The sequence below is a fragment of the Patiria miniata genome, unplaced genomic scaffold (assembly GCF_015706575.1).
Source record: "Patiria miniata isolate m_02_andy unplaced genomic scaffold, ASM1570657v1 HiC_scaffold_13, whole genome shotgun sequence".
NCBI lineage: Eukaryota > Metazoa > Echinodermata > Asteroidea > Valvatida > Asterinidae > Patiria > Patiria miniata.
Genome location: NW_024037051.1, coordinates 16870350 through 16924873, shown reverse-complemented (window position 1 = coordinate 16924873; position 54524 = coordinate 16870350). Strand labels below are relative to the sequence as shown.

Sequence of the window (54524 nt, the reverse complement as noted above, 5' to 3'; positions counted from 1 at the left end):
AAAGCTGGAATATTAGAAATTATCAGTAAAGTGTCGAAATAGGTATTGTCTTTTTTATTGTTTCAGGTAAATTGACGGGATAAATAAACATTTTTCTCACTCCTTTTTTATCACATGTCTCAGAAAAAAACGAACCTATTTTTTTATACAAGTAGTTATTGATGGCGCTATTCTAGCAGGCTTTTATACTATGCTAAAAATCTAAAATGTCTTAGACTTAACACGTTTAAAAGTGTTTAAACCCTAAGCACTATTTAAATAGTGTAACTTTGAGATTAGAGGATGTGGTCATAAGCTTAGGTTGTTTTTTTTTAAAAGTAAAAGAAAAGCCTTTTTTCGACCTAGTGATAAAGTTTGAAATGTCATAGGAGTTGCAGTTGTGCGTGGAACTTCAGGCTTATCACTTTTAAGGGGCCGTCCATAAAGTACGTACGCAGAGCGATAATTTATAACACTGTACCCTCTTCTTCCCAGCGTCACCAGTACTCCGCCAGCCAACGCCTTTAGAGGTCATCAGACTTCAGATACCGCGACATGATAGCGATTGTTGTAATACGGCCCCTCGTCAGTTTTGGTCAAGTAGGGCCTATTTGACAATTTTTGTTTCAATTGGACATTATTTTTCGGTTGAAAATGCGATGTTTTTTACGCATTTTACAGTTCATCCGTCCCGGTGATCGCCATTTTTTGTGTTGCATTTTGCCGTCTTTATCATCGTTTTACTCCAAGAATTTCCACACAAAAAAGCTTACCCTTCGTTAAACGATGTTTTTGTAAAATAACTACACAATCGCCGCTTGCCATTAGCCGGCAAGCTTTGCACATTCGTAATGCTTCTGTATAGCCTAATGTACACATGTGTGTGTATACACCGGAACGCTTATACCATGTGAACAGGGGGAGGGGGGGGGGGTCTAAAAGTCGGCGTTTCGTGCGTACGTACTTTATGGACGGCCCCATGACTCGTAATGCAGAGAATGCAGCTGCAAGCGTGGGAAAACTGATCTTGAATATTTTTTTGGCTCTGAAGGCTACTGGCTTTAGATACATTTCACAGCTGTACCACGTTTTGCCAAAAAAGAACGTTTCTAGCATTTTATACATGTTAATATTTGACGACATACCTGTGCTGAAGGCAAAATCGGACCCATTTAATTAAGCCCCTCAAACGATTTCGAATTATTTTACCTCCCACTCGGAAAAAAAATAAGTCCTTCCCATAGAGGGGCAAATATCATTGCAACAAAAGGTTTCTCATTTTGTTTTACTCTTCAATGCAGAGATGTGAACATTGTTTAAACTTAACAGCTCAAATATACCACCTCTTGCAAGTACGGGGCACGCCCACAAAATGGAAAACAAAACATAGGGCCTTTGTAAACTCTAGAAATATTGTTCTGGTGTGAGTTTCGCTCTTGTGCACCCCTTAATCAAGAATTTAGCTGCGCCCTAAAATAGGCACGACCAAAGGTTGGTCCAACTTTACAAGAACCAGCTATATTTACCTATTCTGGCATAAAAAGGCATTTCTGTTGGGCAGTCGGGTCGGGCAGTACATCAGTAACGTAAGTAATTAAATTCATAAACAGGTTCATGAAAACAATGAGCCACCACTGGACTTTAGGTTTTGATAACATTTCTGTCAAGGTGGTTCAGTACGGGATAGTTTATTTTGATCTCACCTGGTCAACTTCTGGCAAGCCACAAAACGTCCTGTCAAGAAAAATACACGTCTGTGCTGTCAGGAAGTGCTGTAAACATGATCATAGAGAAAGAAACGATAAGCCGATTATACGATTTTGGCATTACATGTACTCCTTTTACAGTACGTGAAGTCTTTCATACATAATGTTAATTTTTATGTTGGAAGATGTTGGAAAAACCAAGAAAACCATTCATGTTCTTGTAGTCTGGTTCCCAGACCCCACTTAAGATGAAACGGAGAATTTATAGACGTTGGGGAATGGTAAGATCAGAGAGTCAGTCTGGTAGGCTTGTACCTCTTCACAGTTGTGTAATCAATTGCAAAGAAAACGCGGAATAACTAATTTTGAAAAATTAGGAGCAGTTTTGAAAAAAAAAAAGTTTTCTCCAACGCTGGTCGGCCGACCAGCGTTGTAAAAATACCATTTTTCTTGAAAATGTCAGCACACCAGGAGCCACGAATTACAGGATGCTTTAGACTGTCATTTCCTAACAATCCAGCAAGGTTTTAAGTGATAATTTGATAAGTGATAAACGTTTTGGAATCAGTTGACCATTCCGAATTCCCAATAGTGTACTATTTAAATCCAGTCCTATAAGATTTGGCGATATGGCCGTGGAAACAAATACACACATACCTTTCGATTGTTCTGCTCGTTTGCTCGAGAAACTCCCAATCAGGCTGTCTGCAACACAAGATGTGCTCTTGCGTACAACTTGACCTCCAGTCAATTTACAGCGAGAACGTATACGTACGTATAGTCCATTGGGATTGTGCAGGATGAGCATTCTTTTCAAATCCCTGTTTTGTGATTTAAAATATTACCTTTTGGGTAAAGTCCCATGTATTGTAGTATTCAGATAAAGCGTGAAGTCACGTTATGTGTGGATTTTTATGACTTATTTTTACCTCGGAACAATTGCGAAATCAAGGACAAACAAATTCAGGTCAGTCCTCTCTTTTGTAGTATTAGGGCCGGCAGCATTGGGTCAGGCCTGTTGTTGAATTTGTTCTATTTGTATCGGTTGGCATTCCTCAAAAAGTAATCATAGATTTAGTCTTAAATTTGTATAGCACTGTAGTACAGTCTTGCCTACAACTGCTCCAATTCCTATGAAAGTCTGTGGATAAAATCCAGATGATTAGTAATTTACCCCATACAAATTGTATTCACACAGTAGAGGGATTTGTGTTGCAGTAATTACTGGTGTCTGATCGTTTCTAGTTAAGAAAGATCCAGGACTTGTTTGCCCTACTTCAATAAGGTTACATGAGTGTTATTATTGTGCTTTAACTGAACATAGTTATTGTGTTTTAACAGAACTTTATCTTAATGTTCTTATCAAAGAACGTGTCTTAGCAACGTTTGTAATGTTGGAATCTGGCTTATATTAGATAAAATAGCCATATCTGATAGACATTCAGAATGTGGAGCGTGAGGTGCCGTGTCGTACATATTTAACATTTTCATGGGCTTTGTGCTATTACTTCAGTTGTTAATCAATTGGAATGAAGCCAAATCAGATAGGCCTCCATTATGTCCAATTAGCATCAACGGATTTTCATGAGAGTTTCACCAGTTGTAAATAAAACTGTGCGCTTTACAATTTTTAAGTAACTAAAATCCACGATTCTATATTGTTGAGATATGTATAGCCATATTTTAATGCACATGTTTACCGGGACACGGTGTTAAGTCAATCCCCAGACAAACCCTATAACGAGGCTGCTCAGCTCACCTGGGATTTTTTACTTTTCTCTTTTGTTGTATTTCTTTTCTTCCAAACTTGGCAGAGGTCCCAAACTATATGCTGCTGAGTCACCTGACAGGACAATAACGTTGGTTATAGTGGGGAAAAAACAGCGCACCACCAAATAAAGAGATACAAAAAAACACATTGTGACCTTGGTTCTGACCCGATCTCAGCTGAAATGTGCACAGTGCATTCAGCTCAGTGGCAAGTATTATTTGATCTGAAAAGAACAAATAAAAGCGAACAAAAAGTTGTCAGAACCCCAGACGTCAATGCATGAGGATCAGACGTTTACGTATGCAGGGCCACACTATACGAACGTCTGATATATCCGTGCATGTAAAATGTATGCAACCCTGCCTCCTTTCGAAGTCGTGACGTCACGTCACGTAGTGCAGAAACTCGGCCAAAGCTGTTGATGATTGGTCAACAGCTGCCATGTTTTTGTCATACAGCATCGGGTTACCTAAGACAGAATAGAAGGTGCTCGCTGACTGGTCAGATTCTGGAGGCCAAGACGTAGTGAGTGGCGCACTTAAACAGACGGGAAATCCAAAATCCGCAGCAAAAGTTAGTTTTAGAAAGTATGGTATCGACCTAAAAAGTTTGTTACGGAAAATCGGTTTGGAGAAATTGATTATTACATAACTACAGACTACTTACGCACTGTGGGGTTTTGAAGGGGGAAAGGCGTTGAGGGTGAATGACAGATTGTTTTCATGATCCTCCTACAGCGTTCATGTGTGTTGGAACTCGGGGGCAGTAATCCGCTTTAAACAGGCCTCGGGTGATTACTATATATGGTATGTCTCCAAAAAAGTGTCAGTCTAAATATTGTTGTTATAACAACAAAATCACCAAGTGAATTTTGAAAATGTATTATTGTGAAGGTACTCCTAATCCATGGCCTAAACCCCAATGATTCGAATGGGCATGGACGCAAAGCGTCGGAGCCATTTTAATCAAAGAATATCCACCTTTTGAATGTTGAATATCCAATTATGAATTACAATCAATTATTGTTCCAACCGCTTGAACATGCGGCTTGTATAATCCGTGTTGAATGTCACGGGATACTTTTTAATACACGTTTATGTTAACACTGCAAGGATAAGCTCCCAGGTATGGTAGGGAATAGGCCGTGTGGCACATCACACCGCTATATTGTTACGTGTAACAAATTAGCTAAACCTACATCCAAATTTGGCATGAAAAAACGCCTCCTCTTTCTCAACCGAACCAGTTGCAATGCATTACAAAGGAAGGATTGTTGGGGAGGAGAAGGGCAATTATTTTTATTTAAACTTGCATGTTTGTCTTTGAAGCTGCGACATAAAACACACACACAGCGATTAATACGTATTCCTGCCTACGGATTGGTCAATAGCGCCCTCATGTGTAAATTGAGTTCCAGCTCTTCCCAACCCTCATTTTTGTAAGTCTTTAGGGTGCAGTATAAAAATTACCATATACAAAAGTAATAAATCCCCATAATTCAAAATTCTTTTAAAAATAGTTAAAATATTCAAAACTCAAAACTCTCACATGTGTTCAGGCTGCACAGAAAAATGATGATCAACATTGTCATCTTTCATTTTTGTCTTTTCAATTTTTGGTGGGTTGACCATTGATATTTCGATATTGTTAAATTTGGCAGATCGTTTTCCTGGAAATTTGTGAAATATAGGTCTACGTATGATATATGACTTGTTATCTTTCGATTTTTCTCCTCGGTTCCTAAAGCGCATCTGGCCTGTTTACCTAGGAATCTATCTCGTAAGACCTGTCACTACCCCCTCAATAGCTACAGTTCTGCTATAGTGTCTAATATCATATGGCAATCCTTCCTGGCTACAGGTACAGTTTTTCATACGGTACGGTTTCACAGATCCAAGCTTTTGATCTGCTGATTAGGCCCAGGCCTATACCTTACCTGTGGGAGATTGTTACATTTGGCCGATCTTTTTCCTGATAGTCCCGTATATGGTAAGGTCTGTTTTAATTGGGGAGGGATCGGGGGGGGGAGCTCAGTGCTAGATGACACTGTTTATATTCCAAGTTTAATGTTAAACTAAGACCTTGAAGAGATTAAAGGGATGGCAGCACTTTTAAGGGGAAGTCCCCTGTGTTTGAATAATCAGGTTGACCAATGATGGTGACGCAAGTCGTTGAAATTTTATGAAGTCGTTGAAATTTCATTATCAATTGGATTGCTTACTTCGTAGAATCAACAAGCTGCACCTTTGTCACGCGTTAAGAAAACCAATCTGGATTAGGAAATCTTTGTTACCTGAATCTGTTGCACAACGTGGCTGTCACTGGAGTTTTGAAAATCAAAGAGGTGGATCCTTGATTGTTCAAAGAGGGTGGCTAGGATGGGAGGGGGGTAGATGAGGCTTTGAAGTTAACAAATACAATTAAACATGTAGTTGGCTGTTTTCAATGGCCCTTCGAATTGAATTTATTTTGTTGACAAGTCACAAACACTCCACTCGTGATAATAAACACTCGATTGATAGATGTTACCCTGACATTCGAAATAAATTCTGCATGCATGACATTTTTATAGCAAACCTTTGCAATCCCCGTTTCAAATCTGAGTACAATCGAAGTTAAATCAGCGTAATATACATCTTGCTGTTAAAATATTTTTACGATGATATGATATTCAAAACAACATTCGGTCTATCCACTTCGCTGTAATAGTTCTAAGCGGAAAATATATGTTATAGCTAATGCAATATTTTTGCATATTTTAATAAAAACCTTTAGGCAAATACACTTTGCATATTAAATTGATATTTACTGATACATCTCACACACTTAACTATATGCTTTAATCTATACTTCGCTGTAAAACTTAAAAGCGAGAATACTTTGTAATAAAGGCAATATTTTTGCAAGTTTTAATTAAAACCTGTTCAAGCAATCTGATCACAATTCAACGGCAAATTAAACCAATTTGAAGTACACCCATGCCAATAACAATAATCTTAATATTAAATAAGTATGATAATCTATTCACTCCATAATACTTAAAAAGTATTTAAATTTACTAGGCTGTAACTCGTTTAGACAGAAATAAGTAGTAATTTCAATATTTTCGTTAATTCCATAATAGTCACACGTTGCGTTATCGTTGGCCTGTTCTACTCTAAGCTGAGAGGTCATTCCGTGTCAAATCGACACGATTTTTCACCCGACCCTCACAGATTTAAACGATATTTGGTGTGATGATTGGCCTTTATGAAAAAAAACCCAGAAGTGGTTTTTTTTTGTGGTAATTTGGCTCGTTAGTTTTGGGGATACGGGTCAACCAACATTTGACTAATTAGCATGACCTCCGAACTTTAAATACTGGTATCTTCAAAACTATAGCATCCAGAACGCCAACTTGTACATCATAATAAAGCTCTTTGAATGGCCTCCTTTTCTTGAAATATAAAACCAAAATCGTAGCTTGAAGCGCAGAGAAAATGCGTAACGAAATAACTTTTAACCTAAAATTACGAAAATAAAAATGTTTCAAATTTCGTTATTTTTTTCAGATGTTGGTGTATGATGTAAACAACAATCTTGAACATTTTTGTGATGCGCTCTTAAAGTTTTCAAGTTATGATTTTCTTTTCAGAGAAAGCATGTCCATGGATCATTTAAAATGTTTAAAAAGTACACCTTTCTAAATTAATTAACAAAAAAGGGATGTCAAAGAGTTTTCATGCATATAACAGGAATAGAAAGTTTCACAAAATATGTTGCCAAGTAAAATTCATGTCATGGTCCCAACTAGCTGACAGTCTTCGTTCTGTATTGACAACCCTTTATCGGTTAAACCATCTACATTCGTTACAAACTAAGAATTAATAACTACAATGTTTGATTTACAACGTACGTTTAAAATCAAAACATCTGATACATATATAACCGCAAACGTTACTTTTAAAATTTGTGTAATATTAAATGGAAAAAAGGAATTAAAAGGTTATTTTGTTATTAAATCCTGAAATCAATTAAACCCTTTTACCTTTGAAACGTAAACATTCTTAAAATAAACCGACTCTGTACAAAAGTCTAAGCAAACGGCTATTTGGAAAGTTTTCATAAAGCAAAGTTTAAAACATCATTCAACCATTAACATTATAAAACCTATAAACCATATTAATTACATTCCGTTTTTTGTAATGACGTTATACAAGAGCAATCACTTTTACATAAAAAGTTTAGTATACATAACATATTCATGTTTGAATACATGCATCATTATATAACTGTCGTTTTCAAAATTCAATTTCATTTTCACGAAATACCATAAAATCATACAATCATACAATTGGCAGGTACTTGGTTTTGTAACAAATTCTGCTTATTGTTACGAATATGCATCCGATTCAGACTCATATCCTGGTTAGGTACGCAGGTGATTGTGTAATTCAATTCATATTTTTTCTTGGTAATCTAAGCGAAATTATATGTAATAAGCTGGCTAAAAGGTCTACATATTAAGCGCGGCGATATCAATTGTACTAATTAATGATTTGGCTATAATGATCATGATCAAAAACAAACAATTTGCAACTGCTGTCGCGATACCGCTGCAGTGAAATTAAGCTTCTGACCTCGAAAAGGCCTGAATGCAACAAGAACCGACTAGAAAATTAATTAGAGTCAATGATTTCGTCAATCGTCACTGCATGGCTGTGTCTTACAAAAATAAACATTTCGCGTATGGACCACCTTGTACTTGTTTCTCTTCATGTTTCTCTTCCTGAAAAAGTAAATCAGACCACAGATTGCAAGCACAGCAATCACGGCACCAACAACAATACCAGCTATGATGCCAGGTGCTAGCCCTCCCTCCTCTCCATTTTCCATGCCAGCACAAACAGGGAGATCAGACGACCACAGACCATCTTCAAGACAGGTCAATCTGGAAGACCCTTTCAAGGTGAAGCCATCATCACAAGCCACATCCACAGTGGCATTCACGAGATACACAGACCCTGACAGCAATCCGTTCTCCATATCCCCCGGGAAGCCACAGTTGACGTCATCACAAACAGGGAGATCAGACGACCACTGACCATCCTCAAGACAGGTCAATCTGGAAGACCCTTTCAAGGTGAAGCCATCATCACAAGCCACATCTACAGTGGCATTCACGAGATACACAGACCCTGACAGCGACCCGTTCTCCACATCACCCGGGTAGCCACAACTGACAATCTTGACCAATCCTTTCTTGACTTCAGTTATTGTGACTGTTACCACAAGAGTCTCTTTAGCAAAAGACAGGCTGCCGGTGATTACCGCATCGAAGACACACTCAGTGGAATCGCCACACAGGTCCTTGATTTCCTGACTCACTTCGTTCAGATCAGGAATCTCGAAGGTCGGGGAAAACTCAGGAAAGTGGTATGTGCTGTAGTCAAATGGGGAAATGTACGTGAATATGGACTCCTCTGGAGCCACCAACCACTCCAAACCAAAATCGTGAAGTTCTTTTAGCGAAGAGCCAGGCTCCAGAATGGTTCCATTTGGAAACTGAAGGTCGTCATCTGGGTTTCCGTTTAGGTTACCAAGAAGTCCTTGAACTTGACCCTGGAACTTGGTGTCCAGTTGAGCGATGAACGACATCACCGCGGTGTCGATGTACACGGTGACAGCGATGCCAGCACTAACTGCTATGTTGATTTTGGTCATATCAGAGTTGAAGCGGATTCGAACACCTCTGAGGTGATGAACTTTGACTGGGAGGGAGTCAAGACGCAACGGCTCACCGTCTACAAGAATCAATGTCTCGTTCATGTTAGACATCTGTACCTGGACTTTGGAGGAATCGTTGGTTTGAAGAACAAATGCCGTGTACACAGATGCGTTGGTGTTGCGGTACCTCTCCATACGGGCTTGAAAGGTCAAGTTATGTACTGCAGAAGACGCCATCAGAAATTCTCCAGCTCCGTTGAAGGTGAACTTGTAGCCATCCAGACTTGTAAGATGGGGATCCCCAGTACCCCCAGCCGGTCGAGGTGGGTCGTAGTCCGAACAATCATCCGATGGCCTGTACATGTAATATTCTTCACAGTTGCTTGACAGTTTGCATAAGCAAAGCCAAGGAAGAACATCGAACCATTGATGTTTCCAGAAGTTATCTCCTGGACTGTACCTGTCGGCTGTTCCTCCCCCAGGGGAACCTACCAGGATATTACCGTCTGTTCCGTAACAACTCTGTTGACCTGCTCCAGTTGGTAATGAATTAACAGACCGATAACATTTCTCGGCACCCGGATGGAAGAAGGAATTCGCAAAATTCGCCTCCTGGAAGTTCTGGTCTCGGTCAGCTTGCCCTGTGTTGCAAGGAGATGCAGGAAGTCCAGTGGGAACAGTGGTTTTGAAGTGATATTTGGGAATATTGCAGATTTTTTTCACTATTTTCAAAACTTTATAGATTCTAATGGCCCATACAATCACTAATGGCAAAGCTCGTTTGCACACAGCCGATGGTGTGAGATATGTTGCTTGAAGAGACAAACCATCACCAATGAGGGAGTCAAGCTCGCTTGGATATATCATCAGACTACCGTTGTTCAAGACATTGCTCCTCACTGCAACACCTTCCATCAAGACTGGATTCCCATCGTTGTCGTAATCTGTATTTTGCATCATAACAGTCACATGTGAAACTTCTTCACCAAGACTTCTAGGATCCCAGGAGAACATGATCGGATTATCGAAGGTTAGGTTAATGATGCCATCTCCATACGCAGAATTTACCTGTTGAATTTGTACTAGTGGCGGCAGATCGTCTTCAGATGCAACGTAGACAATGCCGGAGTATGGAAATGATTCACCGTCGTCAAGTGAAATATAGACAGATGTAAGTCCGTTCTTGTAAAAGGTGGGAGTGATGCAGACAACAGTGTAAGAGTCGGTGCGTTCACCAGAAACAATTACGTCTCCAAAGCCAGTAGAAAATTTGCACTTTGCGGCAATTTGAAAGGAAATAGCATTTGTTTTCAAACAGGGAACAGTCATCGTGAAAAGCTCGCCACCAAGTTCTCGCAAATAGTACGGTGTCAACCTCAGCACTTTTTTATTGCTGGAAAGAGACAGACCAGCGGCGTAGCCATAGGATTCGGCCCTTTCATACCCATAGACGATGACGGAGAGGGGTGATGAATAAGGGTCAATCTGTTCGACGTAGTAGACACCTTCACCCTTCGGAAGTTGAACAGTAAGGGATATGTAACTAGTGTGAGGAACATCGCTTACAAGCGCATTTGTGCCGTTGATTGGAAAATGATTAAGATACACAGTTTGTCGAGATTCACGTTTCACAATGATATTGATGAAATTGAAGTAACCACTGGAATCTTCTCCTGAGTGAGGAGGTGTCGTAAATCCAAACACAAACCCAAAGTGTTCTTCGGCAGGAACCTGAATGATGGAGGGGTCGACTGTGATACCATCGATGGACGCCAAATGCTGCATCATCAGAGCGGGTTTGCTTGACGTAACGAGGCCGGAACCCGAAAGGCGCCCTTCCCAAAATTCACCCGGTTCCAACGACTGGTGTTCAAGGCCAGGGATGGTAAGATTGGTTTTGCCGAAATAAGCAACAATGCGGTAGATGTTGTCATCGTCACTGCGGGCTGCGGTGTAGATGTGTTTCTGTCCCCAGCTCTTAACGGGTACCAATTGCTCAGTCACCGTGTCACAATATGAACCAGCGTGGTTTGTGCATTCATTGCCACTGAACACAGCAACTGGTTTGTCACTCTGAATGATACTTCCTGTTAAATCTACCAAAATCCGACCTTGGATTTGAACTGCCTCTAGTTCATTGACAGTGAATCTCAACACATCACCTGGACTATAGCTCTGCCCTTCGAATGTAACAGCTCCTCGTAATATAACCTGGACCAAAGTGGAATCCTCTGTCCCAATGACAGCAAACTGCGAATTGTCGTCATCTATTGGTCTTGACGTCGTCACCACATATTGCATGCCAAGATTATTGGTGGGTATACTGAGAAAACCGTCAGTGGTGTGATCTTGATACATCAGACCGTAAACAGAAACATCAGAGCTTGCTGAAATGTCCAGCACCTTGTGGCCTCTCTCAGTGTTTTCCATCACAAGTTCAACCGGTACGTTGGTCCTTATAAATCCACCTGCATCGATCACAAAGGTCTCCTGGAATGGTTCCCCTGCTATTTCGTGCTTGCTGCTGATGGTGACTGTGGTTTGCTGATTACTGAACGCCACCACCAAAATAAACAGCTCCCTGGATTCGGGGCGGCCGCCATCGCTATTATCAATAAATCCAAGAACAAAATGTTTACCTCTTGAGATTCCAAAGCACCGAGGCTGATTGTTACTAGGTAACTGCAGATCCATAGCCGATATCGAATTTTCTGGTAAAACAAAGGCCAAAAAAATGACCAGCCAGAAAAGAGGTCTCTTCATTACAGGCTTCATTCTGCCAACAAAAAAAACGGAGAATTTTTAAAAGACTATAACTACTGAGTAGGCATACTTGGTCAAAATAAGAGAGTGGAGTTGCAACAAAATGTGGGTTGTTTACAGGCGTTCCCCAAACAACTTGTTGCCGACAAGACTTATTCAAGCTCCGCCCCCAAATCGGCAGGTCTCAAGGTGGGTCCACTTCTTAAAATGATTCTCAGACCGTCTTGGATCTGCACGCCGTATTTCATGCTCTTAAATTTGGGCACGGTTGGGGCAAAAATAATGTGCCTAATGAACCCTACTATTGACCAGGACATATACGTGTACATTTGTATATATAGAAACATATATAAATACAATCTTTAACTCATTCTTAAGTAATTTTATCAGACTTTTTTCCATTCTAAAGTATTGGTATCAGGGGGTCAATCTGAAGACTTAAGTCCCAAAATGGCGCTTGTGCGCGACATGTTAATTAAACTCGAAATTTAGGACTCTTGACCTTGGTCCCCTGACCCCCATCCGACCTAGGGCAACTTAAGAATGGCCATTTCGGAACTACCCCCCGACGGGCAATCGATAGGTACCATCAAACCTTTTGTTCTCAAATTGTTAATTAAACTCAACCAAGCTCCCGGTCTAAAATGAATGCCCGATCAACCCCTTGCTACTGATTCAGACGAAATTGAATGATCAACGCGCTACTTTTAATTTGAATGCATCTTTTACAGGGACGAGTGAAGCTAAAATACGATAGATTGCTCAGATGGTGAAATTGAACAATTTTTTTAATTGTTAAATGACGATCTGCGTGCTCTTTGAATTTCAATCTAAATGAAATGAGCCAGGTGTTAAATTGAATGAAAACTTGGTGAAGTTGGCCGGGAAAACCTATATTTAAGTTTAGTTTTAAGATTTGGCGACATGACTCATGGAAACAAATAAAAAGTTACCTTTCAATTTTCTGTGCAATCGCTCGAGAATTCCCAGTCAGTCTGTCCGCAGTACTAAAAGTGCAACTGTGTAGAACATGTATTTCCAATCACTTTACAGCGAGAATCGTGTACGTTCGTAAACCCAATGGGATTGTGCAGTATGAGCATTACACACAATTTTTTTTTCAAATACCTCTTTATGATGTAAAATATTACCCTGGAGAGATTGCAAAACTCAGCCGGGTACTTTCGGGGGAAGTCCCTTGTATTGTAGTATTTAGGTAGACCGTAGAGTCACGTTCATGTATGCATTGTAATGACTTAGTTTTACCTGGGAAAAATTGCGAAATTAGGCACACAAATACGGGGCATGTCCTCTCTTTTGTAGCAATGGGTTGAGTATTGGGTCAGCCCTGTTGTTGAATTTGTTCTATTTGTATCGGTTGGAAAGTTAGCAAACCGTACCTGCCTTAAAAAGGAATCATAGATTTAGTGTTCAGTTTTGTAGCACTGTAAATACAGTCTTGTCTACAACTACTCCAATTCCTATGAAAATCTGTTGATAAAATCCAGAGATGTCACAGCTCTTCAAATGCTAATTTTACACCGCCCCAATGGTAATCCGACACAGTAGGGGGGTTTTGTGTTGAAGTAATTTTAGGTGTCTGCATTTGTAGTTCAAGACAGATCCAGGCCTTGTAGGCCCTACTTTAATAATGTTACATGAGCGTTATTATTGTGCTTTAACTGAGCATATTTTGTGTTTTAACAGAACTTGTATCTTAACGTATCTTAGCAAAGAACGTATCTTAGCAAAGTTTGTAATGTTGGAATGTGGCTAATACAAGATATCATAGCAATGTCTAATAGACATTTAGAATGTGGAGTGTCAGGTGCTGTGTCGTACAAAATAGCATAACATTCTTTGGAATGGAGCCTAATCAGATAGGCCTCCATATGTCCAATAAGCATCAACGGATCTTCATGAGAGATTCACCAGTTGTAAATAAAACTGTGTGCTTTACAATTTTAAGTAACTAAAATCCCCGATTCTATATTTTTGAGAAATGTATAGCCATTCCTTCATGCATATGTTTACCGGGACACGGTGTACTATTCGTGCTAAGTCAGTCCCCAGACAACAACCCTATCATGAGGCTGTTCTGCTTACCTGGGATTTTCACTTCTCTCTTTTGTTGTATTTTTTTCTCCCAAGCTATATGCTGCTGAGTCACCTGACATTTCAGCACAAATTACGTTGGTTAGTGAGAAAAAAAGCAGCGTCCCACCATACAAAGAGATAAAAATAAACACATTGTGACTTTGGTTCTGACCCGTTCTCAGCTGAAACGTGCACAGTGCATTCAGCTCAGTAGCAAGTATTATTTGAACTGAAAAGATCAAATAACACCACAAAGCGAACAGAAAGTTTCTAGAACCCTGAGCACAACCTCGTCCCCAGTGGGTCTACTTTACTTTCAACCTCGTTTCCAATAGTAAGCCCTGGATAGGATACTTTCTTCCTGTATCCCGATTCGATACCGCAATTGGCAAGTACTGGAGTCATATCGTGTACTTGGGTGTTGTTATTTCCAACGTGCATTACGTGTTTTCACATTCATTTTAATTATGACGTCCACACCTTCCCAAAAATAATCTTTTCCAATTTTCTACTGTTCGACTTCTTATTTGGTACGAAAATCGCCTCCTCTTTCTCAACCGAACCAGTTGCAACGCATTACAAAGGAAGGATTGTTGGGGAGGAGGAGGGCACTTATTTTCAAACTAAACTTGCATGTTTGTCTTTGAAGCTGCGACATAAAACACACACACAGCGATTAATACGTTTTCCTGCCTACGGATTGGTCAATCAATTTGGCGGCAACCATTAACGATGATTGGCTGTTTAGAATCCCAACGCTAATTGGCTGCCTAGAATCCCGACGGTTGCTATAAAAAGACGATATATTCATATTACGTCCGCAATCGTGAGAGATTAAACGGCAAGCATGGAAATTTGCACACGGCACCAAACCAATTTTTCCGTGGAGTATAATGGATTTGATCATTACGTGATAAAATGTCTTGTCCTAGAAATAGGGTCTACATTGAGAGTCACATGCATGCGGTCACCACGTGTGGGTTGTGGTGCATAAACACAGGCCCTTCATTACCTCTCAAATCCAAACGGAGTTATACACGTGTGTTAGTTTTACAACTGCGGAAAATACTGGATTAAAAAAAATTATTAAAATGCGATAGTACGAGATTGAGGATTTTTTACACCAACCACAAGGAAGTTTGGCAAGCGGCTCATGTGGAACCACGTTTCATCGTCCACTCAGGCACTCACAGATGAAGACTACTGACCTTGATATCTGTTACTGGAGTACACATCCAAATATCTCACTCACCACACGGAATTATATCGTTTGAAAAAATGCATAACATTGGAATATCATCTGAGATGTATTGATCGGTAAGTTTCAATTTGATTAATTCTGTTATTTATCCAATTATAATTATATTTTAAAAAACGAAGAATTTTATGTTTTGGATTGTTTACTTACCATATTTGCAAAGGTCTGGATGAAAGCAAACTAACCAAATGTCGCACTGTTCTTGAGAAAAAGACAAAAAATCCCGATTGATTACTTTTGACGCGCCGGACATTTTGTGGCATAGGCATACGTATTTCCAGCTGTGTCCATTCAGTGTTCTGTACACGTTGTGTTTGTAACAACACATAATACAAACAGCACCAATACACAGATGTTGTTTCTCGTACGTCCGCAGAATGCGACGCACCGGTGGAACATGTGCGGCAGGATCACGACTCCTGATAGTCAAAATGTTGACCCCGAAATTCGTTCTCGCTGGAATATTAACAAAAAAAGCCCAGTTTCTTAAAAGAAATGTTGTGCGGACGTTTATATCCTACTTTTAAATCCTTTATCCAATTAATATCGTTTCGTTTAAAACGCGTTTTGTAGCCCAATACCGGGCCGTTAATTTGTGAACTATAGGCCTACGTATAATATGACTTATCTTTCGATTTTCTCTTCGGTTCCTAAAGGATGCACCCAAGTATAAAATTCTTTTAAAATTACTCAAAAATCTTACAGGTGTTCAGGCTGTCTCAAAAGTCTCACCCAAAGAGGACCAGCCCTAAAACGAATGATATTTCCCAAACTGGAAAAGTAGCCATTTTGGAAAAAAGGTTCCTCTACAACATGGCTAAATAGCGCCACTTTCGGACCGAATTGCATCCAAAATGCTCAGAAGAGGAGGCCCCAAGTTCAGGCCAGAGGTGCAGTGCCAAATGTCTTCAATTCCCCAATCTCAAAACTCACTAATATAGAATAATTTGAGTGTATAACTTTTATATATGAGCTCGGCTGACGGATTTTTTGTCTATTTACTGGGGTGTACCCTCAATAGCCGAAAGTTTGTTATTTTTCCCAAAGCCACTGTTACGGCAAAAAAGAAGGATCCCTTACTCATATTTCATCAGCCCTGAACATGAGAAACTTTTATGGGAAACTGTTATAGCATTTCCCTGCTATATAGCGCCCTCGTGGCGTTAATTGAGTTCCAGCTCTTCTCAACCCCCATAAGTCCCCTCCCCTATTTTTCTCGACATTGCTTTAATCGGCTGATGGCTTATCGGACCTTTGAATATTTGTGAGAACTTGTTGCAGATCCGCCGAAGAGGTGACCCCTTTGAAATACTTTTTCTTCCCTCCTCCTTGGTTCCGCCTACAGAAAAAAAAACTATTTCGCGTCATAGCGCATGCGTGGCGCGGCGGCCATTTTTGTAAGTCTATAGGGTGCAGTTTAAACATTCCCATAGACAAAAGTGATAAATCCCCATACTTGAGTCTTTTAAAAAATACTCAAAACTCTCACAGGTGTTCAGGCTGCACAGAAAAGTGATGATCAACGTTGTCATCTTTCTTTTCTTTTCAATTTTTGGTGGGTTGACCATTGACATTTCAAGATTGTTAAATTTGGCCGATCGTTTTCCTGGAAAGTCCCATCTATTGTAAGGTCTGTTTTGATTGGGTGAGAGATCTGGGGGCTGAGTGCTTATGATTAACCATGACCTTGAAGAGATTGAAACGCTGGTTGCACTTTTACGGGGAAGTCCCCTGAGTTGGAATAATCAGGTTGACCAATAATGGTGACGCAAGTCGTTGGAATTTCATGATACGTTATCAATTGTATCGCTCACTTCGTAGAAATCAACGAGCTGCACTTTGCTCACGCGTTAAAAAAAACCAAATGGATTAGGAAATCCATGTTCCCTGGATATGTTGCATGGCACAGCATTGTAACGATAAGTTGTAACTATAGTTTTTTTTAAATCAGGCGGATCCATAATTGTTCAAAGGGGGTGGCTAGGGGGGGGGTAGATGAGGCGTTGAAGTCAACGAATACAGCTACAAATGGCTGTTCTCAATCTCCCTTCATGCGACAGAGCGCATCCCATAATGAATTGATTTTTTAGACAAATCACAAACACTCAACTCATGATAATGAACACTCGATTAAGAAATGTTAAGCTGTCTTTCGATATATATTCTGCGTGCATGACTTTTTTTAAGCAAACCTTTGCTATTTTCGGTTCAAATCTGAGTACAATCAAAGTTAACTTAATGTTAAGTACATCTTGGTGTTCAACTGATTTACAATGATATGAAATCCAAAACAACACTCGAAGGCCTTTAAATCTACTTCGCTGTAATAATTCTAAGCAAAACATATATTTTATAGCAAATGCAATATTTCTCCACATTGTAATATAACCTTTTACGCGAATACACCTGGCATACTCAATAATATAACATCCCATACACTTGATTATACTTCAATCTACTTCGCTGTTATACTTACAAGCGATAATATTGTGTGACAAAAGCAATTTTTCTGCGCATTTTAATAAAAACATTTACAAAAGTACGCCTTGCATATTAAATTAAACCCAATGATATCTATCCCACACACTCGATTATAATTAATTGCCTTTTAATCTACTTCGCTGTAATAATTAAAAGCGAGAATATTTTGTGTTAAATGCAATATTTCTGTACGTTTTAATTAAAACCTTTTAATGCAATCGTTTACAAGACAATTTCCCAAATCTGACCATACTTCAACGACAAATTCAACCAATTTTACTGAGTACACCATGCAAATAACAATAGCCTCCAATTAAATAATATATCTTTTCCTGCCCATCAACAATACTGGAAAAGTCTTTCAATCTACCGCGCTGTAATTCGTTAAAGCGGAAATAGTTTACGTACACTTTTCGTTAATTCCATCATAGTCAAATTTTGCGTTTGTCCAAAAACTTTTCTCACAAATTTTTGGGTTCACAATTGGAACAGAAAACCCCTAAACTGAAGAGTGTGTTCCTAAAGAGACTACAAGAGCGCCCTCAGTTGTCAGGAAATGCATGGAACATTTTAAACGTTTAAAGAATGTTAACCAACAATGCGATTCAAATAGTTTTCATGCCTTAAGAAGAAAAGAAAGTTGCGAAATATATGTTCCCCAGTAAAATTCATGTCCTGGTCCTTTAACTAGTTGACAGTCTACATGCTCTATTGAAAACCCTTCATCAATTAACTCATCCACATTAGTTACAATCTAAGTATTTATAGAAAACTACAATATTGATTTTAAACGAACGTTTAAAATTAAAACACTATACATGTACATAAGTAAACAACCGCAACAGGTGGTTAAAAAGTCTTTGTAACCTGAAATGAAAAGCTGAATTGATATTTTTTCTTGATATTAAATCATGAAATCAATCAAAACATTTTGCATTTCTAAATTATAAGGTCATAAAATATACCTACTCTAAAGAAAAGTCTAAGAAAACGGCTATTGGTGAAGTTTCCATGAAGCAAAGTTTAAGACACCACTATATAGCCATTAACATTATAAAACTCATAAACGATATAAAACTACATTCCGTATATTGTAATGACGTAACAAAAGCAATCATTTCTACATAATAAAATTGGTATACATAACATGTTGATATATGAATACATGCATAAGTGTTGTTTTCAGAACTTAATTTAATTTTCACGACAAACCATTCATACAGTTACTTGGTTTTGTAACAATTCTGCTTACTTTTAGTTTTACTAAAACAATTTTCGGGTCTTGTTTCTTTTGTTATCGGTTTAAGGAATATAACTTGCCTGTTGAAAAGAACCTGTTTCACAACATGATTGCCTCTTAAGGAGTACAACATTGAAATGTTTGTGTTATGAATTATAATTAACAAAATTCGCACTCTTACATTCTACATTTAAACTTCCACCTTGGCTTCCACGCTGTGCACGTGTAACGAGGGCTACGAGGCCTATACTGCTTAAAAGCACCCAAGGAAACAAATATGCATCCGATCCAGACTCCTATCCTTGTTATTATACGCAGGTAATCTGAGCAATTCACTTCATATGTTTTCTTGGTAATCTGAGCGAAATTCTATCTGATAAGCTCGCTTGAAGGTCTAGGCCCGACCTTTTATAAGCGCGATTAAAAATGAAATTAATGTACTTTACTTAGTGTGTTGATTTGGCTATAATGATCGGGATAACAAACAAATAATTTACCACTGCTCTCGCGATACCTCTACAGTGTTATTCAGCTGTAAAGAGACTGTGGTTTGTGCGGTGGTATCTGTTTCAAGACGAGTCTTTCTTTCGTTGTTGAAACTTATTTTCTTTTGATGAAAATGTAAATCAAACCACAGATTGCAAGTACAACAATCACGGAACCAACAACTATAGCAGCTATGATGCCATGAGCTAGTCCTCCCTCCTCGCCATTTTCCATGCCAGCACAAACAGGGAGATCAGACGACCACTGACCATCTTCAAGACAGGTCAAACTGGAAGACCCTGTCAAGGTGAAGCCATCATCACAAGCCACATCCACAGTGTCATTCACAAGATACACAGACCCTGACAGCAATCCGTTCTCCACATCACCCGGGTAGCCACAGTTGGCAGCACAAACAGGGAGATCAGACGACCACTGACCATCTTCAAGACAGGTCAATCTGGAAGACCCTCTCAAGATGAAGTCATCATCACAAGCCACATCCACAGTAGCATTTACGAAATACAGAGACCCCGACAGCAACCCGTTCTCCACATCACCTGGGTAGCCACAGCTGACAATCTTGACCAACCCTTTCTCGACTTCAGTTATTGTGACTGTAACCACGAGAGTCTCGTTAGCAAAAGACAGGCTGCCGGTGGTTACCGCATCAAAGACACACTCAATGGAATCGCCACACAAGTTTTTGATTTCCTGACTCACTTCATCTAGATTAGGAATTTCGAAGGTCGGGGAAAACTCAGGAAAGTGGTATGTGTGGTAGTCAAATGGGGAGATGTAGGTGAATATGGACTCCTCTAGAGCCACCAACCACTCTAAACCAAATTCATGAAGTTCTTTCAGCGAAGAACCAGGCTCCAGAATGGTTCTGTTTCGGAACTGAAGATCGTCAGCTGGGTTTCCGTTTAGGTTTCCAAGAAGTCCTTGAACTTGACCCTGGAAATGTGTGTCCAGTTGAGCAATGAAAGACATCACCTCGGTATTCATATACACGGTGACAGCGATGCCAGCACTGAATGCAATGTTGATTTTGGTCATGTCAGAGTTGAAGCGGATCCGAACACCTCTGAGGTGATGAACTTTGACGGGGATGGAGTCAAGACGCAACGGCTCACCGTCTATAAGAATCAGTGTCTCGTTCATGTCAGACCTCTGCACCTGGACTTTTGAAGAATCGTTCACTTGAAGAACGAATGCCGTGTACACAGAGGCATTGGTGTTGCGGTACCTCTCCATACGAGATTGAAAGGTTAAGTTATGTACTGCAGAAGACGCCATCAGAAATTCCCCGGCTCCGTTGAAAGTGAATTTGTAGCCATCCAGACTTGTCAGATGAGGATCCCCAGTGCCCCCAGCCGGGCGAGGTGGGTCGTAGTCAGAACAATCATCCGATGGCCTGTACTTGTAATATTCTTTACAGTTGTTTGACAGTTTGCATAAGCAAAGCCAAGGAAGAACATCGAACCATTGATGCTTCCAGAAATGCTCTCCTGGACTGTACCTATCGGCTGTTCCTCCCCCAGGGGGACCTACCAGGATATTACCGTCTGTTCCGTAACAACACTGTTGACCTGCTCCAGTCGGCAATGAATTAACAGACCGGTAACAGTTATCAGCACCCGGATGGAAGAAGAAATTCGCAAAATTCGCCTCTTGGAAGTTCAGGTCTCGAAAAGCTTGTCCCGTGTTGCAAGGACATGGAGGCAGTCCTGTAGGCACAGTCTTCTTTAACTGGTACTTTGAAACTTCACAGGTGATTGCAGTAACTATAATTGCAGCAGGACCATAATATCTTCTTAAGCGCCACAACAAAGCTCCAACATTTCTTCGTCTTCTCAATGCAGAGGGAGTAAGATAAAATGCAGTGAGTGACAAACCAGCACTGGTGAGGGATTGGAGGTCTCTTGGATATATCATCAGACTACCGTTGTTCAAGACATTGCTCTTCACTGTAACCCCTTCCATCAAGACTGGATTCACATCGCCGTTGTAATCTGTGTCTTGCATCATAACAGTAACTTGTGAAACTCCTTCACCAAGACTTCTAGGATCCCAGGAGAACATGATCGGATCATCTGAGGTTAGGTCAATGATGCCATCTCCATACTCAGAATTCACCTGTTGGATTTCAACGAGTGGCGGCAGATCCTCTTCAGATGCAACGTAGACAATGCCGGAGTATGGAAATGATTCACCGTCGTCAAGTGATACATAGACAGATGTAAGTCCGTTCTTGTAAAAGGTGGGAGTGATGCAGACAACAGTGTAAGAGTCGGTGCGTTCACCAGAAACAATGACGTCTCCAAAGCCAGTGGAAAATTTGCACTGTGCTTCTTGAAAAGATATAGCGTTTGTCTGCAAACAGGGAACAGTCATTGTAAAAAGCTCGCCACCAAGTTCTCGCAAATAGTAAGGTTTCAAACTCAGCACTTGTTTATTGCTTGGTAGAGACAGACCAGCAGCGTAGCCATATGTCTCGTAAGATTCATATCCATATACAATGACAGACAGGGGTGATGAATACGGATCTGTTTGTTCGACGTAGTAGACACCTTCACCTTTTGGCAGTTGAACCGTAAGTGATATGTAATTAGTGTGGGGAACATTACTTTCGTGTGTATTTGTACCGTTGATTGGAAAACTATTAAGATATACAGTTTCTCGGGAATCATTTTTCACAATGATATTGATGAAATTGAAGTAACCACCGGAATCACCTCCAGAATGAGGAGGGGTCGTGAATCCAAACACAAACCCAAAGTGTTCCTCTGCAGGAACCTGAATAAATGAAGGGTCGACCGTCCTGCCGTTTACGGATGCCAACTGCTGCATCATCAGGGTTGGTTTACTGGACGACACGAGTCCAGAACCGGACAAGCTACCCTCCCAAAATTCTCCCGGTTCCAGTGACTGATCTTGAATTCCAGGGATTGTAACGATTGTTCCACTCAAATAAGCAACAACCTTGTAGTTGTTGCCGTCATCATCTCGGGCTGCTGTGTAGATGTGTTTCTGCCCCCAACTTTTGACGGGTACCAATTGCTCTGTCACTGTATCACAAGCTGAACCGCTCTGCCTTACGCATTCATTACCACTGAACACAGATACCAGTTTGTTGGTCTGAACAATACTTCCTGTCAAGTCCTGTGATCTGTCACGTCCTTGGATGTGAACGGCTTCTAACTTATCTACCATGAAGCTCAGCACGTCACCAGCATTATAAGTCTGTCCTTCGAATGTAACAGTGCCCTGTAATGTAACCTGAACCGAGCTGGAATCTTCTGTACCGATGACAGAAAACTGTGACGGCAAAAAACCTTGCGTAGGTGTTACAATCACGTACTGCATACCCAGATTGTTTGTGGGTATACCAAGAAAACCATCCGTTGTGTAATCTTGGTAAATCAGACCGTACGCAGACACTTCACTAGAAGCCCTTATTTCGATTCCTTTCACACTTCTTTCGTTGCCGTTCATGATTAGTTCAGCTGGAACATTGATTCGTCGATATCCACCTGCTTCTATCACAAAACTCTCCTGAAACTGCTCCCCATCCACTTGAAACTTACTGCTGATAGTAACGGAGGTTTGCTGATTGCTAAAAGCAACCACGAGAATGTACAGCTTCCTTGTATGAGAGTATTCATCGGTGTTATCGGTAAAGCCAATAATAAAGCGTTTACCTCTTGAGATTCCAGAGCATTTGGGCTGATTGGTACCAGGTAACTGCAGATCCAGAGCAGACACCGGCATTTCTGGTAATACAAAGGCCATACAAATCACCAGCCAGAAAAGATGTCTCTTCATCACAGGCTTCATTCTGAAAAAAAAAAAACTTTAATTACCGAACAATTTTTGTCGTTCACTTAAAAACAGGCGTTTCCAAAACAACGTTGTTGCCAAAATATCCAATTTTTTTTGTATTTTTTTGGGCGTGGCCCACGTGTGTTAAAAGGCGGTATACTGGAGAGGAAAGGTTCTTTAGGGTACAATGCTGCACTTTTGGTATAAACATGACAGTTCTGTAAGGAGCCGCAAACAGTTTTCGAACATTGAAAAGTTCGAATATAAAAAAAATCTTTTTAGTGGCGATTTTGATTAAACACTGTAAATACCGTGTTAAAAATTTAGCAATTTAGCAAATTTAGCAACTTTAGCAACTTTAGCAATTTAAACACTTACTTTTAACCAATTTTCACACATGTATGGATCTACGACGTGTTTGTCTTTGTGTTTGTATTTTCTGGGGCGGGGGGGGGTTGATTTGAAAGGTAGCGCTGAAAATTAAAATGTCACTGGAAGTTGTAGTTGAGCGTTGAACTTTAGGCTATCACTTTTTCTGTCAACTGCTTAGAGGAATTTTGCTGCGTGCCTGCTTAATTCATTATAACTAAAAAATAAAAATTCTTTTTGTAAGTACCCTAATATTTGACCACATCCCTGGATCTTCCAATCTTGGTGTTAAAAGGGAAATGGGACCCGTTTAAGCTCTTTAGATCACAACAAAAGATTTATTTTGTTTTTACTATTAAATACGGACATTTGAGCAGGAATTGAACTTATCAGCTCAAATATTCCGCCTCTTGCACACATTGACCACAAAATGGGAAATAAAACCTCTATGAATTACACTTTTTAATAAAATAAATACTGGAATAAATAAATGTAAAGCATGCACAATTGTTTAAGACCGTTTTGCTGAGTTTGGCTCGTGTGCTCTCTCTTATACAAGAAATTAGCTCCACCCATAAAATAGGCAAAACCAAAGGATTGCCTAAATCTACAAGCACTAACATATTTTGACCCTTTCTGGTATTAAGCAGTATGTCAATCATTCAATGCCGCTACTGTAACGGAGTTCACAAGAGGTCGTCCCTTTTATTTCCATGGTTCTTATATTTTGGCCTCTGAAGTTTGTTTGCTTGTTTCTTTGTTTGTTTGTTGGGTTGTTGGGGTGTTGGGGTGTTTGTTTGTTTGTTTGTTTGTTGGGGTTGTTGGGGTGTTTGTTTGTTTGTTTGTTTTAATTTCCGTTCATATAAAATCAAGAAAGAATACACAAAATGATACAATAACAAAATTAATTATACAAATACTATATATCTGGAACAAAAAATTATATGAATGGGGGCGACATCCGAGAGGACAAAGCCTTCTGTAGTGGAGCACCCTAGACTTCTGTCAAATTACAAAAATATATGCATGTAATTATACAATCTATTTCGGTTGCATAACTTAAATTGAGATGATGTTCATTTCCGGGTTTGATACATACGAAGTAACGGATAACAAATAACAAATACTGCCTTGCTCATTAAGTAAGGTTGGTAGGTCGGCAAAAAATATATAAAACCTGCGGAAAAAAACTCTGTTTGCACCCGTAAAGATTGCTGAAATAAATTATGCAAAGTGTGGTATTGTCCCTTTGTTGTATTGCAAAGAGTTGATCTTGAGTTGATATTGCTCAATTGGCAGGCCTCACAACGTAATCTGTAACATATAAAGTACTATTTCAACTCGGGAACCTATTTTATGTTTAAATCAACCTATATAGCCTATAATAAAAACTGTAAGAATCACTTTGACCGACAGTCAATAATTCCAATAGTAATCATAATATCAATATAAGCCTACCTCTCTAAGACTGATACAAGTGTTTATGTTACATGAAATTGATAAATTTTTCTACCGTAAAGAATTTAGCAATTCACTATATTTTTGCAACCTCATGCTAAAAAAGGGAACAGTTTTGCATCCAAAATAATTGCCAGTGTTGTGGTGCTTGTATGGACAACCTGAAGAAAAACCTAAATTTTGAATTTTACAAGCTAATAAAACAAGCTCGATCGGAAATATCTCAGAAGCTGCGGGCCAACGAATTCATGTTCATGCATGAGTCACGTGATTGTGCCATGTAATTTCTGGAAAGATTAGTGTTTTGATTTTAATAATTCAGGTTTTTGACCCCAGTGACCCCATGATGACCTTTGATCCCAGCTTGGTCATGTAACATGTTGGGGCTGGGCTACTGAAACTTGAGCCAAATTTTGGTTGAAATCGGTCAAATAGTAGGAGTAATAGACGATGTAAATGTTTGTTACTAACTAACCAACGGACTAAGGCCAAAAAAAAAGTCTCCGGTGTCTATGGTATGCGCGCGCGTTGCCGTAGCCATGCGCATCGGCAAAATGAAAAAGTTTTTTTTTTCAATGAAAGATGATGTCTCAAAACCGCCAAACTCAATGGTTTGACTGGAATCCTGCTGCTGCACAATTTTAACGTGTTTTTAGATGGGGTTATGATCGAGAATACGCTTTTTGTGGCCTCTCTGGTCTCCCATAATATTTGCACTAAGTTTAGTCGGGTACCATTTGCAGTCATCAGCCGACATTTGAAGCAAAATAATACAAGTAAAAAAAAAAAAAGCGTCGCCGCACCACTTTTTGGGCAAGCTCCATACCAGAAACCGGAGACATTTTTTTTTGGCCAAACGGAGAGACAAGTTTTTTTGTTGAGCTGCTATCCCACAGCTAAAAAATCTACATTGATGAGGAGGGGCACTGTGAGGCCTGAAATAGTCAGGCCATCTTTGGCAAGATGTAGTTGACTAACATGATAATTATCTGTATCATGCAGCTTAATAAGGTTTTAGCGGATATTATAAGAGGCAACACCCTCGCATCCTCTGGGACTGCATCGGTTGCTTTTCGCGGTACTTCTCGCGAAATCGAATATTATTAGCAATAGCTCCCTCAATGACAAAAAAATTTGATTGCCTCAATTTGATATTTATTTGTGTTTTTCATTTATGTATTTTTTACTTGTTTTGGGGGGTGCAAAACAAGGTCGGCGATAATAAACAAAAAAAAGCGTCTTGGGTCGAGAGCCCAAAATAGGGTCGGTCGAAACTGAGAACCAAGAAATAAAAGGGTCGTCCTTATAATAACATTTCTGTCGTGACTGGATGTAACATTTTGATCTCACCTGGTCAACTTATGGCAAGCCACAGAACGTCCTGTCCAAAGAAATACACGGCTATGCTTCCAGGAAGTGCTGTAAACGTGACCCTACAGAAAGAAACGATACGCCGATTATAAGATTTTGGCAGTTCCCTTTTAGACTACGTTAAGTCTTTTGATACAGTAGGATCTGTCATTTTATTAAAAGCGCGTGAGTATTTAACTGTTTGAGAAAGTTTATTCATTTGATTAAAACACTGTTCACATTACACAACGAGGCCAATGTCCCCTATTCTGCCTTGTTTGGCGAGCTGCGAAGCAGATGCGAGCCTATGTAATACCAAGGGTATTACCATAGGGGTTAGAGAAGGGGCTTGGGGTGTAGGGTTAGGTGGGGATGGGTAGGGGGTGGGGTAGGTGGGTCTGGGGTAGGTGGTGTAGAAGTTGGGTTATTAGCAATAGCTCCCTCAATGACAAAAAAAACCTGATTGCCTCAATTTGGTATTTATTTTGTTTTTCATGTATGTATTTGTTGCTTGTTTTAGGGGGTGCAAAACAAGGACGGCGATAATAAACAAAAAAGGGTCTTGGGTCGAGAGCCCAAAATAGGGTCGGTCGAAACTGAGAACCAAAGAATTATAAGGGTCGTCCTTATAATAACATTTCCTTCGTGACCTGATGTAACATTTTGATCTCACCTGGTCAACTTATGGCAAGCCACAGAACGTCCTGTCCAAAGAAATACACGGCTATGCTTCCAGGAAGTGCTGTAAACGTGACCCTACAGAAAGAAACGAAACGCCGATATAAGATTTTGGCGGTTCTCTTTTAGACTACGTTAAGTCTTTTGATACAGTAGGATCTGTCATTTTATTAAAAGCGCGTGAGTATTTAACTGTTTGAGAAAGTTTATTCATTTGATTAAAACACTGTTCACACTACACAATGAGGCCAGTGTCCCCTATTCTGCCTTGTTTGGCGAGCTGCGATAAGCAGATAAAAGCCTATGTTATACCAAGGGTATTACCATAGGGGTTAGAGAAGGGGCTTGGGGTGTAGGGTTAGGTGGGGATGGGTAGGGGGTGGGGTAGGTGGGTGTGGGGTAGGTTGGTGTAGATGTTGGGTTAGGGGAGGGGATGGTGGAGGGCTGGGATATAGGGATTGGAGTAGTGGTTGTGGTGGGGTGGGGATGTATGGGTGGGTATGGGTATAGGGGAGAATGGGATGGGTGCTGATGTTGGGGTGGGGGAGGGGAGGTTGATAGGGATTGGAGTTGGGATGGGGTGGGGATGTGTAGGTGGTAGGTTGGAATGGGTAGGGAGAGGATGGGGTGGATGTGGGTAGGGGCGGGGATGGGGTAAGGTTTGGGGGGTGTGGTGATGGTGGTGTGGCTACATGAATATACCATTCTTGTTTCGCATTTGTGGGGACTACACACGAGCTCACCCATGGTAATATCAGGACCAAAGACGCTGTTGAGGCTGCAAAAATTCCCCACAACTACCGGGTAGGTCCTAATTACACTAACAATGGCAAACGTCCCCATAACGCGGTAACGGTTATCCAATGTACACATGCATGTATTTATAAGGACGTTTGTTGACTTTTTTTGTTGGCATTTAAAAACTGACCCCTACACCTTGGCACATCATCCTGAATCCTGGTACTACGAAAGCCGGTTAGTGCCATCGAATGTATAAATTGCTCTTTTGCAAGTATATATTTCCCGAGTCTTGTTTTTCGGATGTATATGTTTGGTGAATCTTGTTTTTCGGATGAATATGTTTGGTGAATCTTGTTTTTCGGATGTATATGTTTAGCAAGTCTTGTTTTTTGGATGTATATGTTTGGCGAATCTTGTTTTTTGCAAGTATATGTTTCCCGAGTCTTGTTTTTTGGAAGTATATGTTTCCCGAGTCTTGTGTTTTGCAAGTATATGTTTCCCGAGTCTTGTTTTTTGCAAGTATGTTTCGCAAGTCTTGTTTTTGTGAAGTCTATTTTTAGTAACAGTCTTGTTTTTTGCAAGTATATGTTTCCCGAGTCTTGTGTTTTGCAAGTATATTTCGCGAGTCTTGTTTTTGTGAAGTCTATTTTTAGTAACAGTCTTGTTTTTTGGAAGTATATGTTTTCCGAGTCTTGTTTTTTGCAAGTATATGTTTCCCGAGTCTGGTTTTTTGCAAGTATGTTTCGCAAGTTTTGTTTTTGTGAAGTCTATTTTTAGTAACAGTCTTGTTTTTTGCAAGTATATGTTTGGCGAGTCTTGGTTTTTTTTAAAAGTATATACATGTATGTAGGGACCCGCGATCTGCTACTCCCAACACAAAATTGTTGCACCCCTATTTTCATTTTTGGAATAGTCCTACTAGCTTGTACAGCATGTACTTGTAGCTGCATAACATGTGGTCCATGTAACAATGGTACGGTATCCGGTCACTTAAGCACCTTGGCAACTCGGCACCCACCAACTCGGCACCTTGCCAACTCGGCACCTTGTCAACTCGGCATTTGGTCGGCACACAGCCAACTCGGCACCTGGCCAACTCGGCACCCAAATTTTGCTTCTTTCTCACAACTTCCAACTCAGCGCCTGACCAACTCGGCACCTGTCATCCCGAAAGCAAAATTGTGTCTTGCCGTTATTCACAACCAATGCCCCATCTCGTTTTTTTGTTGGGGGGGGCTGGAAATGTTGGCGCTGTGCGGCCAGGCGTGGCACTTGTCACCGGCCGTGCGCGGTGGCGATGGCCGGAGGGCATGTGCGGTCAAGCACGGCACTGTCACCGGCCGTGCACCGTGGCGATGGCCGGTGTGGATGTGCGGCCAGGCCAGGCGCAGTGCATCGTTGCCGTGGACTTGGAAGGACAAGCGTTGACCGGTGACGGCCAGCGTACAGTGCTTGCTACCCGTACTCAAAATATCGGAGGAACTGTCAACGAACGTAACAGCGTATTTACCAGCTCAATGAAAATCAGTTATGTGCGGACTGATTACTGAGAAACATTTCGAATTGTGCACATGGGGAGGTGCCGAGTATGTCAGGTGCCGAGTCGGCTAGGTGCCAAACTGGTTTTTGTACAGGTGTCGAGTTGGTGGGTGTCGAGTTGGTGGGTGCCGAGTTGGTGGGTGCCGAGTTGCCAAGGTGCCGAGTTGGCAGGTGCCGAGTTGCCAAGGTGCCGAAGTGACCGGATACCGTACCATTATTACATGGACCACATGTTATGCAGCTACAAGTACATGTACAAGCTAGTAGGACTATTCCAAAAATAAAAATAGGGGTGCAACAATTTTGTGTGGGGAGTAGCAGATCGCGGGTCCCTACATATATACTTTAAAAAAAAAACAAGACTCGCCAAACATATACTTGCAAAAAAGAAGACTGTTACTAAAAATAGACTGCACAAAAACAAGACTTGCGAAACATACTTGCAAAAAACAAGACTCGGGAAACATATACTTGCAAAAAACAAGACTCGGGAAACATATACTCGCAAAAAACAAGACTCAGGAAACATATACTTGCAAAAAACAAGACTCGGGAAACATATACTTCCAAAAAACAAGACTGTTACTAAAAATAGACTTCACAAAAACAAGACTCGGGAAACATATACTTGCAAAAAACAAGACTCGGAAACATATACTTGCAAAAAAACAATACTGTTACTAAAAATAGACTTCACAGAAACAAGACTTGCGAAACATACTTGCAAAAAACAAGACTCGGGAAACATAAACATGCAAAAAACAAGACTCGGGAAACATATACTTCCAAAAAAACAAGACTGTTACTAAAAATAGACTTCACAAAAACAAGACTCGCGAAATATACTTGCAAAAAACAAGACTCGGGAAACACATACTTGCAAAAAACAAGACTGTTACTAAAAATAGACTTCACAGAAACAAGACTTGCGAAACATACTTGCAAAAACAAGATTTGCCAAATTAATACTAGCAAATAACAAGACTTGCCAAACATATACTTGCAAAAAACAAGACTCGGGAAACATATACATGCAAAAAACAAGATTTGCCAAACATATACTTGCAAAAAACAAGATTTGCTTAACATATACATCCAAAAAACAAGACTTGCTAGACATATACATCCAAAAAACAAGACTTGCTAAACATATACATCCGAAAAACAAGATTCACCAAACATATACATCCGAAAAACAAGATTCACCAAACATATACATCCGAAAAACAAGATTTACCAAACATATACTTGCAAAAGAGCAATTTATACATTCGATGGCACTAACGGGCTTTCGTATGATCCCCTTTCATCATGCCCATCTCCAACCCTACCTTGATCCCTCCCTTCCCGCCTTCGACAGCAAGACATGGCGGCTTCGCCGTTTTAGTTATAATCGTAGCACAAATTCTTGCCAACAGAATACGAACCAAGAAATCAAGGAAATTGAAACATCGGACAAAACAAATACATTGTATGCGGATTTCTGTGAACCGTCAGACGATACAACCCTTTCTTTCAGATTTCCAATCCATTATAAAAGCTTTTAATTTGTCAGTACTGTAACAAACTGTGGACGACTAGCGGGACAAAAAGTTAAAAATATATATCTAAAAAGAAAACAAAATGATGGCGTTAAAAGAGGCTTTTAGTTCAGAATCTTTAATTTTAAATCCATGCATTTCAAATTCCTAAATTCCTAAATATTTATTACACAAAATGAGAATTTTGAAAACAGTCGGTCGTGTTTTTTGTGTTATACGCAGAGTTGTAACGAGTCACTGATTTTTGTGACTCGAGTCGAGTCGAGTCATTTTAAAGAAGTGACTCGAGTCGAGTCGAGTCATTAGGTCAACAAGGTCGAGTCGAGTCGAGTCGAGTCACAGTGTGTGGTCGAGTCGAGTCGAGTCGAGTCAAGTATTTAGCTCGAGTCAATTCGAGTCACAAATATTTGAACACTATATAATAAATTACAATAAAAAGCAACAAACACAAGAGAGAAAGAATACAAGGCACCAGTCTATTACAAAAATCCAAAGACATAAAGTATGCTGTATGGTACCCAACCAACAGTTTCCATTGCTAGCTCACGTCACAGATAAGAAGATGTGAAACTTCGGTCTTATAACTGTTTGGGCTTCGGGTCTAGATTATGTTGTTCGCTGATCGTTGACAACGTCAAAACCTAATTACATTATACAAAACTGTTTCTGATTATTTAAAGGTGGTCCCATCTGTATCCATTTTGTGTGTGTGTGAAATCGGGACATCAATTTAGCCAGCGTTCCACCAAGAGCTTTATAAGAAATCGCCCGAAACCAATGATGAAACCACGGATTGAGAAATGCGTTTTAAGTCTGGTTCCGGGTTTAGCATTACATGCTATAGAACCACAAGGTGGGAGTCCGCGACACGGTGTATGTTTGTTGTATCATTATGGAGGAAGGAAAACAGACGGCCGCTGTATATGAACGTACATAATTCGCGAACATAACGTGACGTGAACAAAAACTGGCAACGCGAACGGCGCGGCGTAAGTCATTGCAAATATTTTTCGCAAGTAAGTTTTGCTTTTATTTTTGGGACTCGAGTCTTATTAGCCTTTCTCGAGTCAAGTCTAGTCATTCTGATGAGGGACTCGAGTCGAGTCGAGTCATTTGCTCGCAGTGACTCGAGTCGAGTCGAGTCATTTACCTGTCAGGACTCGAGTCGAGTCGAGTCACCGAGTCGGACTCGAGTCGAGTCATTGACTCGAGTCATTACAACTCTGGTTATACGATCGAAAATTATGAGCAGAGCTTTCTAACCTCTGAGCAAATACAGAAATTTGGGATTCCATTCAATAAAAAATATCAATCGATCACAAAACATTGTTAGAATTTACTAACAATGTGCACTTCAGTAACCAGCCCTTTATATTTCGACTTTGCAACAAATTCGTATATTACAATGGCCAAGTATTCCATGCATAACATACGACTTTTAATCAACCAATGTGAAATGTAACGAGTGTATAACGTTGGAAACTGAAATGTTTTTCGTGCTTTCTGAAAATCAGAAACCATATATAATACCAGTAAATAGTGGAACAACACTTGTCAAACATTTCTTGGATAACTAACTATCTCTTGGAACGAAACTATTAATGGAAACAAAATGTTTTGGAATCAGTTGAACATTTGGAATTCCCAATAGTGTACCATTTAAATTCAGGTCGAAGATTTAACAAAATTTGGCGATATGGCCATGGAAACAAATACAAACATACCTTTCGATTTTTCTGCTAATTTCCTAGAGAAACTCCCTGTCAGTCTGTCCGCAGTACCAGAAGTGCAACTGCGTAGAACATGTATTTCCAATTACTTTACAGCGAGAATCGTGTACGTACGTGTAGTCCAATGGAATTGTGCAGTATGAGCATAACACACAATTGTTTTGAAAAACCTCTTTGTTATGTAAAATATTTCCCTGAAAAGATTGCAAAACTCAGCCGGGAACGTTCGGGGGAATTCCCTTGTATGACTTATTTGTACCTGGAAAAAATTGCGAAATCAAGGGCAAACAAATTTGGGTAGGTCCTCTCTTTTGTAGCGTTTGGGGTGAGCATTGGGTCAGCAAAGTTTGTAACGTTTAAATATTGTTTATACAAGATAACATAGCCATGCCTAATAGACATTTAGAAAGTGGAGTGTCAGGTGCTGTGTCGTACAAATATAGAATACTTAGTGGCGTTAGCTTTCACTTCATATTTTATTGGAATAGAGCTAAATCAGACTCTGTCTGCAACTCAAAAAGTATACCTGCGTAGATTATGTATCACCAATCACTTTAAGACGAAAATCGTACATGTATATACCTATAGACCAATGTCATTGTGCAGTATGAGCAAGTATGTGCAGTAATTATTTTGAAATCCCTCTTTATGATGTACACTATTATTCTGTAGAGATTGCAACACTCAGCGGGGAAATATCAGGTAAAGTCCCTTGTATTGTAGTAGTTAGGTAGAGCGTAAAGTCATGTCCATGTATGGAATTGTTACGACTTATTTTTTTCCTGGGAAAAATTGCAAAACAAGGACGATCTAATTTTGGTAGGTCCTCTCTTTTATTATTATTTGGGGTGAGCATCGGGTCAGCCCTGTTGTTGAATGTGTTCTATTTTTATCGGTTGGCAAGTTAGCAAATCGTACCTGCCTTAAAAAGGAATCATACATTTAGTTTTCAATTTTGATAGTACTTTTAAATACAGTCTTGCCTACTACTCCAATTCCTGTGAAAATCTTTTCATTAAATCCAGAGATATCACAGCTCTTCAAATGCTAATTTTACCCCACCTTAATGGAAATCAAACAGTAGAGGGATTTTGTGTTGCAGTAGATACTGGTGTGTGCATCTTTTGTAGTTCAAGACAGATCCAAGACTCGAAGGCCCTACCTCAATTATTACATGAGACTTAAAATTGTGTTTTATCAGAACATATTCATGTCGGAGATAATGTTAGAATCTAGCTTATACAAGACTACTTAACCATGTTTCATGGACATTTGGATTGTGGAGTGTCAGGTGCTGTGTTGTCCATATTTAGCCTAACATTCTTATTGGCGTTATATATGCTTTTAGTTACGTCAGCTTTTCCATTGGAATGGAGCCAAATCAGATCTTTAAATAAGTCAAGTTAGCATTAACGGATATTCATGAGAATTTCATCAGTTGTAAATAAAACTGTGCACTTCATGCACATGTTGATTGGGACACGGTCCCCAGACAAAGCATACAATGAGCCTGTTTCGCTTACCTGGGATTTTCACTGCTCTCTTTTGTTGACTTTTTTTTCTTCCAAACTTGGCTGAGGTCACAAGCTGTATGCTGCTGATGAGTCACCTGACATTTCAGCACAATAACGTTGGTTAAAGTGAGAACAAACAGCGCACCACCAAATAAAGAGATAAAAAAAACACATTGTGACCTTGGTTCTGACCCGATCTCAGCTGAAATGTGCATAGTGCATTCAGCTCAGTGGCAAGTATTATTTGATCTGAAAAGAACAAATAACACCACAAAGCGAACAGAAAGTTGTGAGAACCCTAGACGTCAATGCCTGACGATTAGTAGTTCATACAGCATCGGGTTACCTAAGACAGAATAGAAGGTTAGAATCTGCAGGTCAAGACGTAGTGCTGTTTTGCATAAACTTCACGCATATCATACACGCTATAGCAGGACATTGTCTATTCCACAGACTAGGACGGCGAGCGTTGCGCACTTAAACAGACGGGGAAATCCAAAATCCGCCTCAAAGGTTCGCTTTGGAAAGTATAGCATCGACCTGAAAAGTTTATTACGGAAAATCGGTTTGGAAGTGGTTATGACATGACTACAGACTATTTACGCACTGTGGATTTTTGAAGGGGGAAATGAGTTTAGGGTGGATGACAGATTGTTTTCATGATCCTCCTACAGCGTTTCTGTGAGCTGGAACTCGGGGGCAGTAATCCGCTTTAAACAGGCCTCGGTGATTACTATGTATGGTATGTCTCCAAAAAAGTGTCAGTCTAAATATTGTTGTAATAACAACAAAATTACCAAGTGCATTTTGAACATTTGTTATTGTGCAGGCACTCCTAATCCATGGCTTAAACCCCAATGATTCGAATGAGCGTGGACGCAAAGCATCGGAGCCATTTTAATCAAAGAATATCCACCCTTTGAATGTTGAATATACAAAAGTAAATTACAATCAATTATTGTTCCAACCGCTGGAACATGCAGCTGCTATAATCCGTGTTGAATGTCATGCGATATTTGTTAATACACATTTATGTTTACCCTGCAAGGATAAGCTCCCAGGTTTGGTAGGGAATAGGCCAAAAAAAAAAGTCTCCGGTTTCTTGTATGGAGCTTGCCCAAAAAGTGGTGCGGCGACACGGCTTTTTTTTTTTTTACCTGATTTTTTTGCTTCATATGTGTGCTGATGACTGCAAATGATGCCCGACTAAACTTAGTGCAAATATATGGGAGTCCAGAGAGGCCACATAAAGCTTATTCTCGACCATAACCCAATCTAAAAACACGTTAAAATTGTGCAGCAGCAGGATTCCAGTCAAACCAGTGAGTTTGGCAGTTTTGAGACATCATCTTTCATTGAAAAAAAAACTTTTTCATTTTGCCGACGCGCATGGCTACGGCGACGCGCGCGCATACCAGAAACCGGAGACTTTTTTTTTTGGCCTAAGCTCCCAGGTTTGGTAGGGAATAGGCCGTTTGGCACATCACGGCGCTATATTGTTTCGTGTAACAAATTAGCTAAACCTACATCTAAACAAGACTGGGTGTTCAACTTCTTATTTGGCTTGAATAAAACGCCTCCTCTTTCTCAACCGAACCAGTTGCAACGCATTACAAAGGAAGGATTGTTGGGGAGAAGAAGGGCAATTATTTTCAAACTAAACTTGCATGTTTGTCTTTGAAGCTGCGACATAAGACACACACACAACGATTAATACGTATTCCTGCCTACGGATTGGTCAATAGCACCCTCATGTGTAAATTGAGTTCCAGCTCTTCCCAACCCTTATTTTTGTAAGTCTATAGGGTGCAGTTTAAAAAAATACCATGTACACAAGTAATAAGTCCCCATAATTAAAAATTCTTTTAAAAATAGTTAAAATATTCAAAACTCAAAACTCTCACATGTGTTCAGGCTGCACAGAATAATGATGATCAACATTATCATCTTTCATTTTTGTCTTTTCAATTTTTGGTGGGTTGACCATTGACATTTCGATATTGTTAACTTTGGCAGATCGTTTTCCTGGAAATTTGTGAAATATAGGTCTACGTATGATATATGACTTGTTATCTTTCGATTTTTCTCCTCGGTTCCTAAAGCGCATCTGGTCTTTTTACCCAAGAATCTATCTTGTAAGACCTGTTACTACCCCCTCAATAGCTACAGTTCTGCTATAGTGTCTAATATCATATGGCAATCTTTCCCGGCTACAGGTACAGTTTTTCATCCGGTACAGTTTCACAGATCAAAGTTTTTGATCTCCTCATTAGGCCTAGGCCTATACCTTACCTGTGGGAGATTGTTACATTTGGCCGATCTTTTTCCTGATAGTCCCGTATATGGTAAGGTCTGTTTTAATTGGGGGAGGGATGGGGGGGGGGGCTGACTGCTAGATGACACTGTTTATATTCCAAGTCTAGTGTTAAACTAAGACCTTGAAGAGATTAGAAGGATGTCAGCACTTTTAAGGGGAAGTTCCCTGTGTTTAAATAATCAGGTTGACCAATGATGGTGACGCAAGTCGTTGAAATTTTATGAAGTCGTTGAAATTTCATTATCAATTGGATTGCTTACTTCGTAGAATCAACAAGCTGCACCTTCGTCCCGCGTTAAGAAAACCAATCTGGATTAGGAAATCTTTGTTACCTGAATCTGTTGCACAACGTGGCTGTCACTGGAGTTTTGAAAATCAAAGAGGTGGATCCTTGATTGTTCAAAGAGGGTGGCTAGGATGGGAGGGGGTAGATGAGGCTTTGAAGTGAATAAATACAATTATACATGTAGTTGGCTGTTTTCAATGGCCCTTCGGATTGAATATATTTTGTTGACAAATCACAAACACTCCACTCATGATAATGAACACTCGATTGATAGATGTTACCATGACTTTCGAAATAAATTCTGCATGCATGACATTTTTATAACAAACCTTTGCAATCCCCGTTTCAAATCTGAGTACAATCAAAGTTAAATCAGTGTTATATACATCTTGCTGTTAAACTATTTTTACGATGATATGATATTCAAAACAACAGTCGGTCTATCTACTTCGCTGTAATACTTCTAAGCGGAAAATATATGCTACAGCAAATGCAAAGTTTCTGCATATTTTAATTAAAACCTTTAGGCAAATACACTTTGCATATTAAATTGATACTCACTGATACATCTCATACACTTAACTATATGCTTAAATCTATACTTTGCTGTAAAACTTAAAAGCGAGAATACTTTGTGATAAAGGCAATATTTCTGCAAGTTTTAATTAAAACCTGTTCAAGCAGTCTGATCACAATTCAACGGCAAAGTAAACCAATTTGAAGTACACCCATGCCAATAACAATAATCTTAATAATAAGTATGATAATCTATTCACTCCATAATACTTAAAAAGTATTTAAATCTACTAGGCTGTAATTCGTTTAGACAGAAATACGTAGTAATTTCAATATTTTCGTTTATTCCTTAATAGTCATACGTTACGTTATCGTTGGCTTGTTCTACTCTAAGCTGAGAGGTCATTCCGTGTCAGATCAACACGATTTTTTACCCGACTCACAGATTTAAACGAAATTTGTTGTGATGATTGGCCTATATGAGAAAACCCCCGGAATTGGTTTGTTTTTTTTGGAATTTGGCTCATTAGTTTTTGGGATACGGGTCAACCAACATTTGACTAAATAGCATGACCTCCGAACTTTAAATACTTGTATCTTCAAAACCATAGCATCCAGAAAGCCAAGTTGTACATCATATTAAAGCTCTTTTAATGGCCTCCTTTTCATTAAATAAAACCAAAATCGTAGCTTGAAGTGCAGAGAAAATGCGTAACTAAATAATTAAGTTTTGAAGTTATGATCTTTATTTGGTAGAAAGCATGTCCACGGATCATTTAAAATGTTTCAAAAAGTGCACCTTTCAAAAATGATTAACCAAAAAGGGATGTCAAAGGGTTTTCATGCATATAACAGGAATAGAAAGTTTCACAAAATATGCTCCCAAGAAAAATTCATGACATGGTCCAACTAGCTGACAGTCTTCATTCTGTATTGACAACCGTTTATCGGTTAAACCATCTACATTCGTTACAACCTAAGAATTAATAACTACAATTATGTTCGATTTTCAACGAACCTTTAAAATCAAAACATTTAATACATAAATAACCGCGAATTGTACTTTTAAAATTTGTGAAATATTAAATGAAAAAAAGGAATTAAAATGTTATCTTGTTATTAAATTCTGAAATCAATTTTAATTGATTAAAAAGGGTTTAAAAACCCTTTACCTTTGAAACATAAACATTCTGAAAATAAACCGACTCTGTACAAAAGTCTAAGCAAACGGCTATTTGGAAAGTTTTCATAAAGCAAAGTTTAAAACACCATTCAACCATTAACATTATAAAACCTATAAACCATATTAATTTCATTCCGTTTTTTGTAATGACGTTACAAGAGCAATCACTTTTACATAATAAATTTAGTATACATAAAATGTTCATGTTTGAATACATTAATTATATAACTGTCGTTTTCAAAACTCAATTTCATTTTCACGAAATACCATAGAATCATACAATTTTTAATTGGCAGGTACTTGGTTTTATAACAAATTCTGCTTATTGTTACAAATATGCATCCGATTCAGACTCATATCCTGGTTATGTACGCAGGTGATTGTGTAATTCAATTCATATTTTTTCTTGGTAATCTAAGCGAAATTATATCTAATAAGCTGGCTAAAAGGTCTACATATAAAGCGCGGCGATATAAATTGTACTAATTAATGATTTGGCTATAATGATCATGATCAAAAGCAAACATTTGCAACGGCTGTTGCGATACCTCTGCAGTGTTATTGAGCTTCTTACTTCGACATGGCCTAAATGCAACCAGAACCGACTAGAACATTAATTAGAGTCAACGATTTCGTCAATCGTCACTGCATGGCTGTGTCTTAGAAAAATAAACATTTCGCGTATGGACCACCTTGTACTTGTTTCTCTTCATGTTTCTCCTCCTCAAAATGTAAATCAGACCACAGATTGCAAGTACAGCAATCACGGCACCAACAACAAAACCAGCTATGATGCCGGGTGCTAGCCCTTCCTTCTCTCCATTTTTTATGCCAGCACAAACAGGGAGATCAGACGACCACTGACCATCCTCAAGACAGGTCAATCTGGAAGACCCATTCAATGTGAAGCCATCATCACAAGCCACATCCACAGTGGCATTCACGAGATACACAGACCCTGACAGCAATCCGTTCTCCACATTACCCGGGTAGCCACAGTTGACGTCATCACAAACAGAGAGATCAGACGACCACTGACCATCCTCAAGACAGGTCAATTTGGAGGACCCTTTCAAGGTGAAGCCATCATCACAAGCCACATCTACTGAGGCATTCACGAGATACACAGACCCCGACAGCAACCCGTTCTCCACATCACCCGGGTAGCCACAGCTGACAATCTTGACCAATCCTTTCTTGACTTCAGCTATTGTGACTGTCACCACAAGAGTCTCGTTAGCAAAAGACAGGCTGCCGGTGATTACCGCATCAAAGACGCAATCAATGGAATCGCCACACAGGTCCATGATTTCCTGACTCACTTGGTTCAGATCAGGAACCTCGAAGGTCGGGGAAAACTTAGGAAAGTGGTATGTGCTGTAGTCAAATGGGGAAATGTAGGTGAATATGGACTCCTCTGGAGCCACCAACCACTTCAAGCCAAACTCATGAAGTTCTTTCAGCGGAGAACCGGGCTCCAGAATGGTTCCGTTTGGGAACTGAAGATCGTCATCTGGGTTTCCGTTTAGGTTTCCAAGAAGTCCTTGAACTTGACCCTGGAAATGTGTGTCCAGTTGAGCGATGAAAGACATCACCTCGGTATTCATGTACACGGTGGCAGCGATGCCAGCACTGAATGCTATGCTGATTTTGGTCATGTCAGAGTTGAAGCGGATTCGAACACCTCTGAGGTGATGAACTTTGACGGGGATTGAGTCAAGACGCAACGGCTCACTGTCTACAAGCATCAGTGTCTCGTTCATGTTAGACATCTGCACCTGGACTTTTGAAGAATCGTTCACTTGAAGAACGAAAGCCGTGTACACAGAGGCATTGGTGTTGCGGTACCTCTCCATACGGGCTTGAAAGGTTAAGTTATGTACTGCAGATGACGCCATCAGAAATTCCCCGGCTCCGTTGAAAGTGAATTTGTAGCCATCCAGACTTGTCAGATGAGGATCCCCAGTGCCCCCAGCCGGTCGAGGTGGGTCGTAGTCAGAACAATCATCCGATGGCCTGTACTTGTAATATTCTTTACAGTTGTTTGACAGTTTGCATAAGCAAAGCCAAGGAAGAACATCGAACCATTGATGCTTCCAGAAATGATCTCCTGGACTGTACCTGTCGACTGTTCCTCCCCCAGGCGGACCTACCAGGATGTTACCGTCTTTCCCGTAACAGCACTGTTGACCTGCTCCAGTCGGCAATGAATTAACAGACCTATAACAGTTATCAGCACCTGGATGAAAGAAGAAATTCGCAAAATTGGCCTCCTGAAAATTCAGGTCTCGGTCAGCTTGTCCTGTGTTGCAAGGACATGGAGGCAGTCCTGTAGGCGCAGTCTTCTTTAACTGGTACTTTGAAACTTCGCAGGTGATTGCAGTAACTATAATTGCTGCAGGACCATAATATCTTAGGCGCCGCAACAAAGCTCCAACATTTCTTCGTCTTCTTATTCCAGACGGAGTAAGATAAAATGCTGCGAGTGACAAACCATCACTGGTGAGGGATTGGAGGTCGCTTGGATGTATCATCAGACTACCGTTGTTCAAGACATTGCTCTGCACTGTAACACCTTCCATCAAGACTGGATTCCCATCGCTGTCGTAATCTGTGTCTTGCATCATAACAGTCACATGTGAAACACCTTCACCAAGAATTCTAGGATCCCAGGAGAACAGGATCGGATCATCTGAGGTTAGGTCAATGATGCCATCTCCATACTCGGAATTCACCTGTTGGATTTGAACGAGTGGCGGCAGATCCTCTTCAGATGCAACGTAGACAATGCCGGAGTATGGAAATGATCCACCATCGTCAAGTGATACATAGACAGATGTAAGTCCGTTCTTGTAAAAAGTAGGAGTGATACAGACAACAGTGTAAGTGTCAGTGCGTTCACCAGAAACAATGACGTCTCCAAAGCCAGTGGCAAACTTGCACTTTGCAGCAATTTGAAAGGATATAGCATTTGTTTGCAAACAGGGAACAGTCATCGTGAGAAGCTCGCCACCAAGTTCTCGCAAATAGTACGGTGTCAAACTCAGCACATGTTTATTGCTGGGGAGAGACAGACCAGCGGCATAGCCATAGGATTCGCGTTCTTCATACCCATACACAATGACAGAAAGAGGATTTTGAGAATCTGTTTGCTCGACGAAGTACAAACCTTCTCCTTTCGGCAACTGGACAGTTAGCGATGTATAGTCAGTGTTGGGTACGTTATGTTCCGTTACACTGGTCCTGTTAATTGGTGATCCATTTAAGTACACTGTCTGACGTGCATAGGTTTTAACAATGATACTGATGAAATTGAAAAAGCCTTCCGAGTCCCCTCCAGAATATGGTGGTGTTGTAAACCCAAAGACAAACCAAAACTGTTCCACAGCAGGTACCTGTATCAGTGAAGGGTCACGCAGAGCACCATTGACATTAACCAGCTGCTGCATCATGAGAGTTGGTTTAGTGGAGGACACGAACCCTGAACCATATAAATCGCCTTCCCAAAACTCACCCGTATCCAAGGACTGATTTCCAAATCCCGGAATCGTGACAATTGTCTCAGTGAAATATGCAACGATTCTGTAGTTATTTCTGTCGTTGCTTCCGGCTAAAGTGTAGATATGTTTCTTCCCCCAACTCTTGACGGGTAGAAGCTGTTCAGTTAATGTGTCGCAATTTGACCCTGGATTAGTCACACATTCATGACCACTGAAAACGGCAACTGGTTTGTTAGTTTGAATGATGCTTCCTGTTAGGTCTTGTCCCGTCTCTCCTTCGATTTGAACAGCTTCCAGCTTGTCAACCATGAAACTCAACAACTCACCGACACCATAATCCTTTCCTTCAAATGTAACACGACCATGTAAAGTAACTTGAACTAAGGTTGAATCCTCTGACCCTATGACAGAAAATCGGGATTGGAAGCTAGAAGACCCCATAACCAGTACGTACTGCATACCGAGATTATTTGTGGGTATACAAAGAAAACCATCGGTAGTGAAATGCTGATGCATCAGACCGTACGCAGACACCTCGGAAGATGCTGAAATCTCGATCCCCTTCAGGCTTCTTTCGGTCATATCCATCACCAGCTCGGAAGGAAGTACAGTTCGTGTAAATCCTCCAGCCTCTACAACAAAGCTCTCCTGAAATGGTTTTCCAGCTATTTGGTACTTGCTGCTGATTGTGACTGATGTTTGCTGATTCCTGAAGGCTACCACTAAAATGGCTAGCTGCCTAGTTTCAGAATACGTATTATGGTTGTCAGAAAAGCCAAGGACAAAGTGCTGACCTGTAGATATCCCAAAGCATTGCGGCCGAGTAGGTACATCTATCTGCAGATCAACAGCTGATACCGGCATTTCAGGAAATGCAATTACCATGAAGACTGCGAACCAGAAAAGACGAATCTTCAGACCATTCATACTAGGGTGAAAAAAAACCCAAAAGATTACAATTAACAAGATAATGTAATACATGCACTTACTCCTGTTACAAAAAAAGAAACCTAAAATAACTAAATGAATATGAAATCGTGCAAGGAAAGATCAAAAGAAGTGTATAAACTATTCAGAGTTTGGACACATTTCTACACCCCCAATTGTACCCACTTTTTTCACGTTTGAATCTCCGACATGTTTAGTTTATTGATGTCTGTGATATGTTCAGGCAACGTACAAAAGCATGTAACCTGTTAGCATCATGAATAATACATTGAAAAAGTAAATAAATTGACTTGTGAGGTTCAAGTCGAATGACTTATGGGTTTCAGGTAGAATGACGGGATCAGTTCACATTTTACTTACTCTTTTTACCACCTGTCTCAGAAAAACAAACTTTATGAAGTTTACGTTTTTACAAGTTGTCATTTATGGCATTAGTAGGCTTTCATACTGTGCTCAAAAGCTAAAAATGTCAGACTAAACATGTGAAAAAAGTGGGTTCAAAAGTGTTTTAACTCTGAGCACCATTTTTACAGAGTAACCTAGGCCTATAGATTAAAGGATGTGATCATAAATGTAGGTAATTTAACAAGAGTTTAAAGAAAAGAACTCCTTTTGTAAAGGGGCTGGCTTTGTTTAAAAGGTAGCACTGAAGTAGAAAATGTCACTGGAAGTTGCAGTCGAGCGTTGAACTTTAGGTTATGACTTTTCTATCAACTACTTGGAGTATTTTTGCTGCGTGCCTGCTCAAGTCATCATACATCCCACAGCTGTATCATGCCTAACCAACAAATGAAACAAAATCCCACACTTAAAAAGAAGCTTTTCTAGCTTTCTGAATGAACCTTATTTTTTGACCACATCCCTTGATCTCAAAGTCTTGGTGATGTAGGAGAAATGGGATCCGTTTTAGCCCTTAATTAGATCACAACAAAAGATATTTTAAGTATTATTCTTCAATTCAGAAATGTGAGCAGGAATTGACTTAGCAGCTCATTATACTGCTTCTTGCGGATTTCGGTCACGCCCACATATTAAAAAACAACACCTCAGGCGCGGATCGGGGGGGACACGCTCTGTAAAAAAAATTATAGAAATTCATTTAAAAAATGTGAACCCCCCCCCCCCCACTCAGATACCCAAAACATTGTACTGATAATAATGTCCGCCTTTGCGAAAAATACGGACAGAGCCAGCTTGATTAGGGAGTATTTGTACACTAATGAGTACAACGCTCTGTAAAAAAAAATTATAGAAATTCATTTAAAAAATGTGAACCCCCCCCCCTACTCAGATACCCAAAACATTGTACTGATAATAATGTCCGCCTTTGCAAAAAATACGGACAGAGCCAGCTTGATTAGGGAGTATTTGTACACTAATGAGTAATAGCGCCCCAACTCAAAGTATGGTACGAGCCCCCCCCCCCCCTATTGATTTTCGGAGACCAAGTTCCGGCTACTGTCTACATTTCAGATTGTTTTGCTGATGAAACCCCCCCCCCCTGTCTACATTTCAGATTGTTTTGCTGATGAAACCCCCCCCCCCCCCGCGAAAATTCCTGGATCCGCTCCTGCACCTGTATGAATTCTGTTCTCGTATTACATTCTGGCATACATTTAAAAAAAAAACATTAAAAATATTGAAAAGACCGTTTTGCTTAGTTTGGCTCTTGTGCTCCCCTTATTTAAGATTTGAGCTCCGCCCTAAAATAGGCAAGACCAAATGATGGCCCAACTCAGTCTACAAAACTAACTTAATTTGACCTATTCTGGTATTATCCTGCAGGAGTCACAAACAGCTTCTTTAAAAGAATTCGCCACTGTAACGGAGTTTACATTAGACGTCCCTTATATTTCCATGGTTCACATATCATGCGGTGAAAATGCTGCACAAAATGGCAGGCTTCACAGCGAAACCTTCAATACTCATAAAAGATATTTCAGCTTGAGAGCGTATTTTATTTTTAAGTAACGTATATTACCTATAAACACCTATAGATATTTTCTTTTTATTCTGGCATACATTTCCCACAGAGAAATCTTTAACATTCGATCTGACCAACAGTTTCGTTATAGTTCCAAACTCATCAACAATATAGGTCTACCTCTCTAAGATTTTACAAGTGTTTCAGAACTTTTTTCTAGTGTAAAGAAAACTTGAAGTATTAGCAATTTACTATATTTATGCTGCCTCATGCTGAAAAATTGCAAGGTTTTGCATCCTAAAAATCTATAATTGCCTGTATTTTGCGCTTGAAAATCCTTTAAAACCTAAGTTTTGATTTTCAAAAGCTAATAAAAAACAACTACATTGATGGAGAGGGGCACTGTGAGGCACGATATAGTAACTAGTTGACTTTGTATCAAGCAGCTTAAATTCAAGTTTAAATTCAAGATACGATCTTGCTGCGCCATGTTGTTTCCCATCATGCCTTGCGCGATCGTAACCCCTGGAATTGTGTAATTTAAATGTGCCAAAATATGGCACATTATAATTAGGGCTGCAGTTTATCCGTTTTACATGCCGACGCCATCTTTAAAATGTCAAAAGTTGTGATTTTGAAGAATTAATCCTTTCAAACATAACGTTTGGACGTTGCGTTATTTAGCAAATATGTGTATTAAGTGTACGTACCCCTTTCGTGCCTTTACAACAGCAGATACAAGGGTTGTTTTGAGCGAAAAACGCGGCTGCCATAATCCATATCGTACAGGCATCGCGACTTTTGAATCATAATTTTTTTTTCGTACGTGTCGTTACGTGCAAAGAACGCGAGCGCATTATGGGCGCGCCTGGCGTGCAATCTTCGAAATGCGCGCGCAGTACGCTGTGAATAGCCAATCAGCGTCATTTACGTCATCATCACAGCCAGGGGTTAGTGTGAGGAATTAACACGCGCCCCTGGAATCTGTTGCTTTTCGCTGTGCCTCTCTTGAAATCGGATATTATTGGCAGTAGCTTTTCAAATGACACAGAACTTGATTGCCTGAATCATGGTATTCATTTTTTTTTCATTTATGTATTTTTCTTTGTTTGTAAGGGTTCCAGTCAAAGTTGACGGTAATAAGACCTGTTTTCTTGGGTCGGGACCCAAAATAGGGTAGGTCGAAATCGAGAACCAAAGAATTATAAGGGGACGTCCATATAATAACATTTCAGTCGTGTACTGGACTTATATTTTGATCTCACCTGGTCAATGTTTGGCACTGAGCCACAAAACGTCCTGTCCAGAAATATACACGACTCTGCTGTCAGGAAGTGCTATAATCGTGACCCTAAGGAAAGAAAAGATACGGCGATTCTAAGATTTTGACAGTTCTCCTTTTAGACTGCTTAAATCTTTTGATAAAGTAGGATCTGTCATTTTACTAAAAGCGCGTTGACCATTTCACTTTAGAGAAAGTTTGTGCATTGGAATAAAATAATTTCTATATTACAATGGGGTCAATAGGTGAGGAAGTCCCCTTTTCTGTTTGTTTTTTTTGTTGTTTTATTTTTAATCGTAGGCCTAGCACAAGTTCTTCGCAACAGAATACTAATGAACCAAGAAATCATGTTGAAACATAATGCAAACAAAACAAACATGCGCATTTCTGCGCATACTACGGCCTTTTCTATCAGATTCCGAATCCATTCGAATAGTTTTTAATTTACCAGTATTGTAATAAACTTTGGACCACTAATAATGGAGTTAAAAGAGGCGTGGTTGAGAACCTGTTATTTTAAATTCCTGCAATTTCAATTCCTAAATTCATAAATATTTATTGCACAAAATGAAAATTTGAAAACAATCTGATGTATTGCTCGTGTTATACCATCGAATATTATACCATGAACACAGCTTTCTAACTTCTGGGCAAAATTTAGAAATTTGGGATTCAATTTTTTAAATATTATCAATCAATATTGTTTTAATTTACTTACAATTCAGTAAACAGCCCTTATTTCGACTTTGCAACAAATGTGCATGTTACAATGACAGAGTACTCCATGCATAACATGAGACTTCATTATTTTATACAACAAATGTGAATGACACAAACGTTCAACATTGGAAACTGACTCGTTTTTCGGACAGCATAAAAAGTGGTCAGAACACTTTCTTGGATCTTTCACATAGAACAAAACTGTTGATGGAAACAAAACGTTTTGGAATCAGTTAACCCTAAAGGGGCCGGGGGGGCGGAATCCGCCCCCCCCCCCTCAACATTTTCCGCGATAGCTTCTAAAAAAAATTTGTTCGCGACCCGAGCTGTTATGACTTTTTAGCCTCGAGCATTGCGCATCTTTTGATACCAAAAACATAAAAATCGGACCACGGGTTGGCCCGTAACGAAAAATTTTCCGGCGCTACGCGCCGTGAAAACTGAATTTTCGCATATACGTCGTGTACACCGAGCAGAATTGCCATTCATACATATGAATAATTAATTAGCCATAATTCCAAAACCCTTTGACCTATAGTCATGACATTTCTTGGGCATGTTAAGGAAGAGTTGCTTTATGCATGTGCTGAGTTTCAAAATTTTTCGTCACTCGATGGCCGAGATCTTAGGGGGGGGGCGGAATCCGCCCCCCCCCCCCCGGCTGAGAGATGGTCAAAATAACCCGGCCCCTTTAGGGTTAAACATTCCACATTCTGGATAGTGTCTTACTATTCAAATTCAGCTTTAAGATTTGGCGACATGACCCATGGAAACAAATAAAAAGTTACCTTTCAATTTTCAGCTCAGTCTCTGGAGAAATTCCCAGTCAGTCTGTCCACAACACCAAAAAGTACAACTGCGTAGAATGTGTACTACCAATTTCTTTATAGCGATATCGTACATGTATGTAACTATAGACCAATGTCATTGTGCAGTATGAGCATTACACACAATTATTTTGAAACCCCTCTTTGTGATGTAAAATATTACCCTGGAGAAATTGCAACATTCACTCAGGTAGAGCGTAAAGTCACGTTCATGTATGGAATTGTTATGACTTATTTTTACCTGGGAAAAATTGCGAAATCAAGGACAAACAAATCCGGGTATCGGGTAAGTCATCCCTTTTGTAGCATTTGGGGTGAGCATTGGGTCAGCCCTGTTGCTGAATTGTTCTATTTGTATCGGTTGGAAAGTTAGCAAACCGTACCTGCCTTAAAAAAGGAATCATAGATTTAGTGTTCAGTTTTGTAGCACTGTAAATACAGTCTTGTCTACAACTACTCCAATTCCTATGAAAATCTGTTGATAAAATCCAGAGAAGTCACAGCTCTTCAAATGCTAATTTTACCCCATCCAAATGGAAATTCCACAGTAGAGGGTTTTTGTGTTGAAGTAATTACAGGTGTCTGCATTTGTAGTTCAAGACAGATCCAGGCCTTGTAGGCCCTACTTTAATAATGTTACATGAGCGTTATTATTGTGCTTTAACTGAGCATATTTTGTGTTTTAACAGAACTTGTATCTTAACGTATCTTAGCAAAGAACGTGTCTTAGTAAAGTTTGTAATGTTGGAATGTGGCTTATACAAGGTAACATAGCAATGTCTAATAGACATTTAGAATGTGGAGTGTCAGGTGCTGTGTCGTACATAATAGCATAACATTCTTTGCAATGGAGCCAAACCAGATAGGCCTCCATATGTCCAATAAGCATCAACGGATCTTCATGAGAGATTCACCAGTTGTAAATAAAACCGTGTGCTTTACAATTTTAAGTAACTGAAATCCCCGATTCTATATTTTTGAGAAATGTATAGCCATTCCTTCATGCATATGTTTACCGGGACACGGTGTACTATTCGTGCTAAGTCAGTCCCCAGACAACAACCCTATCATGAGGCTGTTCCGCTTACCTGGGATTTCTTTACCCAGAAATTCCCCCATTAACAAGGGGCAAAGTTTCAAGTTTTAGACAATATGTTAATTAGCGATTTGTTTTTAAACTACTATACCTTTTCATTCATTGTCAGGTGTAGTTCAGGGATGTATTAACCCCAGATGGATTCAGTTGACCGTTTAATAATAAGCAAACCTGTACATGTGTGCTTTATATTACTCAGCTTTTACAAATACCCTTAAAACAGGATATTTCTCTTATCCCCTAAACTTTGTTTTGTTTAAAAAAATCAGAATGACAATAAAACGTTAACAACAATTTTTTTTTTAAATCCAGTTACTGGTTAACACTATAGTAAAAAGTGGAATGTTGATTGTTTTTTTTTTAAATGTTCCATATTACACAACATAATAAGCTAGTTATGATATTCAGCTATTCCACACCAAACTATATCACCATGTTAGAAAACACAAAGATGAAAGAGCCATATGCACATAAAGCAACAATAAACCTTCACCAAAAAAGCCCACAGTTTTTGATTCAGGATTAACTAAATTGAAAATTGGAATGGTGATTGATTTTTTTTTAAGGACAAAGTCTGAACCAATCCCACAAGTACACTCTTCAAATAAGGCAACTATATTTACATGTAAGCACATCATGGATACATCACAACTTATCGAGAAGATGTGGACAGATTTCCTCGTGCTTCCAAGTGAGACTTTTGTAGGTGAACAATTTGGCCTCTGCCATTTCAACCCTATGTTAAGAATTTTCCATTTTGTCAAACAACACTCTAGTCCATTTATTTGTTACATTTAAAAGAAAAAAAATGATGCATTTAGTGAGTTTCCTTCATTGCGGTTTTTTATTAATACAAATATAATAGCTATGTCTGTGGATGATTTGGAACGAAATTCCCTACCTTTTTCCAGTTGTTCACTTTAATTAATAATAATCGGCATATAAGACCGCTCTTATTAGTAAAGTAAATCAGAGCGCGTACAGTATTATTATTATTACCCCTGATCATTGGGCCTATTAAACATTCCAAATACCATCACAGCTCCCTGGGGAGTATACTGCTGGATGCTGCCTGTTAGGCGAAAGCAAGCTTATCCAATCACAATAACCATCTCTGCCCTCACAGGTACCCATTTACTCCTGGGTGGAGAGAAGCAATGAGTGACAAAGTGCCTTGCCCACGGGCACACGCACCATGCCCCCACTGGACTTAACCCACAACACGCAGCTTTACCCACGGACCACGAATCCAGTGCCCTTAACCACGAGGCCACAGCACTCCACTTTAGTTATTATCGAATGAACACTTACTAGAAATTGCACATGTGAGTCTTTCCATGAATTTGGAAACAGTTTGTGACAAATATTTTGGATGATGTATAAGTGGTTAGGAATGCAGAATAGACTTCAAGTTTGTTTTGACTCATGTGGTTGTTTAATCACGTTTCTGAGCATTGTGGTGTTATTCAGCATTATATTTGAAAGCCAATTAAAAGGTTCCCGATATAACATGGAAACCACACATTTTGTTCACAAATCTGGTTAGTAAGTTTGATTTAATTTTTATTTAAAAGTCTTTTTGAAATTCCAAGAATGATGATGCCTAATGTTAAACTCTTTAAAAGAAATTTGTGAATTAACAGATTTCACGGGATAGTACTCAGACTTAACGTTATATTTTTAAATACATGTTAGTAATGGTCTGTAATAATCTTAGCTAATTCCTTCAGGGAAAAATTAATGTATAATTATTGTATATTTCACAAATATTGAAGACTCCATGTTACATTGTGAACCTGTTTGGGTTTTAGTTTTAGTATTAGGCATCTAGTTTAAAACTAGGTGGGGGCCAGGTAGCCAATAATAGCCCTCACCTCGGTGACCAGGCCCCTATAATATACCCGGTTTTAAACTAGACCATTCAAGCAAGCCCACAACATCATTATTTCCTTATTATTACCTCGTTGACCTTGACCAGTTTGAGATGTTTCACTCTCTTGTTCGGCCTACTTTCCGTCTCCTGCCAAACCTGTATCCGGTCGAACTTCAGTCAGTCTGCATTCTGCAAGAAAATAATTACAAATAATAGTAAACTCTAATGGGTTTGCCTTTTTTCCTTTGTATAAATAGTAATGATAGTTTAGATTTTCCATTACTTCTCAGTCACTGGAGTTCCGTGGCCTTTCAATCAGAGTGTAAAATCCAAGCTGTTCATTTTGTGATTGTTCATAGGGCGTGCTATACTACTAAAGTACTAGCAGATTACAATTTTTAACAATTAAAAGTGCAATCCTCCTCCTTTGGCAATTTTGAACAGTCAATTTTAATTTCAGGAACATGTTTTTCGACTTTTGTGTTTTTAATTATTGTTTTGGTATGTGTTGAAAACATCTCTTTTTTTCCAGGCAAAACAAAAGTAAGTAGACCTACTGATACAGATAACTGCATTCAACAAACAAAGCTGCATGGGAATGTGTTTTAAACCTAAGATTTTTTTCTTTTTAAAAGTAAGAATTTGTATTGGCAATGGTTAAAGTTGTAATGACATACATGAAATATACTTAAGAGGTAACACAAAAGGATTTACTAAACAAAAAAATAAGGGAAGTTCCTTTATTTCCTCTATTGTACTTACTTATTTCTATGCTAGACCAGTGTGGGAGAAAATAGTCTGGAGCCAAAAAATATTTACATACACTTTGTGTAGAAGGAGTCGGGGTACCATACCATATTTCCAAAATGACACTTTGAGGGCCATGTACAGGGGGGTTAACGGTCTCAAATAATGTTTTAAGTATTTTTCCATTGATTTATTGGGTCACTACATATTTTGAGTGGGGCAGCTAAAAAAGTATGGGCTAATACCCACCCCCAGGCTAGAAGTAAAGTTTTGCCATGTTTGCAGATCATTCACCTCAAAAATTGCCAAAATAACTCGAAATTCTTCACAACAATACCTTTCAGAGCGCCTACTGGCTTATCCACATGTCAAAGACGAAGCAATGGGACTTCAGTGATACTCACGATCATTAATGTTTTGGGTTGCAAATCCGTGAAATTCAACAAGTTTGGCACAGACAAGTATGTGCAGAATGGTCTCCGCGTTCAAATAATTATAAACGGTTAACGCTGCTGCCTGGTCGAGCGCTTTGTATGGACGTACATATGAAAGTGTATGCGAAGATCAGGGACACGACCAGGACGTGTGCATAAACCTTTTGCAACTCATTGCCGTTGGGACAGTGGTTTAGCTCAGTGAGCATGCACACGAAGAAAGATGATACAGTTTGAAATGTTTTAATGCTCCTTTTCTTGTCGTCAAAATTAATTATTTCTAAGGCATCACACCGACGTAACCGTTCGATTAATTTAATCACACGCACTTTAGTTGAGGTACCAAAAGTGTGTACAATCACATGAAACGCAAAAAGCACATCAAATAACTCAGGTGTCATTCCGTTACAAGCAATTATACCAGAAGTGCAATACGCTATCGCTCAAATAGTTCGCAAGACTTAAAGTACTTCAGATGATATGAGTCCATCACTTGCGCAACTTGAGGTGCAATAAGCGTGTACAATCACATGAGGCGCAAAATGGTCACAGCACATAAAGTAATTCGGGTGTCAATAATCTATTACAAACTCTCTCTCTCTCAAGTAGTTCACATTTCTTCATGTACTTAAGATGATATCAGTCAACCACTAGCAGGTAGTTAAGGTGCCATAAGTGTGTACAATCACATGAAGCGCTATAATTTTATAGCACATCATGTGATACAGGTAGTAATAATCTGTTACATGATATTACTTGAGGTGCAATAAGTGTGTTCAAGCACATGAAATGCTATCTCTCAAATAGTTCACCTCTCTTCATGTACTTCAAATGAATTGCACTTAGCTGAGGTGCCATACGTGTGTTCAAGCACATGACATGAACTTCGTGAAGTAGTATCTCTCAAAAAGTTCAAATCTCTTCATGTACTTCAGATGATATCAGTCAATCACTTGCACTTAGCTGAGGTGTCATAAGTGTGTATAATCACATGAGGCGCTATATTTTTCAAGTATTTAAAACACATCAAGTGTTTTAGGTGTCAATAATCCGTTACATGAAATCACTTGAGGTGCAATAAGTGTGTTCAAGCACATGACGTGCTATCTCTCAAATAGTTCACCTCTCTTCATGTACTTCAAATGTTATCAGTCAATCAAATTGCACTTAGCTGAGGTGCCTTAAGTGTGTACAATCACATAAATCGCTATAATTTTAAGAATTTACAGCACATCAAGTGTTTTAGATGCCAATAATCTGTTTTGTGAAATCACTTCAGGTGCAATAAGTGTGTTAAAGCACATGACATGAACCTCATGAAGTGGTATCTCTCAAAAAGTTCACATCTCTTTATATCAGTCAATCACTTGCACTTAGCTGAGGTGCCATTAGTGTGTACAATCACATGAAGCGCTATAATGTTCAAGTATTTATAACACATCAAGTGTTTTAAGTGCCAATAATCCGTTACATTAAATCATTTGAGGTGCAATAAGTGTGTTCAAGCACATGAAGAGCTATCTCTCAAATAGTTCACATCGCTTCATGTACTTCAAATGAATTGCACTTAGCTGAGGTGCCATAAGTGTGTACAATCACATAAAGCGCTATAATTTTCAGGTATTTATAACACATCAAGTGTTTTAGGTGCCAATAATCCGTTACATGAAATCACTTGAGGTGCAATAAGTGTGTTCAAGTACATGGAGAGCTATTTCTCAAATAGTTCACATCTCTTCATGTACTACTGACAATATTAGTCAATATTAGTGCTGTTGCTTTCACACTTCAAGTGCAAGAAGTAGTATTTCTCAGGTGCATGCAAGTGCATGACTGAAGTGTGGTCATTTTTTTACAATGTACTATAAAGATTCAGATATAACATTCGGCGATTTGAGCGTGGAAAAAATAAAAACGTACCTTTTGATTTTCTGTTCAATCGCTTGAGAAATTCCCAGTCAGTCTGTCCGTAACACAAAAAGTATAAATGCGTAGCATATGTACTACCAATGTACTACAAATCACTTTATAGCGAAAATTGTACTTGTATGTACCTCTAGACCAATGCCATTGTGCAGTATGAGCATTACACACAATTGTTTCGAAATCCCTGTCTGTGATTGCAATTGCAAAATTCAGCAGGGAACTTTCGGGGGAGGTCTGTTACAACTGATAATGTAGTAACCAACCGATAACGTATCACCAACCGATAATGTATCACATATTGACCGATATTGTATCACTAACCGATAATGTACCAAAAATTGACTGATAGTGTAGTAAAATTTGTATCCGATAATGTATCACGTGTCGACGGATAATGTAACTACAAAATAAGTGTATCCGATAATGTATCACCACGGAACGGATACTGTATCAACCGATAATGTATCAAAAATCAACCGATAATGTATCAGTATTGGGAAAAGGTGTACACAAATGTTTGTTTTATGTCCGATTATCCCGCCCCACGTTTTGACCAGGGAGGGGGGTCTGGGCTAGTTGATCACCACCACCCCCATTATTTTGTATTTAGAGAAAAAGGGCAGATTTTGGGGTATTTTTCAAACTTTCCAACCGACGAAATGTATTAAATAGTACTGATAAAGGGAGAAAAAATACAAATAGCTTGAAATGCG

At 39.5% G+C, this 54524-nt stretch overlaps 3 protein-coding genes across 4 annotated transcripts; all 3 read right to left on the bottom strand.

Moving 5' to 3' along the window:
- Positions 1-3670: 3670 nt before the first annotated feature.
- On the bottom strand, positions 3671-11937 carry LOC119718980 (sushi domain-containing protein 2-like). The gene is made up of 4 exons (XM_038188367.1): positions 8474-11937; positions 8201-8311; positions 5750-5855; positions 3671-3679 (listed from the first exon to the last, which is right to left on the bottom strand). The coding sequence occupies exons 1-4, from the start codon at positions 11935-11937 to the stop codon at positions 3671-3673; spliced, it is 3690 nt and encodes a 1229-aa protein (XP_038044295.1).
- A 5486-nt stretch (positions 11938-17423) lies between these two features.
- On the bottom strand, positions 17424-32839 carry LOC119721424 (sushi domain-containing protein 2-like). Of its 2 annotated transcripts, XM_038191505.1 has the most exons (4): positions 32713-32839; positions 27163-27245; positions 26490-26572; positions 17424-23328 (listed from the first exon to the last, which is right to left on the bottom strand). In XM_038191505.1, exon 4 carries the CDS (start codon positions 23325-23327, stop codon positions 19602-19604), a length of 3726 nt encoding a protein of 1241 aa, XP_038047433.1. In that variant the 5' UTR covers position 23328; positions 26490-26572; positions 27163-27245; positions 32713-32839; the 3' UTR covers positions 17424-19601. The 2 variants fall into 2 exon arrangements, with proteins under 2 accessions (XP_038047433.1, XP_038047434.1); XM_038191506.1 differs by lacking the exon at positions 26490-26572.
- A 6330-nt stretch (positions 32840-39169) lies between these two features.
- On the bottom strand, positions 39170-42961 carry LOC119718964 (sushi domain-containing protein 2-like). The gene is made up of 3 exons (XM_038188366.1): positions 39678-42961; positions 39567-39577; positions 39170-39492 (listed from the first exon to the last, which is right to left on the bottom strand). The coding sequence occupies exons 1-3, from the start codon at positions 42959-42961 to the stop codon at positions 39170-39172; spliced, it is 3618 nt and encodes a 1205-aa protein (XP_038044294.1).
- Positions 42962-54524: the final 11563 nt, after the last annotated feature.

Bases quoted from the DNA above. Each gene is read 5' to 3' on its own strand.
- LOC119718980 (XM_038188367.1), bottom strand. From the start codon at position 11,937: ATGAAGCCTGTAATGAAGAGACCTCTTTTCTGGCTGGTCATTTTTTTG. The intron at 8,312-8,473 runs CGGATTGCTGTC...TGGAGAGGAGGG, and splicing joins TTCCCGGGGGATATGGAGAA to AGGGCTAGCACCTGGCATCA. The intron at 5,856-8,200 runs GTACAAGGTGGT...TTAACTTCAAAG, and splicing joins AGAAACATGAAGAGAAACAA to CCTCATCTACCCCCCTCCCA.
- LOC119718964 (XM_038188366.1), bottom strand. From the start codon at position 42,961: ATGAATGGTCTGAAGATTCGTCTTTTCTGGTTCGCAGTCTTCATGGTA.
- LOC119721424 (XM_038191505.1), bottom strand. From the start codon at position 23,327: ATGAAGCCTGTGATGAAGAGACATCTTTTCTGGCTGGTGATTTGTATG.